Here is a 65,768-nt window from a genome sequence, read left to right as displayed (position 1 = left end):
GGATGGATGGATGGATGGATTGATGGGTGGGTGGATGGATGGATGGATGGATGGACGGATGGACGGATAGACGGATGGATGGATGGACGGATGCATAGAGTTTCTCACTAGCTTACCTAGAGTGGAATCTGGCGCTAGCGTCAACGTGATTCGGCGGAAGCGCTCTACGCCTCCATGAGTGCCGCCATAGTGTGTAGTTCGGCCGGAAGTTCGGCGTGGCATGGCCGGCAATGACTTTGTGGCTACGCAAATGAGTTTTTGTTTGAAAAGTTGCTGCCGAAAGTGCCGCTGTCAACAAATTTTGTTTTGTGTAAGACATTGTGTTCGAGGTCTTATGCTGCAAAACAAATTAGAGGGTTACTAAGAAAAAAAAAGTATAAGTCCTGCCTTTGGCTCACGCTGCCAGATACAGCGGGCCGTCTCGGATATATTTTTATGTTATTACATCCTTCAACCAGGGTGAGGTTTTCTTTGATTTTTTGTAATATTTAGCTGAAAAAAATTGTTTAAATTGTCTAAAGCTGTGTTCTTGCTCCATCTTATTAGTCTCATTATCGTATGCTACGCGCCTTGGCAGGCCCTTCCTGTTCTGTGGGCAGGCGATGCAGCATTATAGATGCAAGAATGATGTGATCGCGTTGTATTTATTTGTTTTGACTAAGCAGGTATAAATTATCGTGGAAGCGAAACCTGTTACCGCAAGTAAGTCTTCAAGTACGCGCGCAAAGCATTATGAAATTGCGTGAATGCTTCAAATGGCAAATAAATACTGGCTTGTCGAGTTGCTATGTGTGTTGCCCCATTGCGCCTGTCCAAGGTAGCGCATGCTTCAAGGGGTAAGTAAACGCAGCGACACGAAAATTGTAACAGAATGGGTGCAGAAAACGCATAGTGTGTCCTAGCGAAGCTTATTTAGTGGCGACAGCAGCAAGCGGGAAGCGGTATAGAGCAGCAAGCGGACGCCGGGGCCCCCGCTCGCTTTTTTACGGCCAGAAGCAGCCCACAAGCGAGCGGCAGCGGCGATACAGTGAACTGTAGCGACGAGCGACGACGACAGAGGACATAGGCGGCAGTGTATTAATTTTATTCGCTTGTCGCTTTGGCCAAGTACACTCTGTTGTTGCACCTTTTGGGTTGCGTTTTTCGCGTCGCTTGTCGCCGTCGCTGCATGTGGGCGCCCCTTCATCTGAAGAAACTCCCCGCTAACGCGAGCACATGCTTTAGGAGCTAATCACGCTGCTGTTTAGACATGTCTGTGATAGCCATTGAATGCCAAACAGGACATCCCGAAAACAGAACTAGCAAACGCTTCAGAGCCGAGAATCCTAATCCATAGCTCTTTGCACTAGCCACTTGCTGCCAATCCGATTCGCACACTACCCACAATTCCCATGTCGGCGTGCGATCGCAGCGACACTTTCCGCTCTAGGTAATATTGAGAAACTCTTTGGACGGATGGACGGATGGATGGACGGACGGATGGACGGATGGATGGATGGATGGATGGATCGATGGATGGATGGATGGATGGATGGATGGATGGATGGATGGATGGATGGATGGATGGGTGGGTGGGTGGGTGGATGGATGGATGGATGGATGGATGGATGGGTGGGTGGGTGGGTGGTTGGATGGATGGATGGATGGATGGATGGATGGATGGATGGATGGATGGATGGATGGATGGATGGATGGATGGATGGATGTGGATGGATGGATGGATGTGGATGGACGGATGGATGGATGGATGGACAGATAGACAGACAGACAGACAGACAGACAGACAGACAGCCAGACAGACAGATAGATAGACAGATAGATAGATAGATAGATAGATAGATAGATAGATAGATAGATAGATAGATAGATAGATAGATAGATAGATAGATAGATAGATAGATAGATAGATAGATAGATAGATAGATAGATAGATAGATAGATAGATAGATAGATAGATAGTACACCGTCTTTATACCTCCGCTTCTTTATTCGTTCTAGGTTGAATTTGTGGTGCTGCCAGTAGTTCTTTTTATGTTTGTGGGAGTTTTCTATTGACCTCAAATGTCATGACCGAACACTATTTAAGGTGGAAGTAGCTGCGCTACAGAAAGTGTGAACTACATGTTGTTGTTTATGCGACGTACCATATTTTGTTAAGACCACTATGTACCACCTTTGTTTCTCAGTGAGCGGATGTGAAGTAACCGTGTTTCCACAGGTGCACCTACATAAACACACCAAAGATTGGACACATCGGGTTTATTTCTCATATATTATTTGCAACAAATAAATCTTCTTTAGGGGACCCGGAAACAAAAACAATTAGAAGTGGCTTTCCTCCGCTATGCGAGGATACACGTAGCATGAGCTCAGGTTCAGCTGAATATTCAAGCTATCCAGGTTGTCTAGTATTAGCTTGATATGCTAATGGTTGATATAACTGCTTGATATGAAGGCTTGATATGACTGCTGCTTCAAAGACATAGACACGGTATACGCATTATGAGACACGTGTATATTTCTCCAGCAGCTCCGGCGCAGCGTCAACAATCGCCCTAGAGCTAAGCTGGTTCCACAGGTGCACGCCTGCGTTGGTGCGACGCACGAACCATCGGTTCCACACCCGGCCACCCTACCCATGGTCATCAGGTGGGGCGTGCCGCAACGTGCGGAACGAAGGTCAGCGAAGACTCTGGGCGCGTGGGGTGTGTGAGAGACGCCGGGCGGCGAGCCACATTTGGTGTGCCCTCTGACATCACTGCTCTTCGCACATGTGTGGCACGGCTCTCCAGGGGCCACGCAAAACGGCTCAATCTCGGCCAGTGTTGCTCACGCTACAATAAAGTACAGTTTCTTTTGCACCAAAACACTCAGTTTCTGAGAAAAGGTAGGTGACCACTCAGAAGACGCGTGAGCCACGCTGCGCACACGTTTACCCTCAGAGCAGCATGCCAATTTGTTTCGACTTTCAAACACTAAATCAAGTTTAATTGAGGAATTACGTCTTAGTTCTCTATCACTGTGTGGCAAAATATTGCAGAATGCGGAATTATTTTTAAACATAAAGGGGTGGTAATATTCCCCAGGTGCGGCGATAAAGGAGCGCGGCCGGTTGACGAACGCGAGCGCACGGTGACGGACACTGCCGCACGTGTTGGCCTAATGCGGCGCTTGGTGTCATGGGCTCCGTGTGGCCCTCTTGGCAATGACCGGCGTCTATAAGGAGAAATAGAGGGGGCATGCACGCTTAGCTTTAAGGTTCATGCCGAAAATGATGGCACGGCTATTGTACCATAGTAAGGTTTAAACGTGGATGTTATGCTGCTCAATGCTACCCTTTTCGTGTCCTCAGGGGTAAATTGGATTGGGTAGAAGTGTTAGATAGAGTAAGATTGCTATTACATGGGAGCTAACCACACAGATGCATGTTTGTCTGATAAAGGTAATTTTGACTCTTTCCACGTGTATTTCAGCCAATGGTTTTGGACGAATCCGCGCAGGCAAATTACAAAGGAGCTTTTTTCTTGCATACCAAGAAATTTGTCTAGCTTTGAATGTCATCCTTCTGCAAAGAATGGAAGCGCACTGGATTTCTTATTTTAAATTTCTTAGTCTTTACACCGTTGCAGTGAATAAATGCAATGACAAACAGCTGTACAAATATCCACTGCGCCTATTCCTGAGCACCGCAGCAGTCAAATCCGGGAAAATTGTGGCCTAAAAAACAGGAGAGAAATTCTTTGAAGTCACCTGGTCCTATCAAAAGGAAGGATTATCCAGAACTTCCAATGGGGTTCAAGTCCTACATTACTAAGGATTTAGTCACTCACACTTCTCTGCAGGGAAATCTCGCCGTCTGCAAAACATACACTCTAACATAGTTAAAAAAACCCTGATAACATTTATGATATACACTATGTCGGCGAGATGACAAATTTATCGGGTACTTACGGCAGCTTATGATGTTTCAAGGCCAAATGATAGCAATGCACGCCAACAAGTTCTCATATGCAATATTATCTATGGTGTCTTTTTCCCTTTCTTTTGTTTCTTTTTGAAAGCAGACTGACACGCTAAAAATTTCATACAATCAGCGTTTTGCGTGGCTTTTCAACAGTGGGCACATTCCTCCAACTACCTGGCCAATCCTCAAATTGTTTATGCGGCACAAAGAAAGGAACTACAATTTTTGGTCTGCACAGGCATAGTGTGGAGTTGACACAGTTGATAAATCATTTAGCTACAATTCTTCCGACTTACGTCCACATCCTAAAGGACACCGCATCTGATTTCATTTCTTTTGGCATTCGATACACTGCGAATAATTGACAAGTACAAGAACGATGATGCTTTCTCGAAAAATATGGGTCTTCCAGTGTTCGCTTTAGGAAGGCCCAAGCTTACCGAGCAAACTTGAAGGCAAGCAGAAAGTCGTGCGAGCGAATGCTACGAGTTATAAATACCCATAAGCCTACGAGATCGCAGCTGCAAATAGCGGAAGTAGATGTAAATATTTAGTGAACACTCAAAGCCTGGCTCAAGGAAGTAGAATCGCTGACCAAACTCAGACCGCCACATTCGAATTATTCCATGGTACTAAAGCTTCATAGAACGTATAAATCAACAGGAGTCCTTGGAAGTGCTGAAGTCGATCGCGGACTCCTATAACAGGACGGAAGCAGCCCATTTCACGAAATGACCCGCGACCTCACCCTACCAGAGTGATCTTGCCAAAAAATAACGTGCAGAGCCAGATGTGCAGAGACGAGGTTGGACTCTCAAAAATATAACGTTAAAGATTACGCTGCCTTCCTATTGTTGCAACCTCCTGGGTACAACACACTTTACCAACGACAAATCTTCAGTGTGGCGTTTTCAGAACACTATTTGCAACCACGAAGAACTGCCGCACACCAATGCCTGTACGACACCCCTGAATGTGACCGATGCTACTACCAAGCTAATATACATCGCCGTTGCTCGACATATAGGCGGCTCTCCAAAGAGTGCTCAAGAGTTTGGGATTATAAATTGGGAGGAGAAGTTCTATGTATGTTGTCTCTTGAGGCCACCGAGGGAGCCACCTTCGCCGAGCCAGTAGGCGGCGGTATGAATTTTAGAAATACCTCAAGAAAACATGTTTTCCTAATATCTACATTGCCCATCAGGTTGTAATCGTTCAGATTAAAAAAAGCCTATATGGATGACAGTGATACCCCAATCTGAACTCGCGTTCACTGAGCTCTGTCGTTCCGGTATCGTCAAAATCTGCACACTAGACGGAGCAACACGAAAGCAAACGTGTCCTGAATTGTCTTCCTACATGCGTTCTTTTGACAAGTCTTTCCGTTATGAAAGCAACTGCGAAGAAACTTTCAGCACCTGCGGTTCAGGGAAACGCTGCACTTCTCCCTGCCATCAAACCTCAAGCCTTCTGCCTTGAACGTGAAAGGGCCGCCTGCGTAATAAGCCTTGGTAGGAGACTGAGAAGAAACAGGGAGGCGTGTCTAGATCCCCAGCAATGAAGCGCTTCAAAAAGTGGGCATTAGCTTTGTCTGTGTTTCCCCTTAAAAGGTGCGCGTCTGAAAACTCCCAGGAAAGCAGGAATCCTTTTATTCGTCATCGGATATATGAGATCTGATAACAAGCAAAAACCGTCGCAGTTGGCCCTAGTGGTGCAAAGCTTGAGAAATAGCTGAGCTGGCGGACCTCTCCCTTCATTGGAGAGCAGCTAGTGCACCTCAAATTCATTTCCAAGCATTCCGCTGAAGGTGTTCATAGGTAGCGGGCCCGCATCGTTTCGATCGGAGGGTTTCAAAACTTTCCCGAAGTTTAAACCGTCAGCCATTACTAGAACCACGGCTACTTCCAGAGCCAATGGAAAGGCTGTGTCGCGGAATGCAATCATAGCTCAATTGGATAGACACAGGGTGCTTAATCCGTGTTACGCCGGTTCGATTCCGACTATGTGAAGTGCTTTTATTTCCATAAGGCTCACATATTATTGCTCCTAGCTGATGCTAACGCAATACTCCACAGGCCTCTAGGGAGGCCGAATGGTTAGGCGGACGGTTTCAAGCCCCGAGGGCATGGATTCTATCCCCGGGACCACCTAAGAACTTTTTTTGAGGGGCGCACTCCCCCTCATTGCTAGTGGAGCTCTTGCGACCTCGTCACTTCCCCTCACACTTCCTGATAGTTTGGCGCGGCGGACAAATACGGCTCGGTCTACACAGCTCCACTTTTGATGGTAGTTATCCTGTGAGGTGCATATGCTCCGTCAGTCAGCCTCGTATTGTTATTGGGGACGTTAACCTCAGCTTCAATTTTCGATTAAGAAAAAAAAAAACTGGGGATACTTTATCGCCCGTGCGCCACCCCAGTGTTTGGTAAGAAGCCAAAAAACACACCTGCTTTAATGTGTTTGGGTGGTTGGCACCCCCAAAACAATTCATACTTCTGGGTTTACATGCTCTAGCAAACCACAATATATGTTCAAGCGAAATAATAACAAAGTGTTCCTTAAAAGCATTGCTATTGCTATGAACGGAAATTTATGAATAATTTTTGATGTTTGTTAAGACATGCAAGAAAAAAGGCGTGTTACAAAACTTTGTGAAGTCGGCTGAATAAAAAAAGGCGATAGGTTTCTGTTAGGGACATAGGGTGCCTGCCAAATGGCGATAAAAGACAAATAAACACAACGCGGGTACAGAGCGAAGGTACATAAAACAGGTGCTGCCACAATAATGGTGCACATTACTTGATTAAAATACTTTGAATCTGTTTATGTTTGTCAAAGGCACAGTAACACACAGAATCAGCTTTTTTGGGAATCATAACATGGTTTTTGTGGTTAAAGTACTACCATATGGTAAATTTCAAATTATTTTTTATGGATATGTACTAATAATGCATGCAAACGAGCAAGCCTGTTGTAACGTAATTTACACACAAGGATAAATCAAAAAGAATGTATTGATTATAAATTCCGGGAATCTCTGGTAACTTTTTAGGTGAGGTATTTCTTTCCTGAACTGCTTCTGCTTCAACTCCGCTGGAGGCGCGAGGTAGGTACACCGTGGGCAAAGGGCTACTATTTTATAGAGGATAAAGACAAGGAGTTAGAAAGGAAACGTTGTGTTAAACATTCCACTACACCATGCGAAATGGGATTTTGTTATGATCTTTAGGTGCACATCCGGTATTTGCAAATGGCGAATTAGCACGTAGACGGAATTAAAATAAAATACGCGGTTCCTATATTCCCTCAACATCAACGGTAAAATGTAAATCTTGTTATTTACCACGCGTGTTTTACCTAAATATCTTTTTTCATCGCCTTTACTCACAATTAAACAAATTTATAATTATACAGACGATCTTCCATATATTGGACTCCATGGGGATGGGGAAATGGTTTAATGTATCAATAAATTTAAATACAAATATGCCCATCTGAAGCAACGGTATTTTTAGTATTGGCAATGCAGTCGAAGTAATGTTTCGACGTAACCTGTGTGTGGGCGTCCGAATTTTGAAATGCAGCTGAGGAGTAATTTAAACAGTATAAACAATACGCTAATGGGGTACGTCATACTTCGTAGTTCTCAACAAAGGCCACTTGAATGACACCATCAAATAGTTGGTAAGATATTGTGAAAGTTGTGCATAGATGTCCCATACGTACATTGTGTGCACAAACCGCTCGTCACTGAAATAACAAAACACATATGCAAAACGTAAACGTCAAAACAACATATATGCGCTTGTCTAAACTTATAGGATGAACGGTACAACTGCGAAAAAAAGGTGGTTTGCAATAAAGCAAATATTGGTTGCAAAAATTGAGAGGTACCCACATACTTCTTTTGCGGTTGAAAGATATTGTACTACATTGAAGAGATCATTTTCACAATAAAAGCAAAGAATTTTTAATTTTGAAAGGAAAACACTACAGTACACTTCAATTAGGTCGGTCTTAAGTCGATATTTATTCTTTTGCATGTATGATCGAGTCGTTCGAATCGTCCTTCAGTTTGCATTGGACAAACAAATACTGAGTCGGCCGTATATCCATAAAGAAAAATATTCAATTTTTGAGCAATGAGGAGCCATTTTTTGTTCATATTCTTGACTGTGTCAATTTGGAATGCAAACAAATTCTTGCAGCAATATTTATCTGCCCCGTTTTAGAACAGTTTCTTCCACAGTATTTACTGGGCCTTGCCATCAGAACACCAAGTAGATCAAGGCGAACGAAATCCACGAGCTTTCGAACCTGCTTGTAATTTATTGAGGGAGTGACAAAAAGAAAAGTTCCTCGTGCAATGCGATCTGTGTTGTTCAAAAAGAGATAACTAGGGCGCCAGATGTGTGTTTTAAAAGCTAAATAATTGAGAACTGTACGATTATTTTTACAAAAGCAGAACCCAACGCCCTTCTTCTTTGTAAAGGTTTAGAGTTTCCGTTAGTGTGTTGCCGCAGGTAAAATATAATAAAATCAATCTCACTCTTCAAAGCAACCTGTCGTCAATATTGCTATAAAACAAACCACCGCTTCTTACCACAACTGCAAGCACGGAAGGTACTACTACCCTTCAATGAGAAAATACGTCCTTTTTAAAGTTTTGTTTAAAAAAAGCAGAAATATTGGGCTTTCTTACGGCATGCTTGCAGAGCCCATAAGTGTTTGAGGTAACTACCATTTAGATATTTTACACTCCTCGGCGACATCTGTATTTCTAATTCTAACAAAAGGGTTGCACGATAAAATAAATCTCCATACCTTCGAGGGACCAGCGATCTATCTCTGGAAGTAGAAGTTTATAATTTAGTATTAGTACAGATATCCATATTAGCATTGTTTTGAAATTGACAGTTTTTAATTTCGTGTAATTGTGCCGTGCGAGTAGGGGTGTTGCGAATAAAAAAAGGAAGAATGTCTTTATGTTTATTGTTAGCGTTTCTCGACTCTTTTGATCGTGTGAATACCAATTCATGGAAACACTCAATGTGTATCATTCCTCATCTGCGTATTAGGGAAGGCATTTTTATACTGCATCTCTATGTTTTTCTCTGAACAAATAGTTTTAGACCACAGAATATTCCTTGAACATAAGTGTGGCAATTCATGTACTCTATGTTGCACTTATTATTGCGGGGCGATTGCCATGTGCATTCTACAATAGAGCCCAAACACGCATTCGTAAAGCGCAGTACCGAAATAAAAGATGGAAACGCTAAAAAAACACCATTTTAATGGCTTGAGACGGTGATTGGCACGCCATACAACGTAGAAAAAATCCACATTCAGAAATCACGCTTTTAAAAACGTACTTATACTCGCGATGCGGTCACTACCCGTGACAAAATGAATGCCTTCACTATGTGTCCTTGCGTTGGTTTTGGCCGCTTGTAGCGGCAACAGCGGGCTTATGGTCCAGGGACGATGGGGGGACATGGGTGCGGACTGCCCACTCTCGCTGCCCTTCTAAACCGGCCCCGCCGAATTCTCGTCGCGTTGGTTTGCGGGGGTCCCTACGGAGCCCCCTTCTGGCGCTACGGTTCTTGCTGTTGCTCCATAGACACGTCTAATCACAAAAGAATTTCATGACGGAGACTGACGGACGCTCCCCGACAATAATTTTCCTGACTTTAATGGTGGGTTCACCCTCGTTACCACAATGAGCACGATCTTTCTTTCTGTACGTTTTTGTCGAGCAAAATAAAACTGAGGACCGCCATGACACCAACATTCTGCACCGCGTGTGCAGAAGGTCTCGTTAAGAGTAGGCACAACTTGGGAGACTGCAGTTCTATGGATAAGTACAAGTATCAGCTACAACATCTTCAATAACCGAGGTGGCTGCGTTGTTTGAATGTTTCTTGCGCATTCTGCCATCTTCCAGATCTCACTTATTTCTCTCTCTATCTTTCTACACACACACACACACACACATATATATATATATATATATATATATATATATATATATATATATATATATATATATATATATACTTTGGAGAAGGTAGCGGCCTCAGACCTTTGCCAACGTTTCGACAAGGAGACTTGTCTTTTTCAAGGCCTTGAAAAAGACAAGTCTCCTTGTCGAAACGTTGGCAAAGGTCTGTGGCCGCTACCTTCTCCAAAGTATTATTTCTATCTGGTGACCATCTTCAAAGCCCTCTCGTTCCCTATATATATATATATATATATATATATATATATATATATATATATATATATATATATATATATATATATATATATATATATATATATATATTGCGAATCAGAATATGAAAATGAGGGGCTCGGTGAAAATAAGCCAGAGATAACTGTTTGTTCGCTGTCAAGGAAACCTCGGAAAGCAAAGGGGAGGACGGGGTAGGTGATTGAAACAGATAAAGAATTTGGAAAGAAAGAAAGTGGAGAAAAAGTGCCCGCCAGGTGGGATCTGAACCCACGACCTCCAGAATACCGGTCTGGTGCGATAACCACTGCGCTACCGGTGGGGTGATTTTCCCCTCCACTTTCTGGGGAATTATTTTTAGGTATTTTTGTTTCCTCTGCTTAGGGGTTGTAGCCAGCGCCACTCGGACTACTCGGGGTGAAGGGGACCTTCTTTTTAATCCCCGGGCCGTGACTCGAGTGTCTACATGTCAAGAGTGGTAGACCAGCGTTGAACCCTCTTAAGCTTCCTATGGCACCAAGACTGCCAGATCAGAGGCCCTCGCTATGGATGTAGCGACTTACAGCGGGAAAGTGAGGGGCTCGTTGAAAATGAGACAGAAATAAGAGTTCGCAGTCAAGAAAACCTCGGAAAGCAAAGGAGAGTGTGTGGATGTGTTACTTAAACATAAATAATTCGGAAAGAAAGTGAAGAAAAAATGCCCGCCAGGTGGGATCCGAACCCACGACCACCAGAATATCGGTTTGGTGCGCTGACCACTAGGCTACCGGCGGGGCGATTTTCCCTTCCACTTTCTGTGGTATTTATTTTAAGGTATTTTTCTTTCCTGTGCTTGGAGGTGGTAGCCAGCGCCACTCGGACAATTCGGGGTGAAGAGGTCCTTCTTTTTACCCCCGCGCCGTGACTCGAATATCTACGACATGTCAAGAGTGGTCCACTAGCGCTGAACCATCTCAAGCTTCCTATGGCACCAAGACTACCAGAGCAGATGCCCTAGCTATGCATGTAGCGAATTAGAATTGGAAATGAGGGGCTCGTTCATATAAGACTGATATGAGAGTTGGCACTCAAGAAAACCTCGGAAAACAAAGGGGAGGATGTGGTAGGTCATTGAAACAGATAAAGAATTCGGGAAGAAAGAAAGCGGATAAAAAGTGCCCCTCAGGTGGGATCCGAACCCACAAACTCCAGAATACCGGTCTGGTGCGATGACCACTACGCTATCGGCTGGGTGATTTTGCCCTCCACTTTCTGGGGCATTTATTTATTTATTTATTTATTTATTTATTTATTTTTTTATTTATTTATTTATTTATTTATTCAAAATACCTTACAGGCCCAGCACGGCATTGGGTAAGGGGGGCAAAAGGGCAGATCATGAAGAAATCACAAGAGAAGTTTTACAAAAACTAGATATATAATACAGCAACAAGTCAGTGAAACAAGAGAAAAAGAACATGATAACAACGAGCAAGAGTGGCAAGAAAGTAAGTACAAGCAATAATAACATATTGTGTGCTAGCCGCAACCGCAAATAAAAGGAAAGCAAGAAAAAGGGAAACATCATGGTGCTAACAGAAAGGAATGCCAGCGTTCTCGTTTGGAGGTTTTACACGGAAAAATGCTTGTGCAGGTGATTTCGGAATGTTTCTGGGTTAGTCAGCGATACAATATTATCAGGCAGATCGTTCCATGACCCGATAACACGTTGGAGGGCCGATGAATTGAAAGAGTTTGTGGTGCCGCAGATTCTGGTAAAGCCGCGTTGATTAAATAATCTGCGTCATGTGAAAAGAGGGCTTACAGTGGGTAATGGAGATGTTCTGGCATGATTAATGTATTTGTGAAACATGCATAGAAGCGCGAGTTGCCGACGGATATGCAGTGGTTCAAGTGGAAGATTATAATTTATTTTTGTTGTGCTTGAACTGAAGTCGTTTGATTTGGATATAAACAGAGCTGTGCAATTTTTTTACGGCTTCTAGTTTATCAACAAAATAATTTTCATAGGGGGACCAAACTGAGGACGTGAACTGTAGTTGTGGTAATAGAAATGTTATATAGGCTAGTTGACGATTGTTAGACGGAGAAGCATGCAAATTTCGACGTAACTATCCTAATGATCGTGAGGCTTTGGCAGATATTGCGTTAAAGTGGGTTGACCATGAAAGATTTGCCGTTAGGAGCACGCCTAGGTATTTATATGTTAGTGCCTCAGAAACTAAATGGTTGTTCAGAAAATACAAAAGTTTGTGTAAGTGTGCTTTCGGCCAAAAGGTATTTTCTGGTATTTAGTTAACTTTAAAGACCTTAGCCATGTGTTGCACCAATCGCAGATAAGGTTTAAGTGTTTTTGAAGGGTTACGTGGTCAGTGGGGTCATTTATTTTTCTATAAATTAAGCAGATGTCAGCAAAAAGGCGCATGCAGGATGTGACGCGTGAAGGCAAATAATTAATAAATATTAAGAAGAGTAGGGAACCGACAAGGCTGCCCTGAGGCACACCCGAAGTGACTGAGGATAGCGGCGAGGTATAATCATCTACTGCCGTGAACTGTTCACGCATAAAAAGAAAGTTACGTAGCCAAGATGATGTTAATGAATCTAGTCGAGGGGCGGACACTTGAAAGATTAAACGGTAACGGGAGACACGGTCAAAAGCTTTGGAAAAATCAAGAAAAATACAGCCAGTTTGCAAGTTATTGTACATGTTAGAGTGCAAGTCAGTGGTAAATTAAAAAAAAAACTTCGTGTCACAAGAAAAAGCTTTTCTTAAGCCATGCTGTTTATGAAAGAAAAATTATATTGGTTTCGAGGTAAAAGTAAATGTCAGAAGCGATAATATGTTCAAGCAATTTGCAACATATGCATGTTAGGGAAATAGGACAGTAGCTGTAGGGTGAATTTTTATACCCAGTTTTATGTATTGGCACAATTTTAGCCGTTTTCCGGTCACTCGGCAACTGTCCGGATGATAAGGACTGCAAGAAGCTGTGGTGCAAAATCTTACTTGAAATAGCCTTGGTATTTTTTAGTATTTTCGAATTAATATTATCAACGCCTGCGGAAGTAGATATTTTAATGTTATTTATAAGACATTCAATTCCTTCGGCAGTTATGACAATCGCTTGCATGTATGGATAGTCTAGGTCATCAAAACAAGGAATGCTGGAATAATCTTCCTTAGTGAATACTGACAAAAAAAATGTGCTGACTACGATTGGGCAGTCACTTTCAGGAATGAGAATGTGCTCATCATGGTGTATTACAATCTTGTTAGTATCGCGCGGGGGGGATATTTCTTGCCAAAATTTTCTGGGATTAGTTTTTAGGATAGAAGGTAGGTCATTTGAGAAGTATTTATTTTTAACAGTAGATATGGCCAACGAGAAATTTTGCAGACACTCTGTGTACTTCTGCCAGGCCTCCTTAGTAACCGAGCCTCTGGCACTTTTATATAAGCGTTTCTTCTTGTCCTTTCGTGCATGAAGGGAACTAATTGAACCATGGGTTAGCTCTATCATTTTAGATGGATAGGAGGGGCACGTATTTCTTAACCAAAGTATATATTTTATTTCGAAAGAGCGACCAGTTAGTTTTGCCGCGAACCATGCACGGGTTTGTTTATTTATTGTTTGTTTTTAATGCCCGGCTCTGTTCTCTGTGTCCCATGCGAAGCGCGTGTTCCATTCTTCATTTTTATGCCGCACGGGCTATCTCATTCAGATAAGCAGAGTGTTTCGCCCTAACGCCACTAGCCCAGAATATTCTTCTGTGATCTACAATGTTCTGGATGTGAATCGACGGTTTCAGAAACTCTCGCGCCGAAAGATAAAAGCCTGCACCGCAGACGCCGCGGAATTTGATTCCGCGACGCTCGCCGACGCAAGTCATTTGTTGACCGCTGCTTTGCCGCCTCTGTATTCTTTTGAGTTGTTAGGGGAGCACAAGTTCGCTCCAATAAACTTGTTTCTCCTTCTTGACAACTGCGTCGTCCTTGTCTTCGTGACATCTTTCAAAGGAGGGCATTAGTTCTGTAGTAGAGAACACCTCAAGCTCTTTGTTCATTTCATTGTAGTTCGCCTTGTTATAGTCGTAAAGTTTTTGTTTACATTGAAGCCGGGAGGTGGTAATGGCAAGTTAAGTGTTATAATGAGCATATTATGATCACTGAAACCATCTCCGTTCAGGACAGAGTGAATGCTTTCAGGAGCACTTGTAAATGCTAAATCTAAAATGTGGAACCCTCGGGTGGGTTCATTATCTACTTGGAAGAGATTGAAATCTAAAGTAATATAATTAGTTTTAATGAATCGTGACAGGACGATGATAGATGAACCCAGTCAATGTCCGGAAAATTGAAATCACCAAGGAGATACGTTTCGTGGGCAGCACATAACTGGGTAGCCATAGCCAAACTCGCGCGCAAGTCATTCAGAAAGGAAAACGAGGAATTAGGAGGGTGGTAACAAACACCTATTACTATTTTAGCGGCAGCCATTAAACAAGCAATCCATATGATTTTGACGGCAGAGTGAAATGACACAAGGTATGAAGAAATGGTTCCTTAACCTTTAGCAAAATGTCATGACCTCTTTTGTTTGTCCTGCGTTAACGATCTATGTTATATGTTTTGTTATGAGGGAGAATTTCGCTATCGTTTATGTCAAAATTCAGCAACGTTTCTGTTAGGCCAACGATGTCGGCATTAGTATCGTCTAAGAAGGAACAGACTTGGTTACATTTTTGCAGTACGCTCCGAATGTTGGTTAGAGCAATTGATAGTGACGAACCTGAGCGAGGTGATAGAGACTGATTAGCAACTTGAGAGCGCGTTGCACCTTCTAGCTGCCTTTTAAATAGAACGACGGTGTCTGTTGCTTTGTAAAAGTTTTTTTTTTTATCTAGGTGCAGTTTGTCAACAGTCAGCTTGAAAGGTTTGTCTAGATCTCGGGCAAACGTTACTAATATCCTTCTAGCTAACCGAGTTGAAAAGGAAAAGTCTTTACCGATAGCATAATTTGTGTTTTTAGTTTGTGAGCAGCGCCTAGGGTATTATTCTTGTCTTTGAATGAGGTGAACTGCGCCAATATTGGACAATTTTTTCCGTCATGAACTTGCCTAATCTATGTACACGTTCGAAATGAGCACAGGTTGTAGGAATTTGCAGCGTTTGAGAACAAAAAGCGATTATTTTTTTCCTCAGATCCCGCCCAATCTTTTTTTCGTCATCCTCAATTTAAAAAAAAACAGCAAGTTAGACCTTCGCATGCAGTTCTCAGCATCGTCACACCTAGAAGTTATTGTTTAAGCTGGGTAGCGATAGTTTTTAAAGCATTGTCACTTGGAGGAGCAACGGTAGCACTTGACAAAGAAGCGTTTGAACCGAGCGCAGCAATTTCCGTTGTTAGTGCCTTTATTTCGTTTCTTGTACCCTCCAGGTTATCCTTGACGATCTTTAGGTCAGAGAGCACAGCCCCAAGCCGAGTTTTCAGCTTGCGTATTGCTGCTAACGTGGAATCAAACGCCTGTGATGATTTGCTCATTGGACCGGGGTTGGCTTCCCCGTCACCAGATAGAATCAAGAGCAGATTTGACAGAACAGACGGCATATGATTCAACAAAAAGGTTATATGCTTTTTCACATCGAGCAACTCTGGTGGGCACGACACCGCCAACAAACAGCGATTGCTACTTTTGCGCAAGCAGCACAGTTCCGGTAACTAACCTGGAATAACAGCACGGTTGAGCGAACCATCTTCGAAACGGTGCCGTGCCCAAGGTGGATGGCCGCTGAGTGCTCCTTATATTCCGCTACTCCGGTGACGACAGCAGCGGTGGCGTAACGCCATTTCCAGACGCAGGACACAGCTGCATTCCAACCTTGGCGGAGGTAGCTGGGATGTATTACAGGGCCAAAATTGGTTACCGGTAGCGGCGAGCCCCGATTCATGCGGCCAAGGACGGGAGGTCCAGAGGTCAAAGGCATGGAATAAGAGCACGGGTGAGCGAACCATCTTGGATGGCCGCTGAGAGCTTCTTATATTCTGGTCCTCCAGTGACGACAGCAGCGGTGACGTATCCCCGTTGCCAGACGCAGGACACAGCTGCACCCAACTTTGGCGAGGGGAGCTGGGATGTATTCCAGGGCCGAAATTGGTGACCAGTAGCGGCGAGCTCCGATCCATGCGGCCAAGGACGGGAGGTACAGATCAGAAAGGCCTGGAATAACAGCACGGATGAGCTAACCACCTTCGAAACGGTGCCGTGCCCAAGGTGGACGGCCGCTGAGTGGTCCTTATATTCCGCTCCTCCGGTGACGACAGCAGCGGTGACGTATCCCCGTTGCCAGACGCAGGACACAGCTTCATCCAACGTTGGCGGGGCGAGCTGGGATGTATTCCAGGGCCGAAATTGGTGACCGGTAGCAGCGAGGTCCGATCCATGCTGCCAAGGATGGGAGGTGCAGAGCACAAAAGCCTGGACTAACAGCACGGGTAAGCGAACCATTATCGAAATGGTGCCGAGCCCCGTTTTTTATATTTTTTTTCCTGTGCCTGGGGGTGGTAGCCAGCGCCACTCGGACTACTCAGGGTGAAGGGGACCTTCTTTTTAAACCCCGGGCCCTCACTCGAGTGTATACGACATGTCAAGAAGGGGTTCGACTAGCGTTGAACCCTCTTTAGGTTCCCATGGCACCAAGTCTACCAGAATATATATGTATGTATATATATATATATATATATATATATATATATATATATATAGGACCGAGCGAAGAGTAGAAGGCGAACAGCGCCGGAGACGGGCGAGCCATAGCGCCGGTGGTGGTCCTGCGTGGCAGAGCGTGCGAGCGCAGTGCTGTCGGCTATTTATATATATATATATATATATATATATATATATATATATATATATATATATAAATACATATATATGTATATATATATATATATATATATATATATATATATATATATATATATATATATATATATATATATATATATATATATATATATTGCTGCGAACCATCCATTGGGTTTGCTTATTTGTGTTTTGCTTTTACCGCCCGGCTGCGCCGGTCTGCGTTATCTCTGCGCCAAGGGAAGCGCGTGTTCCATTCTTTCTTTCTGTGCCGCATGTGTTATCTGTTGTGATAGGGAGAGCATTCCGATCTAACGTGAACAGCCCAGAATAATCCTCTTGGATCTACTATGTTCTCGATGCGAATCGACGTTTCGAGAACCACGCGCCGAAAGATAAAAAGCCTGCAATGCGGACGCCGGGGCATTCGATTCGACGACACTCGCCTGTGCAAGTCACTTTGTTGACCGCTGCTTCGCCACCTCTGTATTCTTTTGAGTTGTTAGGGGAGCACAAGTTCGCTCCAATAAACGTATTTCTCATTCAAGACAACTGCTTCGTCCTTGTCTTCGTGACATCTGGTGGAGGTGCTGGGTACGCACCCTTCATGCCCACTACAACCTCTGGAAGCCGCCAAGCCAGTCCAACAAGAGCCAGCCTCCGCGTGCAAGATTTACCACCCGAGTTCGGTCTACTATCGGAGAAGACGAAGAAGAAAGACGTCGCAACCAGCACCATGCTCAACCAAGCCAATCCTCCTGTCGTTCTGCAGCAGCCACGGGAACCGCCATCATTCCGAGGAGCCCCCGCAGAAGACCCAGAAGAATGGTTGGAAAAACTGGAGCGCGTCCGGAAATTCAACAGGTGGGACGACACAGAAACGTTCCGGCACGTTTTCTTTTACTTGGAAGATTCGGCTCGCACTTGGTTCGAGAACCACGAGAGCTCCTTGACAAACTGGGCTCAGTTCAAAAGCGAGTTCACTAAGACCTTCACTACCGTGGTCAGAAAAGAACGCGCAGCGCTTTTACTCGAAACTCGAACGCAGCACCCCAACGAAGGGGTAGTGATCTTTGTTGAGGAGATGAAGAGGTTGTTTCGACGTGCGGATCGGGAGATGACAGATGAAAAGAAACGAAGGTTTCTGATGCGAGGGGTAAAGCAGGAGCTTTTTGCTTGCCTTGTCCGCAATCCTCCCAAGACGGTGGCCGAATTCGCGTCTGAGGCGGCCGCAATGGAGAAGACGCTGGAAGCTCGAAAGAGGCAGTACGATCGCCCGGTCAACGTGATGGTTTCCGAGACGATCGGTGCCGGGGCTACAAGCTCCGACACACTGCGTGAGACCATCCGAGCAGTGGTCAGGGAGGAGCTTCGGAAGATTTTTCCGACGACGCCGCAACCTCAAGTGGCTTCCCTGACTGACGTCATCCGCGAAAAGGTTCAACACGCTTTGGGTACTTCTATGCCATCCGAGCACCCCGCGACCCACAGGCGATGACCTATTCTGCGGCTGTTCGTCGACCCCGCCCTGCTCCAACCCGTCTACAAGAAGCTCCACCGTACCGCCGTACACTCTCGCCGCCGTCGACCGTACCGCCGTACACAGCCCAAACCCAGACGCCGAGGAAGACTGACGTTTGGCGAACGCCAGATCATCGTCCGCTGTGCTACCATTGCGGGGAGGCCGATCACATCTATCGTCGCTGCCCGTACAGGAGACTCGGACTGCGTGGTTTCTCCGTCGACGCCCCACGCCCCCGACCCGGCCAGCGCCCTACTGAGATCGACGAATACCTGTCCAAGATCAACCGAGGACCAGCCCGCTCACACCGATCGCCATCGCCCTACCCATACCAGTCGTCTAACCGCCGTAGCAATGCTGATTTCGCACGTGGAAGGTCCCCCAGCCCACGCGGGGGAAACTAAAAGCAGCAACTTCTGGAGGTGAAGTTGCTCTACGGCGAAATACTGGAAACCCTCCAACGACGCAAGGACGCACCGAAGACAGTGATTCACGACATGCCCTCATCCCGACGACCCGACCCAGCCCTGACGAGACTCCTGAACACGACGACAGCTACACGGCGCGACGCGTACCCGACCTGACCGAGACGTCCGTTGAGAAGACGACGACAACGACGATGCACAGTGCCCGACCGTCAACTCGTACAAGCAGAGATACGACGCCCCGACGAACCCGGAACTCGAGGAAGACTGCATCTGACGTCAAGGTGTCCATCGACGGCTTTGACGTAGTCGCCCTCGTAGACACGGGAGCTGACTATTCGGTAATGAGCGGACCATTTGCGTCTAAACTGAAGAAAGTTATGACCAGATGGGATGGTCCGCATATACGCACAGCCGGAGGCCACCTCGTGACGCCAAGTGGAACGTGCACATCACGCGTCACCATAGACGGCACGACGTACCCTGCCGCGTTCGTCATCTTGCCTAACTGCTCCCGCGACGTAATTCTCGGAATGGACTTTTTGACGGACAACGGCGCAATAATTGATCTGCAGACCAAGTCGATAACTTTTTCCTCCGTTAACTCCATGACGCCGGAACCGAACCCCGAACACCGTGCAGCTGTAAGGATAGCCGATGATCATGTCACCCTGCCACCCCGCGCAAGACTGATGATCACCGTCTACTGTGAAGGTGCTGCTCCTGACGTTGACGCTATCGTGGAGAGTGACCGAAGGTTGCTTCTCGACCGCGGTGTGTCTTTCGCAAGAGGCATTGCGCGCTTCAAGGAACACCAATCCCACATTTTGGTTACTAATTTCACCGAGGAGTACCAGCATTTAAACAAGGGCGCGGCAATTGTATTCCTCGAAGAAACGCAAGAAGCAAGTGACGTGATCGCGGTCGCCGACTTTGAACGCACCCCCGTAGAAACCTTCAAGCTCCCGCAGTCCTTCGACGTGAATCCGGCCCTACCGCAAGAACAAAGGAACAAATTATTGGCTTTGCTTCGTCGCTATAGCGAATGTTTTTCGTCGAGCGCAAAACTACGTCAGACCCCTCTAGCGAAGCACCGAATAATAACCGAAGATGGAGCCCGACCTACCCGACAGTCACCGTACCGCGTCTCTTCACACGAACGGGAAGCCATCCGGACTCAAGTCGACGACATGCTCAGCGACGACATTATACAGCCATCGAAAAGCCCCTGGGCTGCGCCCGTCGTACTCGTAAAGAAAAAAGACGGCACATTAAGGTTTTGTGTTGACTACCGGCAACTGAACAAAATCACGAAAAAGGACGTGTACCCCCTCCCCCGAATCGACGACGCCCTCGACCACCTCTGCCACGCGAAGTACTTCTCATCGATGGACCTGAAGACCGGCTACTGGCAAATTGAAGTGGACGAGAGAGACCGAGAGAAGACTGCATTTATAACCCCAGACGGCCTATACGAGTTCAAGGTGATGCCGTTTCGGCTGTGCACAGCACCAGCGACGTTTCAGAGAGTCATGGACACTGTGCTAGCTGGCCTTAAGTGGCACACCTGCCTCGTATACCTCGACGACGTAGTGGTATTCGCCCGGACTTTCGACGAACACCTTGCAAGGTTGGAGTCTGTACTCGAGGCCATTCGTACGTCGGCGTTGACGCTGAAGCCTGAAAAGTGCCGTTTCGCATACGAGGAACTCAAGTTCTTGGGCCACGTCGTCAACGCCGCGGGAGTCCTACCTGACCCGGCAAAAACTTCAGCTATCGCGAACTTCCCTAAGCCGAAAGACAAGAAGGGCGTGCGAAGATTTCTCGGGCTGTGCGCATACTACCGGCGCTTCGTCGCAAACTTCACACGCATTGCAGAGCCACTCACGCGCTTGACGAAAGACAGCACCCCTTTCAGCTGGGAAAACGACCAAGAAAAAGCATTCTGCGATCTGCAAAAACGCCTGCAAAGCCCGCCCGTGCTCGCTCATTTCGACGAAAATGCCGCAACGGAAATGCACACGGACGCCAGTTATATAGGCTTGGATGCCGTCCTTGTCCAAAAGCAAAGCGACCGCGAAAGGGTAATCGCCTATGCCAGCCGTGGTCTGTCGAAGGAGGAGAAAAACTATTCTGCCTCTGAGAAAGAGTGCCTGGCTATTATATGGGCGATTTCAAAATTTCGCCCATACATGTATGGAAGGCCATTCAAGGTTGTAACAGACCACCATGTGCTGTGTTGGCTCGCCAATTTGAAGGACCCCTCTGGCCGTCTTGGGCGGTAGAGCTTGCGCCTGCAGGAGTTTGACGTTACAGTCATTTATAAATCCGGGAGGAAACACTCCGACGCCGACTGCCTGTCCCGCGCCCCCGTCGACCCACCACCACAAGAGTCCGATGAAGACAGCGCGTTCTTCGGAGTCGTGACTGGGAGCGACCTGTCCGCACAGCAGCGTGTCGACCCCGATCTACGCGTCATAATCGAGTACCTCGAGGAATGCAACGTTGCCGTTCCTAGGACCTTCAAACGCAGCTTACCAGCATTCAGCCTGAGAAACTCCGTCCTCGTGAAGAAGAATTTCAGCCCCGGAACAAGAGCGAATTACCTTCTCGTCATCCCCGCGGACCTTCGTGACGAAATTTTGGAAGCGTGCCACGACGACCCGTCGTCCGGATATGTCGGCACAGCGCGCACAATTGGGAAAATCAAGGCGAAGTACTACTGGCCCCGCCTTGCATCCGACGTCACCCACTACGTCCGGAGCTGCCGTGACTGCCAGCGACGAAAAACGCCGCCGACAAGACCCGCCGGACTTCTACAACCGATCGCCGTCCCATCGAGACCATTTCAACAGATTGGAATGGACCTTTTAGGCCCGTTCTCTACGTCACGTTCACAGAACAAGTGGATTGTCGTAGCGACAGACTACATGACGCGCTACGCAGAGACCGCCGCTCTTCCGAGGGGTACTGCACAAGAAGTGGCAAAGTTCTTTATAAGCCAAATTGTGCGGTTACATGGAGCCCCGGAAGTCCTAATCACAGACCGCGGAACGGCATTTACTGCGGTCATGATGCAAGGAGTATTACGCTACAGCAACAAGGATCACCGAAGAACGATGGCGTACCACCCCCAAACGAACGGACTAACAGAACGTCTGAACAAGACAATCGCAGATATGCTGTCAATGTAAGTTGACGTTGAACATAAGACTTGGGACGAAGTGCTCCCGTATGTCACGTTTGCGTACAACACGGCTATCCAGGAGACGACGCAGCTGACGCCTTTCGAGCTTGTCTACGGTAGAAGGCCGACTACGATGTTTGACGCCATGCTTCCGCACGTAGAAGACGACGACCTCAACGCCGACGTCCACGGATATCTTCAACGTGCGGAGGAGGCCCGCCATCTCGCTCGAGTTCGTATAACGGACCAGCAGCTGGTGGATGCGGGCCGCTACAACCTCCGACGCCGAGACGCCGAGTACCAACCAGGGGATCGTGTGTGGGTTTGGACTCCCATCCGATGACGCGGACTCAGTGAGAAGCTCCTGCGGCGCTATTTCGGACCCTACCAGATTCTACAACGTGTTGGCCAACTTACCTACGAAGTGATCCCTGATGGTGACTCCGGCACATCACGACAACGCAGGCGGCCTGAAGTCGTCCACGTGGTTCGCCTAAAACCTTTCTACGGACGATGACGAACTTTTTTATTTGTTCGGACTGTCGCTTATGTTAGCATCGGGTCGATGCACTCTTAGAGGGGGGGTAATGCCGCGAACCATACATTGGGTTTGTTTATTTGTGTTTTGCTTTTACCGCCCGGCTGCGCCGGTCTGCGTTATCTCTGCGCCAAGGGAAGCGCGTGTTCCATTCTTTCTTCCTGTGCCGCATGTGTTATCTGTTGTGATAGGGAGAGCATTCCGATCTAACGTGAACAGCCCAGAATAATCCTCTTGTGTCTACTATGTTCTCGATGCGAATCGACGTTTCGAGAAGCACGCGCCGAAAGATAAAAAGCCTGCAGTGCGGACGCCGGGGCATTCGATTCGACGACACTCGCCTGTGCAAGTCACTTTGTTGACCGCTGCTTCGCCGCCTCTGTATTCTTTTGAGTTGTTAGGGGAGCACAAGTTCGCTCCAATAAACGTATTTCTCATTCAAGACAACTGCTTCGTCCTTGTCTTCGTGACAATATATATATATATATATATATATATATATATATATATATATCCGCAGCAGCCTATATACGCCCACTGCAGCAGGGCAAGGGCCTCTCCCATCATTCTCCAACTATCCCGCACTGGCGCTAACTGCGACCAATCTATCCCCGCAAATTTCGTGATCTCATCTGCCCATTTATTTTCTGCCACCCCCTGCAACGCTTGCCTTCTGTAGGAATCCACTCGATTAACCTAAATGCAAAATGGTTATGTTGCCTTAGCAATACATGTCCTGCCCATGACCATTTCTTCTTCCTAATTTCTATTATTATGTCCTTACCACGCGTTTGTTCCCATACCCACTCAGCACTCTTCTTGTCCCTTAATGCTACACGTATCATCTTCCATTCCATTTTCTCTATGAGTCTTCCTCAAATTAGGTTGAACCCCTCCCTCTCTCTCTCGCTCTCTCTCTATATATATATATAATATAAATATATATATATATATTTATATGTATATATATATATATATATATATATATTTATTTATATATATATATATATATATATATATATATATATATATATATATATATATATATATATATATATATATATATATATATATATATATATATATATATATATCTGAACAAATGCAAGCAGTCTACCATGCCAAAGGAGGCATATGCGAATGGTTCGGGTATTTTTTCACCATTTTTCATTAGTGTTTGTGAAAAAAAATACAGAAAGAAAAACACGCGCTAAGAGTGGGGAGCTAACTCACGTTTTTTGATTTGATCTTGAATCCTTACCAATTCAGCTATCTGGGCGAGCGGCATTCTCCTTCACTTTCTGGGGTATTTATTTTCACTACAACTGTATCTGACGCTTGGGGGTGGTAGCCATATCTTTTTATTTATATATATATATATATATATATATATATATATATATATATATATATATATATATATATATCCTACACATCCCGAACAAAAGCCTGCAAATTTTTTTACCGAGATGAGATTTCTAACACTGGCCACAAGCGTAAGAATCTAACAAGCTCCAGCACTAGTACCTTCCCCCACTCTGACAATACAAGCGATAAAGTCCGTACGACTGTATTTAATCCTGCGACTACTGCACCCCAATACGTTCAGTTAAACACCAGTACTAATTATTTTCCCTCGTCTGCCGTCACAAAAGAAAATCTTACTGGGAATCTAACGAACCTTTAGACTATAACCCCCTCCCCAGTTCTGATGAACGTATTGTCTACCCAGGCAGCACGGAAAGTCCGTTTCTTGACCGGCCATCCTATGGCTGTTCTCCGGCATGCTCGGCAAGAGGCAACGAATTGGCTGCCGTTGATAATAAAATGGACGATACGAATCCGGCTGCCGTCACCTTCGAACGTTTTCGGCAGCCAATGCTCATATGTTTGTCGCCTTTCACTGGTTTGCCGTAACCACGGTTTCTGCCCGGGGCGGGTTGCTTATAAATTCTCTGGTAAGTCACCCGCCGCCGAGGAACGGCGCTTGCTCCCGCAACATTGATCACAAGACGTGCGGCAAGCTTGCGGCTGCCGAGTACTCTTTTTTTCTTTGAAAGCCGCTCATCAAAAGATGAGCAGCACGTACACGTCTTCCGAGCGGCCAACCTCTTTTCGCCTGCCGGAGTATAAAAGATGAACGGCTATGATGCCGTAGCCGAGTACTCGTTTTTCCTATGGCAGTTAATGCTCAACAGTCGACAAGAAAACGTCTGGCTCCCGATCGCATTAATCCAGTCGGAACAAAACCACGCTCCTGCTCTTCGAAAGGTGAACGGCTGATGTCTGTCACAGGTCTAGCACCACCCCTGCCCAATCACCGGAGTTCCGAAGGTCATGCGTGGGCTAGCGCTTAGCCACCGAACACAGTGTGCTGTATATACATGTACACTCATGGACGAATGAATGAAAACACGAAAATATTAAACCGAACGCTCTAGAGGAAAGAATATGGATAGTGAATGCAAAACAATGGCTCGCTAGTGGTATATTTGGAAAGACACATTTTCAATCTTTGTTACTGTTATCAGAGTCCTTCAATGTCTTAGACTCTGCTGTTATATAGCGGCGCGATTATTTCACTTGCATGGAAAGAAATCGCGCTATTTGTGTGTTCCGGTTCATAATTTCGTGTTCGCGTTTCATTTGTCCATTATACGTTTTAGGCCATTCTTTAGACTTGAAACCAAAAATAAATGTCACTTTTTTGGACTAAAGAAGAAGTGCGCGTAAAACAACTCGTGCTTTGCGAGCCTGCATAGACACTGACCGCATTGGTACAGACGCTGACCTCATTGGTATTGCAATTTTTGATACAAGTTAAAAACGTAAGCTTTGTGACGAACCGCGACGCCGAGGAGATTAAGGATCAATGCTCCGGGCGCACAACGCATATTACCTAGAGTAAAAAAGACCGCCCTTTTGGCGGTCTCTTGGCATTCTTTTTTCCTTGGGACGTCAAAATCACTGTACGCAGAACGTTTGTCAGCAAGTTTCCTTGCTCGAACAAGCGACCTAATACTACTATGCGGAAATGTGTATTCTATAGAATCTGTATTTTGGAGCATTCATCGCGATAGCAGTAATTACATGCAACTGGCCCATGTCGTGCCATCAAGCAACCCTTTTCATTCGCCGTCTCTGTTGATGGAAAGAAGCAAAAATCGTATGTGCTATTGAACCAGCTCCAGGCTTTAGCACCTAAGTAGCAGTCAAGAAATGCACTAACATGGGCCCGAAAAGTGGCGAAAGCTCGTGGCTTCCTGGGGCGCTATTCTCGTAACTGTCCCTTTTGGAAACGTCCCTTTTGAGTCCCTTTCATCGTGACGTACTTCCGGTTGAGCAGTGGGCGTTGGCAGTAGGTTTGTTGCGCTTGCGTTACGTCACTTCCGGTTGTTTGTTTTTAGCCAATTAGGGCTCGCCAAAAGGGACACTTTTGAAAGGGACACAAAAGGGACAAAACTCGAGAATACCGCCCCTGGACTGAGAAAAGGACAGCAGCTATGTGCAAACAAATGTGCCGCTCAGCGGACGCTAAACATGACAGCAGATCTATGTACCGATAAGACCTCCCACTAAAAAAATTGCGGAAATTCAGGTTAGAGATAACGTTTTTTTTTTTTCACGCGTCAAGAAAACGAGGATTTCACCAGCCGAAGCCATGATAGCAGTCTAAATATGAAGGCAACGATTCATTAATTAGACCACGTGGGCATCCTAAATTTTAGTTCCCTCATTGTTTCTGTGGAAGGCGAAGTGGTCCCAATCTTATCTTTACAACCCCTCAGACGTGACCAGTAAGAAAGGTGCATAATTTGAGCGTATTTTGTTATAGCCCTGAAAAAAAAATAAACTGTTACGTAAATTTCTGAGATTGGTTGATTTATTATTATGTGGCTTAACTCGCTGACGCTACAGATACGCGAGCGACGAGGCGCGCTGTAGTGGAGGGCTCCGGATTAATTTCGGTTACCTGGGAATCTTCAATGTGCGCCGAAATCTCGAACACACGGGCGTTTTCGTTTTTGGCCTTCATCAGAAGTGTAGTTGTATGACAGCGTCAGCAATGCAGTTTCAATGTTTGAGAAGAGCTAGCTCTTTATGTTTGATTTCTAATACTTTTGATTGACAGCATATAACTTCGTTTATACAAAACTAGCTTTAACCAAAGATAATTGTTTAGAGGAACTCGTTCGTTTGGGGGTCTATTACCTAATATGCGCAATTACGGGGTGAGTAAGCTGTCACGCACACACAAAAAGCCACAGCTAGCCGCCGCTGCAGCTACAACTGCCAACCGACCACTACAGAAATGACCCGCCTGGGCTCCCCGAATGCTGCATGGGCCAGTTCCAGTTACTTCAGCATGACCTACGGAAACGTGAGGAAGCTTCAACATCGCTTTCGCCAACGACTACCTGCATGCATAAGACGAGACGAGTATCACCTCTCTGTCACTCTTGTAGTGTTCGTTAGGACATTGAACCTGCACTGTGTGCTGAAACTCGGCGTTAGCATAGGCTCACAGCCCTCGACTGCGTCTGCGACAAGGGCTGCGAAGGCCTTGCCTTTCTCCGTGACCGGCTTTGAGGAAATTCTGTGAACGTTTGCACTGTGTGCGCGTTTGTGCGTCTTTCAGATTTGCGTTTCTAGAGTACTTATAGTGTCTGCGTGCGTTTTTCTGTGCTGGTGTATTCATTCCTTGTCGTCATTTTCATTCCGTATCATAAAGGTATTCCTCCCTCCCAGTTTTCCTCGCAGAAGTTACGAAGAAAACACCCTACAAAAAAAAAAAGAAATGCTAGTGAATAGTCCTGTGCGAGTACAGTAAAGACTCACATAAACGCTGTACCTTTTACGAGAAGTTATAGATTTACCAACCAAGTGGTTGAAAAAGCGTAAGGCTAGCGACACCTGCGACAAAGATTTCCCTCGGTAATGATTACGCACCCTGAAGTCTCAGATCACACCTTCAAATGATTAATGCAACATCACGATCTGCAAACGCGCGAGCCGAATGATTCAGGACTCCCGTGCAAGCCTGCGCTGAAGCAGGCCGAACGCCAAATTTTGTCCGAGCTGAAAAGCATTGTAAGGCACACGTGAATTTTTATTTGTCTGGTTATGACCGAGACAAGTCCACGAGACCGCGTACGGCGCAGGGAATCAGAGCCAGAGATAGCGGCAGCTAAGACAAGTCCGAGGGAAAATAAATAGCTAAGACAGGTGAAATAGAACATGCCGTCACTCCGATTCAAAGACTTTTACTCGCCATCATCATCCCCGTTCAAGGTTTTTTCAGGGCGCTGTCATGCGCCAAAAATACAGCCTGATTGGCTTAGATCTTCTGGACAAAACTGGCAGCCAATCGGAAAAGACCAGGAGCAAGAAGGCAGCGATCGCGAAAATTGCAATCAGGGGTCCATTAAACCTGAAATACTTGTGAACACAAAAAGCAATAATAATTTTGAATGAATGATTCCTTAAAGATTGATTAATTTCGCAATGTTGTGTGATCACTTTGCATAAAAATACAAAGAGGGAACTCTGCTCTTTTGTTCGGCGCTGCAGTCGCTTCCGATCAGGATTCTATTTAAACTGAAATACTGGTGAACACCAAAAGCAATGACAATTTTTAATAAATGATTCTTTGAAGATTGAAAAATTTGGAAATGTTGTATGATCACTTTGAATTAAAATTTAAAGTCGTAACTCTGCTCATGTATTTGGCCGTTTCGGCGCTGCGGTCGTTTCCGATGTAATTTTTCCATCAAGTGGTGGCGGCGAGGTTGGCCGTGGTTGCGCGTTGTCCGTGTTGTTATTCATGTTTTTTGTGCGATATACCGTCGTAAAATGTGTTCGCCCTTTGTGGATAAAGCCTGCTTGCCACGTTGGAAACACGTGCGGTTAAGGATAAGCTGAAATACAGCGGCAAACGATCGAAGAACGGCGGCGTTTTCCTGTGCCCGGACAAAGAAGTTCGGTAAGTTCTTTTTTGCTGGACCTTTTGTAGCGCGACTAAGGTTCGGTGCCAGAAACGTGTTATTGGCTTGATTTCTCGTTTCCGCGTCAGTCTCACGCTGTGGTTCGTGCAAGCTAAATGCAATTTGCTGGCGCTGCTCGATATGTCTAGCGTTGCTGACGGACAGGTGGTGGGCGCAGCGGAGGGCCTTAGGAAGCTTGAAATAATTGCCGGTGCTCTTGATAACATCGTGAGGAATCGACGTGTTTTGTTTCGTATGCGGTTTTTATCGCATTAGGTCTATTTCTATATGCGGCCGTGCGGTTTCACCGTGCTTTTGTTTTATTTCGATAGCTGTGCCACTTTGAACAAAGCAAAATACAATGTGCGACTGCTTAACTTATCGGACGTAAAACTTCCCTTGAGAAAAATGAAAACCTTAAATAGTTTGAGAATCTTAACTTGGCAATAAAAGTGTTTTGATATTTTTTTATCGTCTTGTTACTGGCTGAAAACTATTTGTTTTCTTCAAACGGTGTGTAGTTCAGGAGCACATAGGCGGAGTATATTTCACATTGCTGTAAACGCTATCTACGCTTACATAGCATTGGTTTTAAGCACCTTTCATCAATTCTGTGGTTAGGTCTTTTGACATAACTGTCTTGATAATAAAACAATCATTGAGTGAGTGTTCTTACTTCTCGGAATGTGTAGTGTACTGTGAGCTTTTAACTTTGGCAGGTAACGACGTTTGTGCTTATGTAACTTTTCTTTGCAACCTTTTCATTTAAAAGTGGCTGGAGCTTCAGGACGGGGGCTGTCTGGCAAGATTAAAAGCAATAACAGGTACGTACTGCATTTATGTTGCCGATATAGGAACCCAGAAATAGAAACTGGACCTATAAGTATGCGTTTGAGTGATGTGGGGCCTTTGCAGCAGGAATTATGCCCACCTAACTTGTGGGAGTTGTTTATTCTTGCATTACCACAGGAATAATAGTAGTAGGTGGCCCTTTCAGCGGTAGGATGCTCTGCATGTTTAGGACAGTTGAATTATGTTGAATGTAGCTTTTTATACGTGCAGAAAGTGAATTCCTGTTTTATATTTCTTTTGCACATGATGTAGTGCCTGTGCAAACCAGGTTTTCTGGGTGAAGAGTCCTTCAACATCTGCTTGAGGCTGGGCAGCTGTTATGTCATAATGCTAGTAATGTGAGTAAGCACTAGATCTTGCAGGTGCAGTCCCAGTGCGAGGGGTGACTTCATTGCATAAAAAAGAAAAATTAAAACCACTAAAGTAACTCAAAGGGTAACTTTCTGTTGTGCCAAAAAAAAAAAAAAAAGCGCCGCCAAAGTACTCACGTGAGGCCAGTGGAATTATGGAAAAGCACATTTATTTTTCAAACACTTGGGCTAGGCGCCCACCTTTGACACTTATAACTTCGCAGGAAGCCTATCTGTCGAGCGATATCACTTGTTTTGAGCTGTATCAGCTCAACACTGACCGCCAAAAGGCGGTTACACTATTTGGTGACGAAATCAGCAACACCCTTTTGTAATTCGACGTGGCAGCTGTAGCAAGGCCCTCGGAAACTTTTTGGGCAGGGTTCGCATGTAAAAAGGCGCTCCCGCAGTAGCTGCCATCCACAGACGGTCGATGTTGACTCTTCGGGGAGCTGCCGAATTCCCGATTTCTTGAGCCATTAAAATAGCATGGGTCATACTGAGTGCAACACGTTGCCGTAACAAGGGGAGCTGAAGCGGTGTTGAAACACTTCAGGGCAATGAAAGTTACCTATGCCTCAATACTAAAGTACGGCGCGAAAACAAAGGAAAAAAGTTGCGCACGCTGTCAACCACCACAGAAAAAAAGCAAGGAAACGAAAAAAGTTGATCTTAGCTTGTAGTGGACCCGAACAACTCTGACACATCTTGCTGACATAGATTGCGAAATGGTCAGAACTGTAGCCATTGATGACAAATGGGTGCATCATTGCAATTTTAGGCAGATTGTAACGCGAGGGTTGACTTCAGGTTGCAAAAATAAAACGTGTTATAATCGACTAAATACAGTAACATTCGTATTTGTATTTAACTATTTAAATTCAATTTAAGAAATGTATGATATTTGTTCACCTCCTCTATTGTTTTGATTGTTCAGCATACTTGATCATGACAGCATCATGTGACGTTTTGAGACTGCCTAGAGATGAATGAACTCATGTTGCTCATGGCAATTTGCTGAAGCAAAAACTAGGGAAATTTTGACGCATCAGTTTGGTAGGCGCCCTGACTATAGACCACAATTTTACAACCTTCTCAGGGTAGCGCCATTTGCCCGGGATTGGTGTGGAGCTGTGCAGGCATTTCTCGGGGGACAGCGGGAGCAGCCACGGCCCCAGCCACATGCCACCAGCCGCATTGGACTGCGTATCGTGTGGCCGATTCGGACACCTAATCTGATTTGAAAATTGGTAAGTTCATATTCAACAGTTTGCAACCCACAGTTTACAGTGCAGTAGAAAGTGGGTTAAAGGCGAGTGAACGCTAGTTGCATGCGAGGATTGCGTATGCTGTACACAGGCTGCAAATGGACCATGCTTTGCGTGGTTCTCACCGAAATCGCGGTTTGTGGAGCTATATTTCTCTGTGCCACACTTTTTCCAGTCAATTGCTGCACCCGACTCCTATACCCTACGAATTAGCTGTGCGTCTCACCGTCCCCGCAGAGCTGAGCTGTAGCATTAGAAAAGGGTTGATTTTTGTTTTTTTCTCGTCTATAAAATGAACACTGCTAACCTGTAGCGAACAGAAATTAGCGATAGATAATGGGATTGGAATCAATAACTGGGCTCTAAAAACAGCATACGACAGCGCGTATTGTTGCAAAGGTGCTACATTCAAATATGTTCAATTTGGCGTGATAATCTATTTGCGGAAGCACTCAGGGACCCCCAAAATCTTAGTTATGGTTTTTAATGCATAACGATCTTGTGTTTGTTATTTTTTTATGTACTCAACAACTGTGCAGTGACGCTCAAACAAGCAGCCTTTGCAGATTTTCACCCAAGGCATGCCGAGCTGCATGCTGGAGGAAAAAAAAAGTCTGAAAAATGTGGGTACAGCTGTTATATTCAAGAGGACTGCCATGACAAAATATACCACTCAGAGGCCATGAATCTGATAAGACAACATGCAACACGGGGCATTTGCAGCCTGTGCACAGCATGGGCAAACCCGCCGTGCAGTTAGTTCTCGCTCACCATGAGTGCGCTCTCTAGTGCACTGTTAAACTGTAGGGTGCTGACTCGTTGAATAAAATTGTACTTGCCAAAACCTTGGTGCTGAGACAAATCGTCTGGAATGCAATTGAGTAAGCACTGTTTGATGGTAATGGCACTATCTAAGCTCATCGGTGCTTTATTTTTAGAAAGTTCATAGCATTATCGAAAACCGTGAAAGATGCAGCTTCTCGCACAAGTTCACGATGTGTGCTCTTAAATCGAGTCTGCGCTTAAAAACTTCCTTACTTGGGGGCAGCTGGATGAAACATAAATTATAATCGTACAAAGAACTAAATATTGCCAATGTAAATTCAACAGAAATTCGTCTTTATTGTCTCCTAAGCAGCATTTATTTATGCTTCCTCAGAAACTTCACTGCAGCAACCAAGCACAAGTTCAGAAGTTCTTGTACTGTATAGGCAAGGCTTGCTCAGTTTTTTTAGTATCCTGTGCAAGTTTCTAACCTCTGTTGTTGGCTAGAAGCTTACTGTGTTAATAACCGTGGAAAAGAACAAGCTGACAATGTTCCTGTCAGTGCTGCGGCAGTAGCTCAAGAGGCAGCGGCTTTTTTGCCATTCACTATGCCAATGTGGAAAAAGCCATGTGTGCATTTCTCCTGGCAGGTCCCTGGAGACAGGGGTGCCTGAAGTAATGAATCAGTGCTGAGTTTGATAACGTTAAGCAATTATCACAATGCATTCCTCAATCAAGAGCTTCTGAGATGTCGAGGTAGGTATCGGTTTGTAAAGGTCCAGTTAAGATAGTAGGAAATTGTAGTGCATTTTCTTGCACGAAACGAAAAAAGTATTTTTAGATGTGATGACATTTCTCAGAAGATTTTGCTCTAGGAGCTTGTAGGCATTTTGCTTGCACACGGTGGTGCGTGCATGTTTCCCAGCTTTGGGCTAGTGCATGGGCCGCCGCTATCCTGTGAGCACCGCAGCAAAGACATAAATATTGCCGTTTTTTTTTTTCCTATTGCGAACACAGTACACTGCTAACCTTTAAATGAAGGTTGCAAAGCTTCCTTAGAAAGCTAATATAAAAAAAGAAACATTCAAGGAAGCCGTTTCTGCAGTACAAATAAACCGCTGTTTTGAAAGCAGTAAAGATGAGGCTGAGTGAAACACTGCGGCAAATAGTTTGTTCTTCGCAAAACAGTATTTCTGGTAGAGAAGTTCAGAATGCAGCCTGGCTGTAATTTTAGATAAGTCGTAGTTATTAAGAAAGAAGCCGTGGCTTTCTACAGTGCTGTGAACCTCTTATAAATAAGTCGTCAGTGAGCTTGGAAAGTGCTGTACGGCTAAACAGTGAGAAGTCAAATGCATTCACGCATTTTTTTTTTTTTTTGCAGAAAATAGTTTTTCTACCTTTAGTTGTAAGACAACCACTGGTGGCTTTAGTGAGCAACTACTGATGCCCCCTCCTCACCCCCCCCCTACACACACATACGCACCTTTTTTTGGCATCTTTCTTTGTCAACTACGACTGCACGCTGCAATTTCTGTGGCTGCCAAGCTTGTGCGAGCGTACTGAGTTTGTCCCCTGCCATTTCCGTGGCCTCAACAATATTGGGGCAGCAGAGTTTTACAATCTAGGCAACTGACCATTCATAGCCGTAGTGCAAAAAATTGGGCCTGTTTGTTTCTTATTGCGTGTGCTTTTTTTTTTTTTGAGGTTCAACACTGCGAGGACACCTATGCGCAGAATTTTGCGGCGTGTGCTTCTTCCAATATCCTTGCTTTATTACACAAGACTAAAGAGGAAATGCGGTACTATGTCGTAATTGAGACAACTGAAATAAAGCCAACGGTTTGTAGGCTGTAAAAAGTGCAATAATATAAGTACGAGGTCCAGGTTTTGTATTTTCATGATAGAAGCATTCTTTTCCCGTCATTCGCACAAACATTTTTACTCAGTGGCTGCTATGAGGCTTTTTGATCTTAGTGATTATTCGAATAAATGCTAATGTACTGCAGCGCGGCTGAGATGCACTGCTTTAATTTGATAAAGTTACAGGTGGGGAAATGTAGTATGATGCTTAATAATGACAGAACTGTATCAATAAGTGTTCTCAAAATACACATTTCATGGGCTTTGTTTTTTCAAATGAGAGATTGAAATGGCCTATTTTAACACACACTTCAGTTTGTTATGTAATGAGTAAAACTCGCCTGCTAGTTTCCCACAGTCGACTGGGACCCTTATACCCTAGTTACACGGGCACAGTTACCCCGCTAACCATGGTTAACGCAAACTGAGCTTGGCCACCTCAGTTCGGTTACGCTAACCACAGTTGCTGCTGCCGCAGTGTTCAGTTTGCACACAAGTGGCGGCGCATCAGCGTAGGCGAAAAAAATCACCTGGCGTTCGCAGAAGACGAAGGCCTGAAATAGCGGGAGCCCTCGAAGCTGCCCCCAAGAGGAGCTTGTGCTCTTTGCGTCGCTCTCGCAGTCGGCACGACCGCGCGTGAGCAGCAGCTCGTTTCCCGGTCCACCCGATCAACTATGAGAAAAGCCTAAATTTGTAAATTCTGCTGATCGTTTGCCAAAAAAAATAGACAAAGCAGGCAATCATGAAGCGTTTTCAGCACTCGGAAACGATCCGTGCGCACGTCGGCCGTTCCTGCAAACATGCCGGCGCGTCTGTCCGCACGGCACTGAAAGCGGCTCGAACCAGCCCAGACCACGGTAGCAACAGCTTGTCGCCCCTCTTCGAAATCAATCGCGGAAAAGAAGTTCCACATGCGACAAAGGGGATATTATAAAGGTTAAAATTGTGCTATGTATTGTAATTTGCAGTTGTAGAGATAGCGCCGGTCAAATATCTACCACGATCCTAAGTTCCCAACACCAAACCGACCCGAGAACAAGCCGCTCGCGAGCTGCTGGGGAAGCCCCTTTTTCGGCGTGCGCGAGTGCGTCGCGTTTGGGTCTGAAGCAACTGTCTAACGATATTTTTTGTCTACACTGCTTCGCCTTTGGTTTTTATCGTGAGGTTAAAAGTTTGTTACTTTATTTTTGTTACGCTCACAACCAAGTGACCGCTGTCGACACACTTGGAATTTCGCATGTAACAGCCAAAACCGCAGTTTGCGATAACCGCAGTTAAAATTTAGTAACCACCGTTAAACGTAACTACAGTTACTTCCGCCATGTAACTAGGGTATTAATCTTAATTAAGGTATGGTGTGGGGACAACCAAAATATTTGAATATTAAAACAGTTGTGTTGACTTTTTGCCAGAACTTCTAGGGCTCCAGTCGAAATTAACAATATTTTCTAATGATAACATGAAGGACAAACAGCTGCAATGCAGTTGCATAAGGAGAGCAGCATAAAATGAAAGAAAGCTGTTTTGCAAATGGTAGGATGTTGCACCATTCTTTGGATGGCTCTTCAACTGCATGGCAGCTTTTAAAGTTGAAAGAAAAATCATGTAAATCATGCCTGGCATTCCCTTGGAACTCCCTGAGGGTTCAGGTGAGCTTCAGATGCCTGCTTCTACTCAGAGTCAGCACCTAAAGCAAGAACGAACACCATGGCTATATCATTTAGCACTTAAAACAGTGATAAGCTCCGCAAGGTTGTTTGATCAGCGATTCCAAAAATTTGGTTTCATCACAATGGTGTGGAATCTAGTTTGCTGACTGCCCATTTTTTTGCTGCTGCCTTCCAGTGTGTCACAGGGCCCTTGCCACATTATAGTGTGGAGAATAGTGAAAACTTCAATCTGACCCTTAAAGGAGTGCTGGCACAAAATTTCAAAGCACAGATGACTACATAAAAAGCTTTCTTTTTAAATAGAGATACCCCTCAGGAAGGTTAACCTTTAAGTGTTCGGAAGAACATATTTTAAGTCAATTTTAATATGTGCATGCTCGAAAAAGTTAAGGATGGATTTCCTTTCGACATCGACATCAGTGTGATGCCATGTGTGCCTCTCCCCAAACTGCCTATGTCAGGGCTCCCATGCAAATCCAAGGTGGCCTACTCTGCCTGATCCTTCTGAGAAAACGCGGATCCTTCAGTGATGGCGCCAGTGTTTTCTATTGAACACAATTGCCGAGAGACATGAGCTACAGCCCAGTCTTTAAAAAAATGTCCAAAACAGGCAGCACAAACGACAAAGAAATAAGTAGAAACAACAGCACTTGTGTTTTTCCTCATTTCTTTGTCTGATGTATCTCGCCCATTTTGCAGTCTCGTCTTTTTCAACTTAGAATCAACTTGGCCTAGCCTCAACCCTAGCAAGTCTTCATGGGCCCTTCATTGAAATTACGAAGGGTTTAATGGGTTTGTATGCTTGCGTGATGCATACCAAGGAGAGATCTTACTTATTTTCATTCACTTCGAATTGAACAAGCAGTGACAGGTTAAAAATTTGCAACTTTTGCTGAATAGCAGGGGTCAGCAAGCTTTTCAGGCGGAGAGCCAGGTTTAATGCAATGGACACAGAGGGGGCTGGAGGGCACATTGGTTGGAAGGGGAAGGGGGGCTTTGCAGGCAAATAAATTTTGGGGAGGAAATTGAAAGCAGTGTACAAAACTAGAATAGCAATCCTTATCATGTTTATTTCCAACACGAATGTCACGAGCTTTCATGCCAGTTGAGGTCAAAACTGCCATGTAGAAACTTCAGGCTTCTACATGGCAGTTCACTTCAGGTAGAAAGTGACAGAGGAGAAGGGGTCTACCATTGTGCCGGGGGCCACATAATACTGCCCCATGGGCTGCGGGTTGCCAACCCCTGATTTATAGCATTTTCGTATATCGTCTGAACATGAAGCACAGGACAACCTAAGGTTGTCAGTTCTAGATGCCTTCATTTGTGACAGGGTTGGGTGGCATCTATGGAAACTTTCTGGGTGTTGCGAACAACTCAAGGCAGGTTTTCGTGGGAAGATTGGCAAGCATGCTCTCATTACGTTGCAACATTGTGAGAGGGAACCCCTGTGTCAGAGGACCTGTTTACAGTCTAGTTTCCTGGTGCTAACAAATTCCAAAATTTTTTGGCTGCTGCAAAGATCTTAAGAAAGAATTGTTTTTACAATTTAACAGTTTGTGACCCTGCTCAAGCAATCAAAATGCTTGCCCGGTTTTCTATTCGTTTTGGTTGCTTGTCCGTTTTTCATTTTCAAAGTACCGTATATTATGTGTGGTCTTGTTTTTTCTTGCAGTGCCTGGCATGAGCTCTTACTACTGATCCTGCCACAAACGCTGTGGATGAGAGTGGGTGAAATCTGTGCATCACTGCTGCTAATCTCACAAGGTTTGTGGGATTTCTGCATCTTAAAATCAAGGAAATTGACATGCAGTTTATTAGGCTTTAGACAATACCTGCTGTTAATAGTTACTGGTGGGTTCTTTAGCATAGTCATGAAGCACAGTGTGATTGCTTTGTGTTTTAGGTTATTTCATCCTTTCTTCCAAGCTTAGAAAGATGTGTTTGGCGAGTTGGTGCATCTTAACGATACTTGAACTTGGCGTGAAATATTGACAATCACAGAAAGTAGCTGGTGATAACAGGCAATGACTAGCAACTAACTTTTAGGCAGCGTAAGAACACATAATTGCAGGCCAAAGTTACGTGGCTCCACTTGCATGCAAAAAAAAATTGTGATAAGGAAAATTCACAGCCTAATAAATACGCTCTTTCATATGGAGACCCGTTGAAATGTCACTGACACAATCGCATCCGTTCTTTCCTATGTGGTAAGCTTCCTGTATCTCCCTTTCTCATGTATCACTGCACCTGGACAATTTTCACTTGCTTTTTAAGAGCGTCATGCATGCGCTTGCAGAGCTATGGATGGGGTTATGCCCACTTGTGCAGTTCTCAACTGAGAGGTTATGTTCATGTTCACGCAATCGCACGTTCACACACCTTCCAGTGTGCCCAATGCAGACCTTTCCACATGAAAGAGGTATCTCATAAGCAATGTCCCTACACAGCAACTTGCGTAGGCATTAGTGGGCTTTTTCTCGCACCCTTGCCTATCAAAGGTACCCGTAGCACTTTCCCTCGACTACTCGGAATGTATTTTGGGGTAGTCTATTGTCCCAGCAATCACCTCCCACAAGAATCATGAAAATATGTTCGCTATGATGGAAGGTACGTGTGATGCAAGATGCACATAATCATTCCCTCAACTCATTGCGCAGGGTGCTCTTTAAACCTTTAATTAAAGCAACGCCCCAATTGCCTATATAAGACATTTTGCAGGAAAGTGGAATCTTTCTATCACTCATGATTAAAATTCAATCGCTAGTCCGTCAAATCTCATTTTGTCTGCTTCCTTTTTTTGTGTGTGGGTTTGTCCCTCGTGAATTTCTCGAGCACATTTCTTTCAGGTACTTTTTGGCCACTACATCTGTTCTTGGTGTCGTGCAGAGATAGATGCAAAAAAATTGCCAAGATCCTTGTAGAAATAAAAAAGTTGTTTAATTTTAAATTTAAAAATACAAGCAAATAGAGCACTGCCCTCTTCTCGAAAACCGGAAATCTGCTGCTCACTTTCTCACTGACCCCGATGTCATATGGCGGGACAAATGAGGGCGGTAAAAAATACGTCCTGGAAGTTTTAAGCCCAGGGTGGCCTGACCTGGAAAGCTCCTTTCCGCGCTTCGTGACGCTGTCGTTCGGTGGTACTGTGCCGGAAAGTAGGAGAGGACAAGCAGCCACACGAGACTAGCAAAGTGACGTGCCTGCTGCTGCGTCGATGGGTGTTGCTATGTCTCTTTGTCTGAACTCTGTACCATCTTTACCTCTCTTTAATTTAGTGTGAAGCCATGTTCAGCGCTGCCTTGCTATTGAGGTTTCATGTGAACGTCACTTGTGGTTTCAAAGAAAGGTTAAAGAAACAGCTGCATATTCTGGTAAAAAAAACCTTATAGAACGCTCGCAGCAAAAAAACAAAACGCGGGATTAGAACCACTGACTTGCAAACCAGTACTCCAGCTTCTTACCTCTCGACCATATACACAAGCTGTGAGGCTTGCAAAAATTGAGCAGTGTCTGTTTCTTGTCATGTTTGTGAAATTCTGGCAGTGAGAATGCTTGTGTCTCACGCACCAATCTTGCAGACAACCCCCATCTTGCTAATACCAGAAGCAATGTAGCTAGAGCTTCCATATTTACCTCATAACAAGCATCACCCGATCGCAATCTCTCCGACGCAAGCAAAGGTAGCGAAGTACAGAATGTGCCACACAGAATTATATCTGTCTCCAAGGGATAATAGCTTGCCAACAAAAACAGTTTGGTTCAATTTGTTTCAAGGCAGCCAATCACCGCTAGAGAAAAAAATGTTGCTGTTTTTCAGTGAACGAAACAGCATTTCCCAGTGCTAAAACATGTCCCCAGACATAGAGACGGACTGATAACCTGGAAGCTGCCGTCCACTTTTGCTATGCTCCCTGACCACGCCTCCTCTACCATCGATGCCAATATCTGCCGTGAATAGACATCAGCATACGGCGTGCGAATGAACGAGTTCGCATATATTTCGGCGACGCGCGCTGACGCCAGGCGATATCAACAGTGGTGCATCGTAACACGCCATGGAAAGGCACACGTGCTCGAAGCGGAGCCCCAGTGCGGCTCTGTTACTGTCTCTATAGATTTTTGTATTCTTTGAGCCCACGGTTAAGCTTTTATGCTTACTTTAAAGAAAACAAGCAGTAAGGCAACATTTAGGCTCGTTTGGTCAAAATAATGGTATATACACACTTTCAAGCTGAGCCAACTGTAGGGCCACCGCTCTTTGTCGTCATATCCGGAGGCCATAAGTGTGACGTTGCCAGTACTGCATGTGCTTGTATTTTTAGACTAAAAAATAGAATAACTTTCTCATATCTGCGCCGCTTTGATCATTCTTTTTGCGCATGTAGAATTTTTTTCATAGAATGTGGACTTCAAAAACATTATGAACAAAATTGAGACGTGGCTTTGCTATTGCAAACAGCAGTGACCAGTGGAGCTGAGGGGAAGCCTCAGAAAATGGTACACCTTCCTAGTCTACCTCGACAACGCCGTAGTATTTACCCGGAACTGCGACGAGCAACTTAAACATGAGCGCGGCCCGACAAAGCGCGTTCCGAGAGGGAAACTAATGTCCCGGGGTTTATCATCCCGGCGGACTCGCCATCGAAGTAGTCCGCTGCGGGAAACAAGGTGCAGACCCGCGAAAACGATCTGGAGGCGAGAAAAGGCGTGGCCTTGCTGTCGCAAACAGCCTCGCGAAAGTTATGCGCGGAATGCTGATGTCATTGCTAACGTCATACCATGTGCGCTCGGCAAGGCTAAACCTTTTGCACGAGGACCCTTGTACGTGCACCGGTCCTCGTCTCCACTCCTCCCTCCTCCCCCTCGCAAACTCGGCTGCCGGGTTTGCGAGGCCAGAAAAGGCAGAAAAAGAAAAGGCCAGAGCTCTGTGCCGTGCCATAACCAAAAGGCAGCAGAACTGATTGTGTTATCTACGACAACAAATTGTTTGCTTTCTCATGTGCTCACGTTAAAGGTATGCTTTTGCGTCATATGTTCAGCCTCGATGCATTCAACTTACAAGTGTATTTCAAATTTCCTTTCTCCTGTTAGGCCCAGTACTTCTGCCACATGGGTGGCTACGACTTCAAGGCGGGGCCCGCACGGTGTTGGGCATGGTGATTGGGCAGCCAGTGGCATTGTCCTGCAGCTGGGCAGGGTCCAAGGGGGTGAAAGAGGCCTTCTACGAGCTAGACAACATTGTCTCTTGTTCTTGGTAAGCTGCCCTGATTTTATTTTATGCACAAGGAATTCATTATAATATTTTCAGGGGCTACTTTATTTCAGGGTATTTGTTCGACCATTAGAGCTTATTTTTAATGTTCTTGTTTACAGGAATGAATACGGATACTGTTTGGTAATGCGTAATAAATATTGGCTCTCTGGAATAGTTGTACGTTGTGAAAACTAGAGGCATTGCATTAAGCAAGCTTGTAATACTTTTTTTTTTCACCCGTCGCGGTGGCTTAGTGGCTAAGGCGTTGTGCTGCTGTGCTGAAGGTCACAGGTTCGATCCTAGCTGCGGCGGTCGTTTTTCTGACGGAGGCGAAAAACAAAGACGCCCGTGTGTTGAGATTTCGGCACATGTGAAAGATCCCCAGGTGGTCGAAATTAATCCGGAGCCCTCTGCTACGGCGCACCTCATAACCTGCGTAGTTTCGGCGTGTTAAACCTCATAATCAATCAATCAATTGAATTTTTTTTTTCAGGAAGGCCATTGCTAAGCCTGTGGACATTTTTACAGTGCAGTATGTTACTTATTTGTCTGTTTTCAATTTTGTTTCAGTGTCAATACAGCCCAGGTACCCCGACGCAAACAAGGTCGCTGTGGCAGCTGTTAAGAAACGGCTATACTCCGCCGGTGACTGGGATGGCGGCCGCACGAAGCGGAAGACACTGGACAGTATGAACTGAGCAAAATAACGAACCGGAAGACACTGGACAGCATGAACTGAGCAAAATAAATTAAGTCAAAAAACCTAATCACCACAGACTTTGTAAATCACTACATTTGTCCCTGAAAGGGCAAACAGTGCTCTTTAAAAGGGCACAAATGCTTATGCATGCATTACGAATTTACAGCATGTCCCGTATTTAGGAACCCATGTGCGCAATTCGAACTGAAAGCTGCTGGGGTTGGACAGCCGGGATGTAAATGGCAGAATGTCTACTATGGTTGAACAGCTAGTATATACCTAAAGTTGAACAGCCAGGCACCAGCCGCTCACCAGGGAAGGCTGACTGGCCGTACTTCGGCAAAAGCTTATGGGCCATTGATTAGACACATTTCAACGGCCGACCATCGGCATAAGGTCAACAGCTGACCTCCTGCAAAAGTTTAACAGCCGGCCTCGGGCAATGGTTCATCAGCCAGCCTCCGGCAAAAGGTAATGGCTGATCTCAGGCAAAGCTGTACGGCCGGAGACCGTTGTGGACCCCTCTGCAGTGAATTGGTAAAAGGAGAGTGGCCATTGGGTGTACAGCAGTTAACTTTAAACACACGGCAGAGGCCCACCTTTGAGTGCGCGCTTTACACTTTGACTGGAGAAAGGCCGGGCAGAAATTACCTGGCTGAAGTTCTTCGGCTGATTTTAAGCCGTACAGGCTTGTGCTGCTTGGGTAAGAGCCTAAACTTTTGTCCGGCTACTGGGAGTTTTGATGATTTTCAATTTTTAAAGGACTTAGATAACTTCGCGAGACACATGAGCCTACGAGAATAATTCTACGATCACCCTGCGACGGAAGAAGCCCACAGGACCCTACCTAGCTGTAAACACTTGACCCCTCCCACAAAGCGTGATAGTTGCCTTGACATGTACATCAAAGCTGTGCAAGGCGATGTGCGAAAAGCATACCAAACACAAATTGTTTTTTTCTATAACAAGACTGCCAAGGAAAAGAAAGCCCTAGAGGAACTGGCAAGCTGTCCCAACATAATTATTAAACCTACCTATAATAGAGGCGCCATTGTAATCCTTGACGAAACCGACTATGTTAACGAGGCCAATAGGCAACTATCGGTATCGACGTTCTACAAAGCACTACCCAATGATCCCGCTCAAGGCTATGAGCAAATCGTCAAAGATAAACTAGCTGAGCTTGCTAAAAATAAAACAATAAGTAAAACCACAGCTTGTTCCTTGATCCCTTAAAGCCCAGCAGCCGGTAAATTATATCTTCTGCCTAAAATTTACAAGGTGAACAACCCCGGCAGCCCCATTGTTTCTGGCATTGGCACTGTTACCGAAAATATCTCGTGCTATGTCCATATTCCTATTTACGACAATCCACCCGCCTTTCCCTCCTTCATTAAGGATACCAATGATGTTCTCTCAGACATCTCAAAAATTTATTCCCAATAACTGCCTCCTTTTCACCTTTTGATGTGGCGTCCCTTTATACTAGCATCCCTCATGAAGATGGCATCACCGCTGTATTGCTTGCGTGTGAGCAGTCATCGTGCGACAAACCTATCGATTCTTCTACCTTCCGAACTTTCCTTGGGCTTATTCCTGAACTTAACAAGTTTGAGTTTGAAAGAGTTCATTACGTGCAAGTTAGCGTCACGTCAATGGGAACTCCAATCGGACCCAACTACGCCAATACCTTTATGGCTCACCTGAAATCAAACTTTCTTGACACTCAAAATTTTAAACCACTGTACTATAAGAGGTATTTTGACGTGATATTTATTATCTGGCAGCGCGGTGCCACGGATCTCCTCGTCCTTTATTGAGGCATTTACCCTAGCCCATCCTACTTTTTCGCTTGCTCATTCCTATTCAGAACATAGTGTAAACTTTCTGGGCGTCACCGTTACTACTTCTCAAGGTGGGCTTCAAACTAAACTGTATAAAAAACCGACAGACACGCTGCAGTATTTGCACAGCCAAAGTATCCATGTCAGAAAATCTAAGACAGCAGAACCGTACAGCCAAGCCCACCGTTTGAGGAGAATTTGCACGAATTTGAATTTGACTCAAGAATTTGACTTTGACTCAATCAGTCAAGAACTGAAGACCGCCTTCCTAAATAATAAATACCCGGAACAAGTTATCGATGACGGTATTGTGCAAGCCAACCAATTAGACACTAACGAAATCTGTAAGAAAAAAGCCCCGAACGTTAACCCGGTAACCAACTTAGTTCTAACCCACTCAGCGTCCGCTCCAAGAATCAACCATACTAAGAAAACATCACAATATCCTAATTCAATATGAAAACTTAAAAAGTATATTCCCCGAACCACCACGCGTTGTCTACCGGCGTAATAAGAATTTAGGCGACTTTCTTACTAACTGTCGCATCAGCCAACCCGAAAGTACTGGTTGCATGCCCTGTATTAAACCTCGATGTAAAGTATGCCCACACATCACCACTAAACAGCGTCAGACTACTCCGTAAATATAAAGAGTACCTTCAACTGTGACTCTGCTAATGTCGTATACCTTCGACAGTGCACTGTTTGAAGGAGATATATAGCGGCCAAACTGAAATGCCGTTCGGAATACGATTAAATTATCACCACTCTCATGCAAAAAGTTGCCCTTATTTGCCCCTGTCAAGACATGTGAGTGGTCCGGGTCATGACTTTGAACATCTTAAAGCAACAAGTTTATAATCCGCTTTCAAAACCCACCACGACCGCGAGGTTGTTATCTCATTTATAAGTTTGGGTCAGTTACGCTAGATAATAAGTAAAGTAACGGAAAACTAATGTGCTTATCCCTCGATTCAAATTTGGCGACGTCATAATTTGTATCACATTCTTCATTATCCTACCCTTGAGTTTCCCATAAGAATTCGCAGAAACTCCCCAAATACAACAGCTTTATTAGCCTAATGCGACTCAACAATGCGGTTTGTCCTTGGGAAGGAGGCCGCGTTCCTCCCAACCACTAAAAAACGTGTAACCCTTTGTTGTCTGTGGACCCTACCGTTTCATGTTCAGTGGCTAGCTATTGTGCAATGCTCTTTTGTGCGCTGTGTCTATTCTGTTCATCTGCGGGGGGCACACCCAAAACACATTCTTCGTTCATGCCTGTATGGATCCCTCCGAACCAGTGTCCCCACCCACTGACTACCTTATTATATACTTTTCCCTTCCTTTTGAAACCGCGATTGTCTAGTCTTCCACACTTGCGGCCAATGCGAGGTACGTTGCCCCGTCATGGAGCAACCTTGACCCCTGCCTTTGATATACGACCCCTCTTCTCTCTGTCTCCCTCTCTACTTTCTCTCTTTTTTGTTGTTGTATTTGTAACACAGGCTTAGCCCGACTGCATGCATACTCTTCGTTTTCGAAACAACTTCTATCCTTCTCACAGTTTTCTGAAATGGATATAACAAATGTGTTCCAAATGTTTGTGACAGCAAAATCATATAACGGTGCTCTGATGAAGGCAAGTACAGTTGCCGCTTCGTAAGTAAACGTTTTTGGTTATTGTTCTTGCTGTGTATCCTACTCTTCTACTATATCTGCGCGATTTGTGAGTTTTATCCTTATATATATATACATATATATATATATATATATATATATATATATATATATATATATATATATATATAAATATATATATATATATATATATATATAGATATATATATATATATATATATATATATATATATATCTATATATATATATATATACAGGGTGTCCCAGTTATCATGCACCAAGATTTAAAAAAAATAGTAATGGCGTAACTCGAAGAAAACCTAATGGATAATGTTTGCAGTACTGTGGAGAAGCGGACAGCATTTTTTTGGTTAATGAGATTTGATTAATTAATTTTAATTAATTATCTAACTCGCGAACTACTGCTTTTGTCACCAAAGTGTCAATGAGGCACTTGTAGGTGCCCACGAGGGGCATCTAACTGCGGTATTTTCAGCGGCGAACTAATTACGTACATATTTATTCTGACTGATTAAGAAAACCCCCGAAATATGGCAAATACCACGTGACGGCGCGTCCGCGCGCTTCGTAAAGCAACGCCCTCAAACGCCCGTAAAGCAACGCCCTCATTGCCCCAAGCCGACACGTTACTACATTTTCGTTCGTTACCCTTTAGTCTTCTCTTTTACTGTCATTTTTACCGGCCCCATTTAACCTTATACATACATATATATATATATATATATATATATATATATATATATATATATATATATATATATATATATATATATATATATATATATATATATATATATATATATATATATATATATATATATATATATATATATATATATATATTTATACATATATATAAGAAAACCTCGGAAGTTTCGCGTGGCGCTGGCTACCTCCCTCAAGCGCAGGAATCAAAAGTACATGAATATAAATACCCGGGAAAGTGGAGGGGAAAATAACCGCGCCGGTAGCACAGTGACATCGCACCAGACCGGTATTCTGGAGGTCGTCGGTTCGGATCCCAACCAACGGGAGGAGAAAATAGCCCCGCTATTGGAGGGGCTATTTTCCCCTCTGAGCTTGGGGGTGGTAGACAGCGCCACTACAATTGCTCGGGGTAAAGGGGACATTCTTTATTACCTCTGGAGCGTGACTGATAACGAAACGCAATAGGTGGCTCTTTTCAGCAGCCCAGCAGTGCGAAAGCTTTGTGGAGAACAGCGCTTCCGTGAACTTGCACACTATGTGGGTGAAACTTTCACAAGTTATAGTGAATTTGTTGTCGACCTCGGCAAAAGGGTAAACAACCGTATTAGCGAAATACGCGAAATTCCCCGCATTCTGAACTGATTTAATGGCGACGTTCTTTAAATGGTTATGGCCAAAACCCGAAAATTGTTTGTGCCATCATGAGTAGTTGCCAGCCCTACGACCAGTGCGGGCATTCACAATGCGCAGAGTCATGCATGAGTCCTTGGAAGGCTTAGCCCCTCATGTCCACAAGAATCCCGCCCTTTTCCAGCATATTCGAAATTTTTTGCGGGAAGAGGTTGCTCGCCAGCTGTCTTCTTTACCGTGCACAAAAGCGCCGTGATCCCCCCTTTCCCCTTCCGTTTGGAACATTATTCAAGAGCAGTCCGGCGAAGGAATTAACGGTGGATTGCGGCATCCTCCTATGGAAGCTGCAATCAGCCTTTTCGCGACGCCGGGCTGATACCATATGCTGCCGGCGCAGCGAGGTCGGGGTCAGCTTTCCGAAGGCCGCTCCTCCAGTCACCACTGTTAGGCCGTCAAGGCATGCAGTATATCAAGCCGGACCTCCCTGGCGCAGTGGCGATAGCCATGCATTATGCTTTTCCTGTTACAGTCCTGGACACATAACATGTTACTCCCACCGTAACGTGTGGGTATACGCAGGATATTCAACAGTATAGTTGCATCTGCCCCTTATAAACACCGCGACTTCAACAATCGTCATTCGCAGTCCTCAAGAACATGGCCTCTCCCTTGTTTGCGCCGCCATCTTGCCTCCAGCGACGCGGAAACTAGATACCGCAGTTCCTGAGGCAAGACTGCATTGTTATGTAACTGCCTAAGACCTAGTGTTTCACCCTATAATTTAATTATTGTCACCGTAGAGGGCGTCACTACTGTCGCACGCTCGGACTATTTCTGCCATGCCATTGACAAAAACCTCCCTTCAAAAGCACGGGACCAACTTTTAGAGTTAATACAATATTTTGAACCTTCCTTAGATTCTGCTCAATAATCAGTCGGTCATACGTCAACTCTCAACCAAACATAAACTCCGGATATCTCGTACCTCCGTGGCATCTGAACTACAGATGGTCAGCCAGTTAATATTTTGTCAGTGATGATCAGGTCGACGACATGCTGCAGCGTGGTTTTATCCGGTCGTCGAACAGCCCATGGGCTTCCTCGGTTATCCTTCTCAATTAGAAATATGGCTCAATTTGCTTATATGGTGAACTTCCACGTCTAAACAGGGAACGCGGAAACATGTCTACGATTTTTCATGAATGAATGATGCCCTTGACTGCTTCCACGGGTGCTGAATTGTTCCGCTCCCTGGTCTTACGCTCAGGATACTGCCAAGTCCCCATGGCAGAAGCAGATCGACCCAAACGGTGTTCCAAACTCCAAACGCTCTTTAGAATTTAGCGTCATGCCGTTCGCGAAATAGAATGGTCCCGCGACAATCGAAAGAACGATGGGCAACATTCTTCTTGGCTTCAAGTGGAAGAGATGCTTGAGATACCTTGATGATATCGTCATATTTTCCCAGACTTCCTCGGCGCATCTTTTTCGCCTGCATGAAATACTGACGTGCATGCCCTGAGCTCATTTTAAAAAATATATATCAGTTTCCTTCTCACCAGCTCATGATCCTTGTCTACGTCCGCAGCAATGACGGAGTCGTTCCCGAACGAGCTAAGCTCCGTGTGGTGACGGAGTTCCGGAATCATACCACGCAGTATGATTATAGAAGTCTCATTGGACCCGTCTTCCGAATTGGGCTACTCCATTGGGAATTTCGCATTTTTCAGCGCTTCGTTAAATCAGCTCATCGGTGATGACAAGAGCTCCTCAGCGTGGTCACCGGCTTGTGGCGATCCGTTTTGTACATTACGCCGCCTGGTGACCTCAACAAAGATCTTGAGACACTTTGACCACACGTCGGCGACGCAAATCCGCATTGAATACAGCGGTATCAGTGTGGGAGCAGTACTAGCCTTTAGAAAGCGCGGATTTGATGAGTACGAAATCGCTTATCCAGTCGCATGCAAACGAAAGCGGAGCCAAAACACCGCCACTGAGAATAAACGTCTAGCCATCTTTTGGGCCCTTACGAAGTTCCAACCTTACCTGTACGTTGGCCCGTTTGTCTTTGTTACAGATCACCATGCGCCTTGCTGGTTGTCCTCGCTGAGAGATCCAGTGAGTTGTAAAACGCTGTCGGCTCTTCGTTTGCAGGGCTCCAAACTTCCCGTCATATATGGCTCAGGATGCGAGCAAAGCGTCTCTGATCCTCTTCCGCGGTCTCCATTGATGTCTGATGCCAACTGCGTATCCAGCGCAAGCTCTGCTGTTTACCTGCCCTGGACGGTGACCCCACGCCAGCCGAGCAACGAAATACCCTTCGATTGTTGTCCTTTACGACCATCTATCTACTACCATCCAAAGTGCAGCGTCTCGCGTACTTCGGCGCCAGGCATCTTACTTTGCCATTCGCGGCCAGGTGTTTTATCTACACAGCTATCACTCACACCGGAGCAAGTGGGTTATCATCCCCCCTTGCCACTTACGCTCAGGAATATGTGGTTCTTTCACGGTGAACCTCACGGCACCCTACCCCTGTCTCGAAGTCCTGCCGGCGTCTTGCGCACCGCAACTACTGGCTGGGCATCCCCACGTATGTGCGCCAGAACGTTCGCTCTTTTACAGACTGTCAGTGGCTTAAATCCCCGCCTCAGCGTTCATCGGGCCCCATGCCATAATTTCTGTACGTACGGGTTGATCTGTACGTAGGAATTGATCTGTACGTACGGGTTCGTTGTACAGCGGCTGCAACCGCTGCGTCGTCGTTGCTTTGACCGCCTCTTTCGGTACACCAAGACTCCTGCGTTACCCGCTGTGACGCTGTCTTTCATTTTTTACCACTTCGATCGCAGTCGTGGAGCCCCGAGAGACCAGTGGAAGCTTTTTCTATTGGAAGACATCGAGACGTTGTTAGTAGCGTGCCGCATCGTCCACCGTACCACGACAGCCTACCGAACGTATTGCCACGGCCTGGCTGAGCACTTCATCCAAATGGTCGGTTACCTGTGGCCTGTGTATGAGGTTTGAGATTGCAGCAGCATCCGCAGCAGCATAATCGTCATCGGCAAGGTGATGTGCTGTATCATACGTAAAGAGGAGGACGAAGTTTGCTTCCACGCTCGAACTCCAAAACTGTGTGTCTGCGCCTCTTTTTTCTGCGACCCTCGCCCGTCGGCCACAGGTGCCGTGCAACATCTGTAGGAACGGGCGGCCCGCCTCTTTACGCGACGGCTGGCCCTGCCTACGAAATTCGGTCTGGACCCACCGCACTTTACGCAACCATGCATTCACCTATGGGGTATCAGCGAGGCTTCAACAGCGAGCAGCAATCTTCGCCATTCCCTCCCATGCCACCTTTCAACCCGAAGGACCCGGAGCTGTGGTTTGCGCTAATGGAGAGCCTTCTTGTACAACCGCGTCTTTTTCAGCCAATCCACAAGGTACAGCATCACATGCCGCGCTCTCCCGAGCGAAGTTTTTACCTAGCTCCACAAGGCTCCATCAAGCGCACAACCCTTCAGTAAACTAAAGAGCGCAATGCTGGAGTGTGTCGGCATCCCGGTGGTTTGTCTTCAGCCACTCGCGACCCAACCGCCAGCACCTACGCTGAAACCGAGCCTCCTGCCAATTGCCCCGACCTCAATGACAACGGCGCACTTACGGAGACGTCTTCAACAGCCCTTTTGTCTTCCCAGTCGCTTTCAGTCACCGTCACTTGCGGCAAAGATGTAGAGGCCCATTCAATCAACGTCAAAACGAAGACGCCAAATCCCCCGCACGGGAGTGATACATGAAAACGCGCCTTCTTGACACAACCCTGGATCACTTTTGGCGGGCACTCATCTTCGGCTGCAGAGCTGCTGCAGAGCTGCAGAGCTGTTGTTCGCACCTGACGTGCACTCCACAGTGTCTCCTACAGTTTTTAGAAATTTTTGACCACAAAACGAACCACAAAGTTGCCTTTCTCCGCTCCAATTCTCGTACCTCACGCACTGCCATGAGGCTCTGTGGTGCTGACCACAATTCTTCTTTAAATACTAGAGACCAGCGTACATTTCGTGCCATTAGTTATCGCATTTGTACCAGTGGTCTCCGATGCCCCGCGTATCAGACAAATTTTCCTAATGCGAGTTCCGCCCCAGTCTTGGACCCCCGGGGCGCGAAGAAAGCATTCAATCTAGAAGCGTGAACGACGGCCCGATTGACCAAGCGCCACGCGTGGCTTCGACGCCGTGGTGGACCACCACGGCGTCACTAAGTCCCCACGTCCCTGTCTGTTTATCAACGACTCCACGTTCGTAATGAGGACCATCCCAGACCCAGGCTTCCCCTTTAACTTGCCTATTCTTGAGTGCGTACCGCGTCATACTCTCTACAAGTCGTAGGTCCCGGTTCCCAGCCGAACCCACTACGAACCTCTGGAATGCGCGGAAAGGCATCATCCGAGACTGGACCCAGCCTCAGCGGCACTAACAGCCCACACCTCCCGAACTCGCTATGTGGCTGCCGTCGCCGTAAAGCCGACGACTGGACATGGACAATAAAGACATTCCCTTCGTTTGGGCATGGACACTTAGTGTACAACTCTGTACAGAGTTCTAGTGCTTTTTTCTTTCACATAACTTGTACATAGCTCGCATATTACCGCTATTTTGTACAGATAAGCTGCATTCACAAACTTTTCTTTCCTCACTTTAACCCGTTCGTTATGAGGAAGGTCATCAGTATCAGCATTCGCAGCAGAACCATAGTCATCAGGAAGCTGTTGTGCTGTATGATAAGTAAAGATGGAACTAAAGTTCACTTCAAGAATCAATCTCCAACACTGTGTCTGGGCCTCTTTTCTCCGTGGCCCTGGCCTGTCGGCCACAGGTGCCGTTGCATATTTGTAGGAACGGGCGTTCCGCCTTTTGCGCGACGGACAGACCGGGACGGAGAGACATGCGGTAATAATACCGCCAGCCAGTCCGCCTCCGGCTTTTTTCCTTTTTGTCTTGTGCACGGTCGTGAGCCCTCCTTTTACATCGCCATGATTCTTCCGTACGACACCGATGCTTCTTAAACGAGGCCTGTTTTTCACGTTGTCAATCACGCCGAAGAGTACACCCAGCCTCCAAGACCCTTCACGATGCGAAATCAAGCTCACCCGGAGTTTCGCCATGATTAATCCACGCCGGCTGTAGTTTATTGCCCGGCGCTATTGCGTGGTGGTATAAACCAATTTTAGGTACCACGGTAACCGAGCCCGCTACCCGTTCTGCCAACCAGCGCAGTCGTGACCCCGAAATTGTTCTTATCCATCGTCTGAAAAGTTACGTTAAAACACTCAGCCACTCATCCTGCCATCCCTGTGGAACGTCATGACCGCTCCTCTTTGACAGGGACTGGGGGGGGGGGTTGTAGCCAAGAGTATCAGCGTACGCCTCAGAACAAGCCGATGTAACGCAGCGCTATCACAGATGAGTGTACGCTGTGCCTCTGTGTCAGAAAAAGAAGCAGCAGGACGCGTTTCGCGCGAGCTCGCTTAACCGTGTGCTTCTCGCTTACGGGTGTACGCCGCATCGACCGTCCATAAACCGCTCTACAACAACCGGCTAACCAAGCGCCGGCTGGCGAACATCAAACATGTACATACCTATATACATATATATGCCTTTATATAAAGACGAATACATATACGTATAAAATTCTCAGCATCGGCATCATAATCATCAGCCTATCTACCCCCCCTGGAGTGCAAAGGACTGCCCCTTAGATCTGAAATTATCGGGGTACTGTCGCAACTGCGACCAATTTATCCCCGCGAAGTTCTTGATTTCATCTACCCATGTCTCTTCTGCTGCACCCTTCCACGGTTGACTTTTCTAGGCGTGCTCTCGGTTATCCTTACTGACCGATGGTTATCGTGCTTTTGTATTTCATGCCTTGCGCACACCCATTTCTTCTTGTTTTGTACTAAGATGTTCTACACACTCATTTGTGCCTAACCCATTCCGCTCTCATTTTGTTTCTTGATGTCACACATATCATCTAGCTTTCCATCGCTCGCTGAGTCGTTCTCAACTGAAGTTAACTCCTTTTAGTGAGCCTACAATTTTCTACCCAGTAGTGAAATACCAGTAAGATGCAGCTTTCATACACTTTTTTCTCAGGAACAATGGTAAGCTGCCATTCATTACCTGAGTATTTTTGCGAATGCACTGCACCCCATTCTTATAGTTTTAATTTTATTTGTCTCATTGTTGGGAAACGGGGTAACAATTTTCACCAAGTAGATATATTTGCTTACCAATTCTACTGCCTCGGGTCCTATCTGTGTCAATCCCGAGGTTAATAAGAATTACATTATTTTCTGTATAATAATTTTCAGGGCTACGATTCTACTCTGCCTGTGCAGTGCGGTAAGTTTAAAAGTATTTACATATGCATTTTTGAACAGAACGCGATCGCCGAGTGGTAAAACACTCGTCTCGTAAAGCATGAGGTACTGGGTTTTAAACCTGGGAAACCGGATACCCACCGGTTTCTTTAAATGTTTCAAGCTTCACGTACTGTAGTCCGTCTAGACGCAGGAATAAACACTTGTAGCTTTCCCGTAAGCTGGCATGGAAGGATCTGTTGCAGGTCTCTCGAACGACTTTGGGTGGGGTCTTGAATCTCTGTGCACCAACTAATAAAAAGGGTACAACCATCTCCTTCCTCAGTCACGGCGGGCAATAAAGTTCTCGGAAACGCCATACCACTGCAGCACACGTGCGAGGCTCCTGCTCCCCGGCTTGAACCGCTGATCACCAACCAGAATATAAATTGTTAGAGGGGCCCTCCATTTGGGAGATTCTGGAAACTGCAACCCCTCGCCTAACCGCATCATCGGTTAAAACAAAATGCGAGGTACTTTGGTACCTCTGGGCAAAAAACCCGTAAATATTGGCACAAGCGCCCACTGAACAGGGGCTCTCGTGATTGGGAATTTACCCGAATTTGTAGGAAATGCCGGGGAAAGAGTGTTGTGACGTCTACCCACAGCGATGGTGGAGTGGTAACACACTCGTCTCGTAAGCCGGAGATACTGGGTTCAAATTCGGGGCAGCCAGATACACACCGGTTTATTATTTTACAAACACAAGCGTCCCCAGCGCCTGTGGATGCCTTGCACGAGAGAATCATGGCTTGGGGCTTGATTACAACGCAGCCTTGAATTGTCATGTGGTAGACCTCTTGCTCCATTCGGGCGTGGTCAAAAACCACAGTGCACCCACCAGTAAAAAAATGTAGAAGTGGCACCTGTCTAGGCGGGATATGCAGGGCTTGAACACCATCTACCACATTGCCAGACGTGGGTCGTTCCTGCCCCTAGACCGGAGCGGCTAGTCGCCTTCCAGATTAAAAATAGGTACAGGCGCTTACAAACAGGGGAATTCTTGAAACCGCAACACCCCGTCAGACCACATCCTGGGTTATAATAATATGGTAGGTACTACAGTGCAGCTGCGCACCAACCGGGAAAATCTGATCCAAGCACCATTGGACGGGGGATTTCGTTCTTTGGAAGTTACTCGACTTCGTCGGGCAATGCCCCGATGAAAGTGGTCGTAACTCGCATCACCGGAGTGATTGCTCCGAGGCATAGCAGTCGCCTCGATTGCCCTGGATCAACAGCGCTCTCGATTGTCGACAGGGTGCCAAATTCTTTTTTTCTCTATATTTCCGCTGCGGCTACAGGCAGGTGCCGGTGGCTGAGTGTGACCGGCCCAAAACGGCGCTTGTGACCCCCGATGGGTTATACGAATTCAACGTCATGCCCTTTGGGCTATGCAACGCGCCAGCCACCTTTGAACGAATGATGAACTACATTTTGCGCTGGCTCAAATGGCATATCTGCCTCTGCTACTTAGATGATGTCATTGTGGTCTCTCCTGACTTCGAAACACATCTTGCTCGTTTGCGCCAAGTACACACCTGTCTTACTGTAGCTGGACTACAGCTCAATCTCAAGAAGTGTCTTTTTGCTGCACGCAAACTAACCATCCTGGGCCACGTTGGTTCGAAAGATGGCGTGTAACCCGATCCCGAAAAACTTCGTGCCGTTTCCTACTTCCCCAAGCCGAATTCAATAAAGACCCTCCGCAGCTTCATTGGGCTATGCTCTTATTTCCGGCGCTTCATTCGCAATTTCGCTTTCATCGTCGCTCCACTCACGAGGCTGCTCAATACCGACAACAGACTACCCGCGTGGTCTTCTGAGTGTGACGACGCCTTCACATCCCTGCGACGTCTACTAACCTCACCACCTAGTCTCCACCACTACGATCCCAGCGCTCCTACTGCAGTGCACACGGATGCAAGTGGTGTTGGTATCGGTGCCGTGCTCGTGCTCGTGCAGCGCAAGCCCAGCTGCGACGAAGATGTAGTTGCGTACACGAGCAGAACTCTCACCGAGGCTGGGCACAATTATACGGTTACTGAAGAAGAATGCCTGGCGGTAATTTGGGCCCTTACAAAGTTTCGCCCCTACCTTTACGGCCGACCCTTTGACGTTGTCACCGACCATCACGCCCTGTGTTGGTATCTTCCATAAAGAATCCCACCGGACGACTGGCCCGTTGGGCCTTCCGCTTACAAGAATATGACATGCATGTTATCTATCGGTCCGGACGCGAGCGTTCTGATGCCGACGCACTCCCCTGTGCCTGTTGATGCTACATGCATTGACGCGACGGATCCCCTATTCAGGGTGTCGAACCGGAACCGGAACCGAACCCGAATTTTGGCCAGGAACCGGAACTGAACCAGAACCGTATTTTTCTGCCATTTCGGAACTGAACCCGAACCGGAACGAATCGAAGGAACCGCTCCGAACTGGTTAGGGGGCCTCAAAAATGAGATTTCTAGTTTTCCATTTCGGTACCTACCCCCCACCTTGAGTCTGAAGATTGGTTGATTGGTTGTAGGGTTTAACGCGCCGACGCAACGCATGCGATGAGGCACGCCGTAGTGCACGGCTCCGGGTAATTTTGACTGCCTGGAGATCTTTGACGTGTGCCGAATGGCGTCTGAAGATATTTTGCCACTCGCCAGACAGAAACATGAAATATTTTTTGTAGTCTGCAGTTCCCATGTGCCATCATGTTATCTTCGAATTAGTGCCATCAATTTAATGTAAAGTTGTCTGTATATACTGTCAGTTTACGTTAGGTACTGCCCATCTCTCCCAATTATCTTTTACATTTAGCATAACTTAAATTATAACGCATATTACGAGGGAACATATTATGTACTATTCTTCATGGTTTCTATCTACATCGTGTTTAAAATCGTGTAAAATGTTTAATGTGTTGTTAATTCGCATGCATCTCTGTCCGCTTGTGAAGGTCTTCAGGGACACCATCAACAATAAATCCATATCTTCCACTTACTTTAAATTGAATGGGCGGTTATATACAAACAGCATTGAGACACAAACACTCGCAGTTTTCAAAATTAACGTAACTTTTTCTTGTATGCAGTGTCGTTGTGTCCTTTGGTTACTGCTCTAAGAGAAGATAAGATATGAAAAATTGTGACTCCTAATTTCCACTTTTAAAGTATATTTCATAGCATTTTCATGTTACATTGAATCTGCTCAACCTTAAACTTAATAGGCGGATGGTTTGAAGTCGATTAGCGCGGGTTAGCGGGTAGACTGGGGTCAATGACGTGAGTGAATGAGCTAATGTGAATTAGTGGGACTGGTGTGTTGATTAATTTGTAAAGAATAATTAGCGGATCAGTTCAGGCAGATTCGACGGTTGGGCCAAACATGATATCTTTGGGGTCCTTGGTATTTGGAAATTTTGGAGCGTTCTCCTTCTCGACCAATCAGAAAATTTTGTCACGCACAAAGTAGCCGCAAAGCTATGTGACGACCACCTGAATGCTATAAAAGGTCTTTCTTTATGCCCGTATTACGCTATTACTATTATGTTGCTATATTAAAATTGACATCTCGGGCTAAAGTTAATAAATAATTGCCTAATGCATATTTTAAATTCATCAAAGGGTTTAAAACGTGTGTATATATGAGGGGAGACAGTTGGAAAGAAACTAAACTGCAAGAAAAAAAGGGAGGGACGATCAACTGGTTTGATGCAAGAGGCACCCGATAGCGTTCTTCAACACCTTCTCTTAGTGTTACCGTTCTGCAGCCTCCCACAGGTATAGTATATGAACCCTCAAACACAGCCCCCTCTAAGCTGAAGAAACGGTAATAGCAGGTCTGCTTAGCCAAAGCGGCACCAAAACTCTCATAACAAACTCTTAGGCGGCATGGCCAAACTTTGCCAACGGTCGATTGCATGTTACAACACTTCCGATGATGAAACAGAGACCACCAACGAGACCAGTCCCGATTGTATGAGCACCAGCTCATACTGGCATCCCCGGCAAACAAGATAACCAACCACATGGCTCAAGATTTGACTCGCTTAGCCAGCGCTGACGAAGCCCGGCCCGAGTGCATGCATCCTGCAGTAACAGACCAGGATGTTACTCTGCACTATGGCCTCTTCTATAGAACATATTCCTCCCCGCGCAAATCGCTACCGATTAACCAGCACAGGTTATTCAGGACCCTGTGGGCATACACCTTCCCACACAGCACCAGACTTCACCTCTTTGACGGGACACAACTCTCTCCATTTCGTTGCTTCTGTGAAGAGCCTGGGGACCTCATACACATAGTAGGCGGCTGCGACAAGTGTGCCGTAGATCCATCTAACCTCCACGTTTCCATAGAGAATTGGGCGGCAGCCATGGCCAACACCGCCCTGAAAGATCAGTTGCTCTTGATGGAAAATGCTGTCGACTCGGCCCCCTCGAATGAGGACGCCTCTCTGAAACTTTGCCTCGATTGAATTAAACTTCATTTTCTCTCTCTCCCTCAATCTCTCCCTCTCTCTCTCTGTCTTTCTCTACAAGTGATCGTTACTGCTGCTTGTGACTTCACTTGGCTATCATCTCTCCTAGAGCCCAATCACTGTCACCAGTAGCTGAAGAGTCATTAGCAAGTTCTTATCTCCGGTGGGATGCAGTGATGGCGTAAAGGTAGAACACCCGCCTCGCGTGCAGAAGGACCGTGGTTTGAATCCCTGTGCCGGACAATTCCCACCGGATTAAAAAAAAGGAAAATGAAAATCCCCGTATTGATGGAATTGCACAAAGGGGCCTGGGGTGTGGCCTGACCCGGCGACCATTGCCGGTAATGCACTCCCTCACCAGAGCAGGATTGGCCACCCTGGTGTAGTAACGGCCACAACCTCCCATAAATACGCCAATTAACCCTCGGCCCTCAGTCCCCAGCGGCTGCGAAGCAACTGACCACGGCGGCGGTCAGACCTGTGACGCAGCAGAGGGTGCTAAGAATCATTGGATCCGGACAGGCCGCCAATGGAATCTGAACCTGGCAACGTTTAGCGCGCGAACCTTATATAGCGAAGCAAGTCTCGAGGTGTTGTTCGAGGAATTACAGGGCATTAAATGGGATGTAATAGGCCTTACCGAAGTTAGGAGGGCAGGCGAAGCCTTTACGGTGCTGAAAAATGGACACACCCTATGTTACCGTGGTCTAGAGGACAGGAGACAACTGGGAGTGGGATTTCTAGTCAATAAAAGCATAGCTGGTAACATGAATACTATAGCATTAACGAAAGGGCAGCAGGTCTTGTAATTAGGCTCAATAAGAGCTACAAGCTCAAGGTGGTGCACTGCTACGCGCCCACATCCAGCCACGACGACTAAGTAGTGGAACGCTTCTATGAATATGTGGAATCGGCAATGGCTAAAGTAAAAACACAGTATACTGTAGTTATGGGGGACTTTAATGCTAAAGTAGGAAAGAATCAGGCTGGAGACAAGGCAGTTGGGAACTATGGTCTGGGCTGCAGAAATAGCAGGGGGGACCTACTAGTTGAGTTTGCAGAACGGAATAACCTACGCATAATGAATACCTTCTTCTGTAAACGGGAGAGTCAGAAGTGGACCTGGAGGAGCCCGAATGGGGAGCACAAAAATGAAATAGACTTCATAATATGCGATAACCCTGGCGTCGTGCAGGATGTGGAAGTGCTCGGAAGGGTAAGGTGTAGTGACTGCCGTATGGTAAGATCTCGAATTAGGCTAGATTTGAAGAGGGACCGCAACAAGCTCTTACGAAAGAAGCCAATAAATGAGCTAACAGTAAGACGTAAAGTAGAAGAATTCTGGATCGCGCTGCAGAACCGATATTCCGCCCTTAATGAGGAAGCCGAGGTTACGACACAGGAAGCCAGCGACAACCTTACACGCATTATCACGGAGTGTGCAGTAGACGTCGGGGGCACTATGGCTAGACAGGATACTGGTAAACTTTCACAGGAGGCAAAAGATCTAATCAGGAAACGGCAAACCATGAGAATCTCTACCGCAGCTGACAGAATAGAACTAGCCGAGCTCTCGAAGTTAATCAATAAGCTCAAGATAGCTGACATACAGAAGTATAATATGGAGAGGATCGAATACGCTGTAAAAAACTTAGGTAGCCTGAAAGGAGTGAAGAGACGTCTTGGCGTGGGGAAAAATCAGATGTATGCACTTAAGGATAAGCACGGCAATGTCATCACAAATAGGTATAAAATAGTTACAGTGGCCGAGGAGTTCTATAGGGATGTGTACAGTAGCCGGGACCTACAGGATAATGCCGAATGAGACAGTAGTTCAGAGGAGATAGACATCCCACCTGTAACGACCGAAGAAGTAAGGAAGGCTTTGAAAGAAATGAAAGGGGGCAAAGCACTTGGTGAGGATCAGATAATAGCACACCTCTTGAAGGATGGCGGAGAAATTGTACTTGAAAACTGGCAAACCTGTATACGCAATGCCTAATGACCGCAATGGTACCGCAATCTTGGAAGAACGCGAACATCATCCTAATCCATAAGAAAGGCGACATGAAGGACTTGAAAAATTACAGGCCAATCAGCTTACTGTCAGTCGTCTACAAGGTATTTACGAAGGTAACCGCTAACCGAATGTCTAAAAGCTTAGGTTTCAGTCACCCTAAAGAACAAGCAGGGTTCCGTAAAGGTTATTCAACAATGGACTATATTCACACGATCAATCAGGTGATAGAGAAGTGCGCTGAGTATACTGAACTGATTATACTGAGTATATTTAGCCTTCATAGATTATGAGAAAGCATTTGACTCGGTTGAAACCCTAGCAGTCATTCAGGCATTACGGAACCAGGGGGTAGATGAGCGTTATGTAAGAATACTCGAGGACATCTACAATGGGTCTACAGCTACCATCGTCCTCCATAGAGAGAGCAGTAAAATACCTGTAAGAAAGGGTGTCAGACAAAGAGACACAATCTCTCCAATGTTATTCACAGCATGCTTACAAGAAGTATTCAGAACGTTGGGTTGGGAACAGGTGGGAGTAAGGGTTAATGGAGAATACCTCAGTAACCTCAGATTTGCTGATGACGTTGCCTTGCTAAGTAACTCGGGGGACGAATTGCAAAGCATGCTTTCCGCACTGGGCGAACAGAGTAGAACCGTGGGCATGAAAATTATTATGCGGAAAACTAAAGTAATCATTAATAACCTCGGGACAGCACAGCAGTTTGAGATAGGTGGCGAGGCAGTGGAAGTGGTAAGCGAATATATCTACTTAGGCCAAGTTGTGACCCCAGATCCCAACCATGAGGCAGAGATAATTAGAAGGATCAGAATTGGGTGGGGTGCATATGGCAGGCATTCTCAGATAATGAATAGCAGCCTACCATTGTCGCTGAAGAAGAAAGTGCATGACAGCTGCATCTCACCGGTACTCACCTACGGGGCAGAAACTTGGAGGCTCACTAAGAGGGTTCAACTTAAATTGAGAACGACTCAGCGGGCAATGGAGCGGAAAATGATAGGTGTAACATTAAGGGACAAGAAGAGAGCGGAGTGGGTCAGGGAGCAAACTGGTGTTAAAGACATATTAGTAGAAATTAGGAAGAATAAATGGACGTGGGCAGGACATGCAATGCGAAGGCAAGATAACCGCTGGTCATTAAGTGTAACAGAGTGGATCCCTAGAGAAGGCAAGCGTTGCAGGGGGCGGCAGAATGTTATGTGGGCAGATGAGATCAAGAAGTTGGCGGGGATAAATTGGTCACAGTTGGCACAGGACCGAGGTAATTGGAGAATAATGGGAGAGGCCTTTGCCCTGCAGTGGGCGTAGATAGGCTGCTGCTGATGATGATCTCCGGTGGTTCCCTATCTAATGCCGTCCCATACACGCCGTCCAATGAGTCTTTGTGGCCATTCTTTGTTTTTAACAGCTCTGTTAGCAGATAAAAGATAAGCCGAAGGAACCTGCCACGCTTGGCTGCCGGTGCCACATACTCGTCACACTACGATAGAAAACATTTTGCAGGTACACTTAAAGGAGCTCTTCAACACTTTAGATGAATTCACCGCGGTGGCTCAGTGGCTAAGGCGTTGCGCTGCTGAGCACACAGACGCAGCTTAGATTCCCGCCACGGGGGCCGCTTTTCTAATGGAAGCGAAAACATCCGTGTGTTCGAAATTTCGGCGCACGTAAAGATCTCCAGGTGGTCAAAATTAATCCGGAGCACTCCACTGTGGCGTGCCTCGTCGTCGGCGTTGCGTCGGCGCGTTAAACCAAACAATAAAATAATAAATAAATAAATAAATAAATAAATAAATAAATAAATAAATAAATAAATAAATAAATACATAATTAAATAAATAAATAAATAAATTCAAAAAGCAGTAAATAAATAAATACACACTTTCGATAAACGCTTTCTCTCTTCTCCGCATCTGGAAGCACTGCGAAAACTATAGCTATTGCCAGCAAAGAGCAACAGTGCGTGATTTGCTCGTCACTGCGGATACATCTTCCGTTTCTGCTTCGCTTTTGTGGCGTTTTTATTAAGTGGCTATCAAATGCGTTCTATTCTGCAACTTAAGGAAAGGCGGCAAACAGCCTCTACACCGCTGTAATGTCATTTAGCGGTCGAAAAACGCGAAGACCTGGAAGGAGAGAAAAATATTTTGAGCCAGTTTCTATGTTATCTGGTGAGGAGAGAGCAGTAATTTTTGGCTGAGGCACATTGCAAACCAATATTCTAATGTGTTGGTTTGCTAATTTCTACAAGCACTAAAGATTTAGAAAAAAGCTGGGAAAAGTATTCCAGGGTCACTTTAGTTTGGCGAAGACAGAATATTTGGACAAAGAAACCTTCATTATGACTGTTTTAATGCCGACTTGATAAGGACACGAAAAACGAGCGCAAAAATTAACGGAAACAAATACGCCTGCTTTTTTTCTTCGAACCCGTTTGAACCAGTTCGAACCGGTTCGAACAGGAATGGAATGGTGCTCTTGTACAGAACCCGAACCGAACCCGAAAGGCTTGAACCCGAACCGAACCCGAAAAAATTCCCGTTCGACACCGTGCCCCTATTGTCACCGCTGACCCTCACCGACATGGCCTCCCAACAAAAGAAGAATCCATGAATTGCTGCAATCGTTGACTTCCTGTCGTTACCTTCAAAACTAATTCTGTCTAGATCCATCAGTCGCAAAGCTGCCCACTTCTCTAATGGCGAAAACCTCCTCTAGCACCAGAACTACATGTCAGAAGGTCGAAAGTGGTTGCTAGTGGTGCCACGTAGGTTACGAAAAGAGCTATGTTTCGCCCATCATGCGGTTCCGCAGAGCGCCCATGCAGGAGTTCGGAAGGCTAAATAGCTGCGCAAGAGATATTACTGGCGGGGAATGTACGCCTTCGCGCGCAAGTACATTCACGCATGCCCCGAGTGTCAACAACTCAAGAAACCTGCTCCGAAGATAGCTTGCAGCCTGCAGCCTCTGCCACCCCCCGCTCGTACATTCGAGAGAGTCGGTATTGACCTCTATGGCCCTTTAGCTCACCTTCCTTCTAACAATCGCTGGATCATCGTAGCTACGCTGAATCAGCCGCATTACCCGTTGCTGCGGCGCGTGATGTCGGGGAATTTATCCTCCGTTCTATTGTTCTACGCCACGGTGCACCCCGGGAACTGTTTAGCGACGGGGGGGGGAGGGGGGGGGGGGAGGGGCGTGTATTCTTCTCTGAGGCTGTTCAAGCGCTTGTGGCCGAATGCAACATTGTGCTTCGTAGCACGACCGCATACCATCCACAAACCAACGGGCTCGGCTACAGGTTCAACCGTATGCTGGGGGACATGCTTGCAATATACATCGCTTTCGACCATTGGAACTGGGACGTGGTACTCCCCTTTGTAATGTACGCATACAAGACTGCCATACAGAGCGCAACACGTTTTTTACCGGTCTGTTTACTTTACGGTGGCGAACCTTTTTGTACGATGGATACTATCCTATCATACAGCCCTGACGCTTCAGAACGCCACCATCTTTCCGAAGTCAGGCATGATGCCGAGGAATGCCGATATCTTGCCCGTTCGTTCACGGCGAATGACCAGGGTGGCCAGAAGCAGCATCATGACAATAGCCACTCCTCGCCCACTTTTCATGCTGGTGATCTAGTTTGGCTATAGATACCTTCTAAAACACCAGGTCTTTCTTCCAAGCTGCTTTGGAACTACCACGGCCCATACCATGTCATCAGTTCTCCATCACCTGTAAACTACAGGGTTCAACCGTTAACTCTGTCAGCCGACCTCCGCCGTCGTGGTCGGGAAAGTGTTCATGTCAGCTGCTTAAAGCCATACTAGACCCACTCGTTCTAGGCTCGCCGTAAGTCACCAGGATGGCTCCTTCTTTGGTGGGGGGTGATTGTAATGAACAGTTGGATCAGGGAACGGTTTTTGCGGAACCATTACCAATCTACGCGTGGGTATGTGCTGCTGACGTGCAACAGTCACCATCAGTGCCTGTCTGTGCTTCTAGCAAGGTAATCTCTGGAGTGGCCGTTTCATGAAGAGACTACGCTTCCCCGCCTCTTCTTTGGACAACTGATTGCGTTAAACACCATTGGAACACACACACACATATATATATATATATATATATATATATATATATATAGAAAGAAATGCCGGCAGTCTACAACGCCAAAGAAGGCATACGGGAAGACTATTGTTTACCTTTAGTGACGTTACATTTTTTTAATAATTACATGAGAAAGAAATAAAGAAAAACACACGCCCAGAGTGGGGACCGAGCCCACGCTATTCGATTAGATCTCGAATGCCTTACCAATTCGGCTTTCTGGGCGACTGTGTTCTCCTTCACTTTCTGGGGTATTTATATTTACTTCAACTGTGTCTGACGCTTGAGGGTGGTAGCCAGCGCCACTCAGACGACACGGGGAGAAGGGGACCTTCTTTTCAACCCTTGGGGCGTGACGCGAACGTCTACAGCCTGTCATAAGCGGGTAACTGGTGGGAAACCCTCTTATGCTACCTTGGCATCAAGGCTGCCAGAACCGAGGCCCTCGCTAAGCTTTCGCACGATAATAGGGTTTGGAAATGAGGGGCTCATCAGGAAATACAGAAAGAAATGCCGGCAGTCTACAACGCCAAAGAAGGCATAGGGGAATATATATACAGTAAGAGATAAGACTAACGGGTAATGAACAAACATGTATTAATGTTTCGGCTTGGGGCACGCCTTCATCAGAATTCTGACGAAGGCTTGCCCCAAGAGCATCAATACCAAGGGCATCAATACCAAGGGCATCATTGGTGCCCCAAGGGAATCAATGGAGGGCCTCAATACGTCAGAGCATGACTGCGTATTGTTTTTTATTTCGGCTAGAAGTTACTGTATTGCGGGCGGAGACGGGAGGAAGATGGTTTCAGAGGATTCTGCAGGTCGCCTGGGGTGGGCATAAAATAAGATAGTAGCAGGGGATTGCGAGAGAATATGTGACTGACTGACCTGGCGGGGGTCGATGTACAATGCTGGAGAGGCGGGTTTCTAGAGTGAGTAGGGTGAGACATGCTCACAGGGTGTGCTTGTATCACCCTCGTAGGGCAGGCAGTCTTTGCTTGCAGTGGCACGAGGTAGGCTTCACAGTTGGCACAGGAAATTGCATGGGTTGCCGCCGGAAGATTTGGGATGTTTACTAGCGGGGAATTTTTGACAGTAGGAATGAAGTCAGACGCCTTGCCTGTGACTGACGTCCTGGAAATGTTGGTAACCCTGTACACTCTTGCGGAATAGGGGGAACAAGTACAGCAGGCCACTGACATTCATGTAGAAGGGCATTCGAGAGGCCTGGTATGAGTTGAGGCCTGTTTGCTTGTAGGATGGCGGGGAAAGCTGCATTTCTTGTACTCCGGTACAAGACGCGAATGACTCGCCGGCAAGAGTAGTGGCATAGCTTCAGAAACTGCACGATTTTATGTTGTGCTCTTTCGATTTGCACGCATGTAATCTGGGTCAGCATGTTGGCATGAGTGATATTGGGCGAACTTGTGACGACTAAATTTTTGGACACCTCAATTTGACTTACAATGCTGTTGTAAAATTCCAGATGCATAATCGTGCTTGGTGTTTCTGAGCTTTGAAGTACAGTGCGGAAAGCCTACTGAGAGAGATTTAGGCCCCAGTGGTGTCAATAACCAACGGTGTAAATGTCTTTTGGCAACCGGGTTGTGGCGCGAAGCGGGTGTATGTGACAGTGGTCGGTGAAACAGGGACCTCTGCGTTGTGGCGGTAAGGCTGACGTGGCATTGTCCGGTGGTTTCAAAGACGCATTCTTGAGGCGTGAGTAAACAACATCTGTGCAGTCGTTCTCTGATAGCATAGTGCGGTACTCAGTTGTTGGAATTCTATGGCCTCTTGCGCTAGGAGTCTGGCGTGGGGACTAGGGGGTTGGGCGGAGGCAGCAGTGTGGAGCAAGTTTGGCGTGGTACACCTAACTGCAGTGTCACCACGGTGCAAGTCCAGAGTGTTATAATTAGTGGAGAGAGTGGTTTTCCGACAGCACTTGAGGTACCGAAAATTGCACGAAAACGTTAGGAGCACGATGGCAAAGCTGTTTTATTGCCAGTTAGGGCAGGCTGCTGATTGGGAGCCCATACAAAAAGAGACCAATTTGTCGACCTCTTGATGAATAATGCCTGATATTGGGAAAGCAGTTTTTAGTTCGTCTGTTGTCTTCGTGGTGGATTTGAAGTGCTAAACGATTGTGTTTTTACTTTCCTGGCAATTACCCCTTCGAAGCGATTCCCGAACAGTTTCGGTATAATATTAATTTCAACGGTAGCTGTACCGGAACGAAACAAATTAAGCTGAAATCAAACCATAACCAAACTTGTATTTTTTTTTCGCTTCGACACCTTCTTATTTGTGGGTTGTCACAACTATTATGGATCAATATTTCACAAATGATCAATGGCGTCAATCGAATAAATTGTTGTGGTCAATGTTTCCACGGCACTAGAGGAGGACGCAGAATTTCTTGTGATTC

General features: G+C 45.9%; 1 long non-coding RNA gene across 1 annotated transcript; it reads left to right on the top strand.

Moving 5' to 3' along the window:
* Positions 1 to 28,198: 28,198 nt before the first annotated feature.
* Positions 28,199 to 41,511, top strand: LOC144150149 (uncharacterized). The gene is made up of 6 exons (XR_013318439.1): positions 28,199 to 28,721; positions 29,495 to 29,546; positions 31,024 to 31,174; positions 37,163 to 37,254; positions 40,582 to 40,744; positions 41,315 to 41,511. It is a non-coding gene; the product is annotated as an uncharacterized LOC144150149 (long non-coding RNA).
* The last annotated feature ends 24,257 nt before the right edge of the window (positions 41,512 to 65,768 follow it).

Source organism: Haemaphysalis longicornis, unplaced genomic scaffold, assembly GCF_048455015.1.
Source record: "Haemaphysalis longicornis isolate Haplotype H1 unplaced genomic scaffold, Haemaphysalis longicornis Haplotype H1 scaffold_8, whole genome shotgun sequence".
NCBI lineage: Eukaryota > Metazoa > Arthropoda > Arachnida > Ixodida > Ixodidae > Haemaphysalis > Haemaphysalis longicornis.
The sequence above is the reverse complement of the archived record's forward strand: the minus strand, read 5'-3'. Positions and strand labels throughout refer to the sequence as shown.